Source organism: Empidonax traillii, unplaced genomic scaffold (assembly GCF_003031625.1).
Source record: "Empidonax traillii isolate 1590-97213 ecotype Southwest subspecies unplaced genomic scaffold, ASM303162v1 scaffold448:size1359114, whole genome shotgun sequence".
Classification (NCBI taxonomy): domain Eukaryota; kingdom Metazoa; phylum Chordata; class Aves; order Passeriformes; family Tyrannidae; genus Empidonax; species Empidonax traillii.
In genome coordinates this window covers 1035603-1104795 of record NW_020955641.1, presented here as the reverse complement: position 1 = coordinate 1104795, position 69193 = coordinate 1035603, and the positions used below count along the sequence as shown (strand labels likewise).

General features: G+C 54.2%; 1 protein-coding gene across 1 annotated transcript; it reads left to right on the top strand.

Moving 5' to 3' along the window:
* Nucleotides 1-16228: 16228 nt before the first annotated feature.
* On the top strand, nt 16229-64226 carry CDH22 (cadherin 22). The gene is made up of 11 exons (XM_027894988.1): nt 16229-16573; nt 20372-20666; nt 29112-29231; nt 38546-38713; nt 39672-39859; nt 40670-40923; nt 47775-47911; nt 54984-55105; nt 55362-55479; nt 62472-62723; nt 63574-64226. Exons 1-11 carry the CDS (start codon nt 16349-16351, stop codon nt 64110-64112), a joined length of 2418 nt encoding a protein of 805 aa, XP_027750789.1. The 5' UTR covers nt 16229-16348; the 3' UTR covers nt 64113-64226.
* Nucleotides 64227-69193: the final 4967 nt, after the last annotated feature.

Here is a 69193-nt window from a genome sequence, read left to right as displayed (position 1 = left end):
CCATCCTTCCTCCTTTCGTACGCGCAGCCCGGCGTGCCAATTAACCAATTAATTTGAAAGGTGCCGTGAGAGGTGAGATTTAGAACTAGGATCCTCCACTGGGCAATGGCTCTGATCGTCTCGCTGAGGCTCGGGAGTGAGCGTGCCTTTCCCAAATCCCTTCTCTCTGCTTTGCCACCCAGGTTCTCCTCTCAGGAGAACCCTTGGGTGGGTTTCATCTGGTCCAGCTTCTCGTGGGCATGCAAGACAGGAGCAGCCTCCATGGCAGGTATGGTGGAGGCTGATGACAGTGCCTTGGTCAGGTGGGGAGGTGGGCCAGGGACGAGCCCCAGGCATGCAGTGAACCAGGGCTGCAGCTGTGAGCCCCCATGGGCAATGGGATGAGGGACCAGGGACTGTGGCTGACCCCGCAGACGTAGAGGTGGCCTTGCTTTGCCTTGCCCAGGAGGTGGCCATGGATGAGCTAAGGCAGACAAGAGCTTGTGAGCTGGAGCTGTGAAGTCCTGCCTGGAGGACTGGCTGCTGTGCTGGCAGATGATGCTGCTCCCCCCCTTCCTTGGTAATCACTAAGTGATGGAGGCATGAAGTGAAGTGCAAGCACTGAACCTTCCCTGGCTGGAGCAGCCACCACAGGTGAGCATTTATGGATTTTGTCTGAAAAGCCTGTTTACATCTTTGTGCAATGGGAGACCCGGGTCTGGCTGGGAAGGATGTTGGAACCATCAGTTGAGGCTTTAATTGGTTTTGCACTTAGAGTGCTAAGGTGTCTTAGTGGATTAGGTGGGAGGTGGGTGGTGCTCCAGGACAGGAGATACGAGCTCTTGTCATGGGGACTGAGGGGCTCAAAGCTTTGTGCAAGGAGAGTGGCAGCTTCTCGCTGTGCCGTGGCTGCTGTTTTTCTGTTTAATGCATTCAGAAAGGGTCAGTCTGACTTCCTCTGCTCTGGCTGTGAACCTGGCCCGCCATGGGGCTGCCATGGGTTTTGGAACTGCTGTGGAATGACCTCGCTGAGCAGCTGAGCACCACACAGCCACTTGTTTACTCCCTCATTCCCAGGTGGGGGCATGGGAAGAGGAAAACTTGTGGCTTGAGATAAAAATGATTTGATAAGTGAGGGAAAAGTGAAAGAAGAGAAAAACTAAAACAAGGATTCAAAGGCAAACACTCACTGCGTTCTATAGGTGGACTGATGCCAAGCCAGTTCCTGAGTTAAAGGTGGCTCACTAAGCTCCTTGCTCTCCCTTTTTATTGCTGAGCACGGCATTAGATAGCTTTGTGGTTGGTCTGGGTCATCTGCCTGGTTGTGTTCACTCCCAAACTCTTGTGCATCCCCAGTCTGTTTACTGGGGGTCATGGTGAGAAGCAGAGGAGGCTTTGATACTGCATTTTGGCAGCAGCTAAAACATTGGTGTGTTATCGGCTTGGTTTTGGCCACAGATCTGAAACTCAGCACCATATGAGCTGCTGTGAAGCAAATTAACTCTTTCCCAGCCAGACCCAGTACAGGACAGTTAAACACCTTTTAGGGCCCTTGGCAAAGAGCCCTCATCAGACCTGGGCAATGGGAGATGGGGTTTCTGTCCTGTGGATGAGATGGCTGAGCCACACTCAGGCTGTCCAGGGCACAGGCACAGCACTGCCTGTGGTGCTGCCAGAACGTGGTGTTTGTTGGGAGAAGCTAGAGAGACACCAGAGTGCTGGAAAACAAGCCTTGGGAAGCAGGGCTGGATGAAGGCAGTGAACTGCTCACTCAGCTGCTGTGAATTAGCCTCAGTTCTTCAGGGTGCTGGAGCTGGCAGGTCAGAGTCTGACCTGTGACCGCTCCAGGGCTGCTGCTGAGTATCTCCCTTCAGTTCCTGGGCACAGACTCCGGTCAAGTTTGCTTCTAGGGAGGCATTTTCCAGACCTTGGGCTGTCCCAGAGGCAGAAAACCCTGCAGCTGAGCCCGTGTTGTTCATAGTAAGCACTGCCTCGGTTGTGAAAAGCTGCTGTGAAATAGAAATGAGAGGGAGGGGACACGAAGCCCCATGGTGGAAGGCCTTTTCTTTAAACTGCAGCTGAGCTGGGCTTAGGCAGAGGTGGGACACAATGTCTGGTCGTGGTTTCCACAAGGCAGCACGTGTGTTTCCCTTGTGAGCGATGAAAGGCTGGTACTGAGACTCGTCTCTTTTTTATCTCTAGTCCATCACTGTGCTATCTGGTGCTTCCCAAGTATGTATAGAAATAGCAACGACAGATTTTCTTTGTCCTCTTCTAGCCAATGGGGCCTGAAGTGATTGATAGGTTTACACGTTTTTGTGTGTGAGTTCTGTCTGTGCACCCAGACGGGGAAAGCTGTCTCGTGAACTGACGCTCTTGGTGCTCCCCACCCGGGGGCCCAAGAACCGTGCAGGTACCGTGATTGTGTCTGGCTTGGTCCTGAACCTCTCAGAAGTCTGGTGTTGGCCCTGCTCAGGGCAGCTGTGTCTTGTTACTCAGTTTTGGAATCACAGTGACTGCGTGTTCAGGTGTGAGGTTTGGTGTCAAGTCGCTGTGAGGTCTGATGGGAGAGGTGGGGGTAAGTACAGCTCTGAGGCCAGGGAGGAGGAGAATGGCTTCTTGGCTGGACACTGCTTGGCTTTGGATGCCCAAACTCTGCCTGAGCCTCAGCCCGAGAAGGGTGGTGGTTTGGAGGGTAGTACACAAAGGAACACGTTTTGTCTGCAATGCAGTCCTCCCTAGTTGGTTCCAGGCAGTCCAGTGTCTATCTGGAGCAGTGGGGGCCTGGAGAGTGGCGTGGCAGCACAGAGGGGATGTTTGTGCAGTTTGGGATTTCAGCACTTTTGCAGCTGACTGCATGGATTGGGCTCTAGACTGGGGACTTTGGGGCATGTGAATGGGTTCTAAAGTGACTGCCATCAAACAAGCTAAAAAAGAGTGGAGAAGGAAGTGAAGCAGCCCAGAGACAAGGGGAGAGTGAGCCCAGAGCGACAGGGAGTCTGCAGTGTGGTGACAGAGAGCAGGATGCAAACAGCTGAGGTGTGTGAGTGTGACAAAGGCAGAGAAAGCCACAAAGGAAAGTGGGAGTGTGTCTATACGTGTGTGCTACCAGTTCTGACCCTTTTTCAAGTGTGGAACTGCTTTGGGAAGCTGGGGTGGCCTTGATGAGTGTCTGTGCCTTTTTTTTGGGTTGTGAGGATCTTTCAGCAGCACTGAGTGGCTGCTGGACTGGATGGAGAAAGATGGGTCATGGGGGCCCTGCATGTGCCCAGGGGTGTTCCTGGGGAGGCCCCTCGCTGGGGCAGTGCCAGGCTGCAAACCTGCAGCAGGGCTGAAGGACTTGGAGCTGCAGGTGGCTGCACCTGCCTGGGTGAGTGTCTGCACCCTCTCTTGCATGCACGTGCTCACATGTTCCAGCACGATCCTGCCTGCTCACGTGGGTGTGCAGCTCCTTGGCTCTGTTCTTTTGCATGCACTTTGTCCACTTGCTTTTCTGTCCTCCCTGTTGCTGCTGTAATCTCTCTCTCTCTTTCTCCCTTTGTTCCCTGGGCTGCTTTGCAGCCTCCTACTTCACCATGTCCCTCTTTATTCCTTTTGATAATAATAACATTAGAACGTGCATACAAGGCCCCAAGGTCCCTGCTTTGTGCAGATACATGAGCAAAGACCCTTCAAAGCCTGTGTGCTGGGCTGGGAAGGTTCTCATAGTCTTACTGTTGCCAGGAGTGGCAGAGGCAAAGGACTCGATTGTGAAATAGGGCCTGTGCAAAACCCCACGCTGCGTCCTCTGTCCATCCTGGAGTGTCAGAAGTGAAGGCGCTGCTCTTGTTTGATGGAGTTTTCCACCAAAGCCCTGAACCCTTGTGCCTGATGGGAGGAACTGGACGATTAATCTCCCTTGATCGCTTGTGCTGAGCGGAGTGGTTGTTCCCCGAGCTCCCAGCGTGTCCCTTCCTCATTGTGCCACTGGTGTGGTAGTGACAACAAAGTGAAGCTGCTTGCGGATTCCACTCCAGCCTGCTGTGCTCACGTGCTTCGAGCTTTCAGAGATGTTCTCCTTTTCAACTGCAATTTGCACATTTGGCCTCTGCTGAGAGGTGGTGCTTCAATGGGATGCTGAAGTCTGGTGGCTGGAAAGCAGCACTGCTCGTTTTTCATGTGTGGTACCCACAGCATTTCCCTCGCTTGGTCCTGTGTGTGGCTGCTGGTGCCCATCTGCAAATACAGTGCTAGAGAGGGTAGAGGAGGAAGCCAATATTTTTTTTCTTCACCTGACAAAGTGGTCAGAGTTTCTTGCAGAGAGAAGATTAATGCTGTATCTGGCTTGCAGAATCATATCCAGAGACCTGTTGACTTGTCACAAGGATGTGGCTCTGGTGTGCTGGTCCACCATGATAGCAGTGATTCAGACCCTGTATAGGAAAGGGCTCTGAAATGCGGAGATACATTTAACACTTTGTTTTTTCCCCCCCTTGAAGTCCTCCAAGAAATGTGCATCCAATCTGGAGTGGTCTCTTTCAGCTTTTTTCAGCCACACTCCAGTTTTCTGATGCTTGCTTCCACTTTGGCTCTCTCATAGCCAAACCTGTGTCCTGAAACTCCTTGGTGAGAAGTGGATTTGGGAAAGAGCAGGCAGTAAAATCAAAAGCCTTCACCTGTTCCTGGAATTTGCTGCTGTCTGCAACCCTTTGGGTTTATACACAGCACAGGTCACAGAAGCAACAGGCTGTTCTGGCATATTTGCTTCCCCTGTGATTTCTCTTTGAGCAGCATGACCTGTGTGTGGGGTCGTGACTCAAGAACAGTAAAAGGAGACTGGGGGTGGACTGTAACAGCAGGACTGTTTTTACCTCTGTGCAGTAAAAAACAGAGGGGCTGTAATGCCCATGTCAGCCTCTTGCTGGGCACGTGGGCCACTGTGGAGCCTTTTTGCAGGCACTTGTGTTGGTCACTGTGCTGGAACTGGCTGTCAGCAAGATCAGCTTCTCCTTTCTTTGGGCAAAGTGCCTCAGAGCAGGGAAAGTTGTTGTCAGTCCAGTACAGGGCATGTCAGACAGGACAGAAATGGAGCAGGACCTCGTCACCTGTTGTAGCATTTACTGGTGTGTGTTGGAAGAACCAGGATCTGCCCTTGCTGAGGGACTGGTCCAGGGAAAGGCAGAGGGGCTGGTGTGCCTCTCTTTAAACTGTCCCATCGCTCCTGGTCTGCAAACTCTCCTCCTCCTGCTAGTTAATATTAGTATTCCGTTTGTGGAACGGGCGATGCAATTAACACAAAGGTACAGTCATTCATTCTGACTGGAGGACTCATGGGATCAGATGTACTGGGGATAGGAAGCGGAGGCTTTCTGCTGGGAAAGAATGTCACAGCACAGCGGACACAGAAATGAAAAGCTATTAATAATGATCCCGGAACTTCACTTCCATCAGCTGTTTATTTAAAGGTGCTCCGTATTCAAAGCCTCCTGATTTATGTGGGCAATAACACTCACAGTCCTGGGATCACTTTTTTAAGCAAGGCTAATGGGGTGAAACCATCACACTGCGACAGTGGAGATCAAGCTGGGAAAATGATACTGGAGAGAAAAATAAACTATTGCCTAGATAATCCCGGAGCTACGCCGGGCTGGGAGCTGGTGTGAGCTCCCTGCTCTTCCAGCATTTATTAAGGCTCTTACTTCCTTTCTTCTCCTTGGTCTTTGTGAACAGAATTTGCTGGGCATGGAAGGATATGAAAATTTGATTCTACCAGACAGGATGCTAAAATGCTGCTTCCCTTGCATGCAAGTGAAGCTTTGTCTGTAGTGCAGCTGTGTGTGGTTGTTTGGCCACGCAGCGCCCCTGGGCCAGGCAGCTTCTCCATCTCTGCCTCTGGGGATCCCATCCTGTCTTGGTCCCTCTTTGAGGGACTGGTTCCTCTTGAGAAAGGGGTCTCTGCTCTCTGCTGTGTGGATTTTGCCTGCACAGAAGTGGTACAGGAGTGCCTGTAGAGGCAGAGGTGGCATGTTCTGTGCTGTTGCACAGAGTACTTGTGAGTTTGACACAAACTTGTGGTGGTTAAACCAGTTAAACCACAACAGGAGATTGGGCTCCAAGTGCAAGAAGGGCTCAGGGTTAGGAGGAGGAGTGCGACAGCGGCGCTAGTTCCTTCTGAACCTGCAGCAGAGCCCTTGGGAGCAGGGGCTGGTTCCAGCAGCTCCCTCTGGACGTCGGGCAGTGTGCTGGAGTGCCAGATGTTGGCCAACAGGGGATACATGACTCGTGGTACTTGCAGGGCAGGGAGCAGCTTTTGGCAAGAGCTGTGTGTTCTTCCTGGGGAGGTGGAATAGCCCCGAGGCCGCCGTGTCTGTTGCCCTGGGCAGCGACCGACTCCTGGGACGTGACTGCGAGCGCTGCGAGCCGTCAGGAGCTGCTGCTGGTGGTGGTGGTGATGTGATTAGTAGGATGAAGCAAATGATTCCAAATAAATAATGCATCCATCATTAATGGCTGAATGCAGAATTCAGCCTGTTGCTGTTGTCTGCGAGTTGCTTACAAGGAGGTTGCAGTGTTTTAGTCTGCTGTAGGCTGGAGCAGACTGTTCCCCTCAGCTCACTGGAAATGCTTCACTTGGAGGAATCCTGGCTCCCTCTGCCCCAGCCTGTGGGTCCCTGGCCCAGCAGGAGGGTCCTGACTGTATTTTGTGAGGGGGAGGTGGGCTTTGCTTTGAAGGGATCTCTACCAGGGTGACCATCCAGAGGCTCCTGTGGGGCTGTTCTCAAGAACACCTTGTTGCTGGCCTGGCTCTGCTCAACACACAGGGAGAGTCACAGGGAGGGACCTGGCAGGGCCCTGATCGCCTGGACAGCCTCCAGGGGTGTGCAGGTGCCCACTCCTTGCTGTGCTCCTCTTGGAGGCGTTGACTTTCAGACAGACTTGGCCAAAATGTAGGAGACTCAGCTGACAGGGGTTTCTACCAGCTGTGGTGAACTGTTCTGTGCGATGCTGTGACTTAGCAATGCGTGTTTGCTTCCTGTTTGGGAGATGAGGATGTGCAGTGTTCCACCTCAGGTTCCTGAAATCCTGTGGTGCCCAGATTACCTCCTTTCTTCCCTGTGTGTTTGCTCAGGAATTCCTGGAGAGCGGGAAGGTTTGGGCTTGGAGCCTCTTCTTCCACACACCAGGAACGCCAGAGTGTAGACAGGGCAGTGTTGGATTTTAGCAGGATGCTGCAGCAATAATTTTCTTACCCATTATACCATCTTGTTTCTAATTTTTATTTAATGAGCTCATCTGAAAATAAGAAAATCATTGTAACAGTTTTCTTAAATGTGAAAGATCGGGCTGAAATTGGCATTAAAGAGACTAATTACGCTCATTCTTCCACCTTTCTGACAGCTGTTTATTGCTGCAGGCTCATCCTGAGGTGCTGAAGAAGCCACTTATCTCTTCAGGTGCCTTTGGCCCCAAGGTATCTGCAAGAGAAAGCTGGGTGCCTGCTTCTAATCTGGGCTGTGCACAACTGGATCATCCTGTTCCACAGGACAAAAGTACTGTGGAAGCTGTAGGTGGGACACCTGCGCTGCAGCCCCACAACTCTGGTCCTGCTTTATTGTCCTCCCTTGTGACTTCCCTGCCTTTTCAGGGAGGATCCCGTGGGGACCTGGTCTGAGTCTCAGAATGACAGTGTGATGGAAAGGGACTTCCTTGCTCTTGTACTTTCCAAAAAGGGGAGTTGCACGTCTCCTGTCAGGAAGACTGAGGGATTTCCAAGGACAAAATTGCTAAGAGGATTAAGATGTGTAGGGAAGAAGAGTGAGGAGCAGCAAGAGACCTACCTGAAAGTGGCATGTGCCTGCCATAGTATTTATTTCACCAGAGGACTGAGTCTGAACATGACCTTGAACCCTGAGAAGCAAATTGAAGGAGGTTTTCTTTGAACCTTTATGGCTCAGTATAATACCCACTTGAAATTCTCTGTAGGAATTTGGGGAGACTTTCACGAGGGGTGGAAAGTTGCAGACAAAGCTGTGAACATCTTCAATTTTCCATTTAATCACACAATATTGAATGATAAATAATTCATGCATCTGCCAAACATTGGCTTAAAAGAACCCAATTCCCTCCACATTTGTCAAAGTGGAAGAATTCCATTTTGCGCCTTTTTTTTTTTATTTTACTTCGTCCTTTAACTCCTATCCAAAAGCCCTGTTGTCTGGGCCATCAGCTTTGATTCCACTTGCCCTGATTTGCCTTTCTTGTCTCTTCTGCTGTTCAGGGGCCCAAAGAATTGGCAGCAGGGGTGGGGTGATGGTGGTCCCTGTGTGTCCTTGGGCTGTGCCAGGGGGGTGCAGCCCTGGCAGTGGAGGCTTGTGGGGAGTTCTCTGCCCTGCTCTGTTGGGAGCACTTCTGGCTCCTCAGGAGGTGCTTAGGCACAGAAGATGTGAATCTTTTGGGAGTGCAACTTCTGAACTCTCCACAGGGTGTTTGGAAGGTGACTTTCAGATGTGGCTATCTGTCCAGATGCTAAAATTAAAAGACTTGCTCTGAGCTCTGGAGCTTTCTGTCCACAGCAGGAGGAACTCTGTCCATCCCAGCAGTTGTGACAGAGAATGCTGTGATGGCTGCCTCCACCTCCTCTCAGGGATTGTTTTTAAAGACGAATTAAAAGTATTGTATTCACGTAGACAAGGCATGAAAATTCCATATTTGGAAAAGAATTGCTGCAGAGCGAGACGGTTATGGCTGTAAAACCCTCTTCCCTAGGGCAAGCATTGAGATTTTCTTTGCAATTAAAATTTCTTTGAAACTTGGACCAGAGAAGATTTGGAGGGGAAAAAAAAAAAAAATCTCCTGAACTTTGAAAATACTCCTTTCCAAACAATGCTTGGTGTGAGAGCTTTAACAAATACTGTTCCTCCCAGCATGTCTGATAGCAGAAAGTGACTGAACATGAGAAGTCAAAAGGTTGTGAATAGCTCCTGCTCTAGCACTTGCCTCACTCTTCTATTGGAACTTCTCAAAGCAGCATTAAAGGGGACAATAATTATACTTAAAGCAACTTAAAAAGAAGGGACAAGATGCATGTTTAGTCATACATTCCTGAGCATTGCAGAGATATATATTCCTCTGCAAGAACAACTTTTCTGGGCTGTGTGCAAGTTTTATCGGAGAAGAAAGGCAGATGAAAATGTTCCTTGCTGAGAAAATAATTCCAAGGAAGCAGAAAGAGGAAATCCAGAGATTTACTTCAAGAAAAAGCATGGCTAAACTTTTACTGTGGATAATGGGCTTTCTGCCCTGTTGTCAGAGCTGAGGCTAGGGTGACATCAGTGAGAGAACTTGATTTTATCATTGCCTGCTTGTCTTCTGTGCTCTTTATCAGGGCTGAAGACTTGCTGAAAGGCAGATTGCTACCAAACATTGCTTTGCACAGTCAGGGCCTGCACTTGGGATATGCTCATCCAGCAACTGGTTACACAGCCCTTTCACTGTGTAAGTAAAAATAAAAGTAATTTAAATGTCCTGTTTCAAAAGCCTCCACAGTTTTGAATCCCTTGGCCACTGATCTCCAGCATTTGTAACACTGTGATGCAATGTGCCATCCAGGTCACCTCCAGCCATCTCTCACCTGATTGTCAGAATGTATTGGGCTTCTGGAAATGGCACTGAATTAGGATGTGCCTTCTGCAGGATTCGTTTCAGTAAAGGGATGCAACAGGGGTTCCAGAGCTTGTAGTGGCAGAAGCCTGTCTAGCTTGCAGTTGCTCTCTGTGACACCAGTGCTCTGATATCTTGTCCAGCTTTATCTGAACGTTGTGTCTCAAATGCCACTGATGGGATCTGCTGTGGAATGGGACCTCGTTGGTGTGTGTGGGCATCCCACAGCTCTGCTTCCAGCAGTGCTGATGTCCCTTGCAGAATTATTAGCCGTGTGTGTTGGTGTATTCCAGCCGAAGACACTGGTTTGTGGGTGCTGGAGCAGGGCAGAGGAGGTTGGAGCAGCAGCCAGGTTGTGGTGTTGGTCCCTGGTGTTTTAAACCTGCAGAGCCCTCCCTGTAGGGCAGAGGGCTGGATGCCCTGGCCATTCCATTGTCCAGCCCAAAGGGGAAATCATGGGATGTCTCTTGGATGCTAAAAATAGCCGTGGGAAGCTGTGGGGATACGAGTGGGTGCTTGGCCATGGTGCTGTGGTCCAGGCTTGGTGTGGTACTGATGTGCACTGTCAGGGGGCAGCTTGTGGGGTGTTGGAAGCTTGCATGGGACACACTTGCCTGGTCTGGAGTTGACACAGTCTTATGTCTGGCAAGATTGCCTCATCCCTCGTCTCTAGATTTTGAGGAGAAGTTTATAAAAGGAAAGAAAAAAAATAAAAAAAATATCTGCCTCATCTTGTCTTACAATATCCATTAGAAAAAGTGAGCTCCAGAGAACTTGAGTTCATGTCTTAGCCCTAGGCCTGGAGATTATGAACCATCTTAAAGCTTTGCTGCTGCCTTGCCACGCTTGTATTACCTGCACACAACAGATACGGGGAGTCTGCTGTGTCCAACCTGCTCCTTTTCCCGGGAAGGGGAGCATTAAGCGGATTTGAATCCTGTTTAACAGGAGGAGACGTGGTCACAGACTGCGTGCTGCTGCACTGTAGGCAGTACTAGAGGAGAATTGCTGTTGAAGTAATTGCAGACTTTTTCCTGCCCTGACTCCCAGCAAGGTCTGCCTGAGGCTGCCCACGCTCTGGGACGTGAGGCAGGTGGGCTGCCCGTGGATGCAGACTGAGCTGGCACTGGTGTGGTCCCCAGAGCTGCCCCTGTGCTTGCAAGTGGCCTGTTCCCTTTGTGGTGGCACAGCTGGCGCGTGTGGATGGTGCTGGAGCCACTGCACACCCTCTGAGCTCTCAGAGAGCTGCTCTTCCCTTGGCTGTGCTGTGTGGCAGGTCTGGAACTGGGTCACGGATGCTCCCGGTTTGAACTCATTCAGAGCAGCGAGAGGACCTTGGGGATCAGGACTGAGCTATTGTTTCTGACCAGCCACCCTCCCACTGCAGCCTTGTGCCCTCTGGGCTGTGGGCATGCCATGGGAAAGCAGGAGAAAGCCCAAGCTTTGGCAGATCCTGTCTTGTGCTCGGTATTCGTTCTGTGGTTCTGCCTTCTCGCGGGTGGCACAAGTGGTGTCTTCCTCTTGCCTTGCTCCTCAGCAGCTTTTGTAGCATCCTTGTGGCTGTTCTGAAGAGCCAGAGCAGTCCTGATGCTCCTGACAGTAGCTGATGCTGTTCTGCTGGCAGGAGTGAGGAGCCAAGGCAGTGCATTCAAGCCCACATTGGCTTAGACAGCAGGCTGAGGTCGAGGAGGGGAGGGTTTTCCTTCCCCTCTGCTGCATCTTTTGGCTGGTGGGCAGCTCTGCATTTTTTGCCACTTATTAGGGCTTGTCTTGGAGGAACAGTGCTGGTGTGGCCAACGCTTCCAGTAGAGCTGTGGGCATGAGGAGCTCTGCACGAGCTCCCGGGTTGCTCCCAGGCCTCTGGGTGGGATTGTTCTCCCTGGGCTCCTGGGGCATCACTGGCCCTGGGACTCCAGCTGTGTTGGGCAGTAGTGCAGGACTGTGGTGGATTGGGCAGTGCTGGTTTTGTGTGCTGATGCCTGTGCATGTCTTCCCCCTCCCCCTGCCTGCTTTCTCCTGCATCAGCCTGCATTTGTAAAATGAAATAAATATTGACACGGGCGGGATGCTATTCAATTTGTCCTGATCACTGGGCTGCGGTGAGTTCTGACAGAGCACAGTGTAAAACATAAGCTCAGGATGTAATTTCTACTGTCAACATGATGTACAGTAGAGCTGTGCCAAATGCACACCAACAAACTGCACAAGCTCTTGTGGGAAGGGGAGGGGGCGAACCGTGCTGGTAATTGGGATGCAGGGGTGGCAGAGCAGCAGGAGAGGGGACATCACCCTGGGCTTGGGGCCGTGTGAGGGTCTGGTGCTTCGCTCTGTGCATGAAAACCTGCTTGGCTTGGCGAGTGCTGCCACGTGGGTGCATGTGTGCTGCTGCCTGCTGGGACCCTGCAGGCTGGGCTGGCTGCAGCAGCAGCTCCCTCCGGTTATTTATGGCCCCGCTGCTCACGTGTGGCAGAGAGAAGTGGCACTTCCAGCTGTTGGTGAGAGGTCTTCAGTAACACAGGGAAATAAATTTAGTGCTCGTCTTGGTTCCTATGCACAGGACTTTCTGTGGTGCCTTGATTCCTGCTGCTGCAAGGGCACGAGCAGGACTTGGGGGTCTTGGCTTCACGGCCTCTGAAAGGGGTCTGTGATGTGATAGCTGGAAAAAGGGTGTGCACACTGAGAAGAGACATGACCTTGCCCCCAGCTCTGGCCTGAACCTCTGACAGAAAAGACACAGGCTGAGAAGTTGTGGGTGGAGAAGGAGGATCTGGTTTGTGGCAATGAGCCTGGCTAACAGATGTGTTTCTGGGTCAGTGTTTTGAGGTGGCCCTGGTTCTGGGGGGCTGGAGGTCACCATAGGTTGTGTAGATGGGCTTTGCAGCCTGGTCCCTGGCTGGGGAAAATCAGGTTACACCACCTCCACCTATGCCCATGGGAAGATCACACAAACAGCTCAGCTGAGTGCAGCTGAACTTTGGACCCATGAGAGAGCCACCAGCAAACCACATTAGCAGTAAGACGAGAAATCTGTTAAATATAAAAAGCAGCATAATAGCTGAGACTCTAAACACAAGGTTGTGGTTCCCACAGCAACGCAGCCCAGCCCATGGGTGCTCAGCAGGACTCTCCTCTCTGTGGCAGGAGCTGCTCTGTGGAGTGCTCAGATGCAACAGGGCTGAACAAGTTGCCTTGGGAACTGTGGGCCAGCCTGTCCGCCAGCCAGGGAGCAACTCAGCTCCAGTGGAGCTCACCCACTGCAGCATCTTCTGCCCTCACTTCTTCTTTTCTGCCTTGCCTTAGTGAGTGCATTTCAGTCATTGGGTTTTTTAACTGTTTTACTGATACATTTTAGGATTGTGCTGCTTCCATTTGTGTGCTGCAGCTGTGGCCAGGCTGACCTGGCAGGCACAGTGCCCGTTTCTGAGCAAGGAGCAGGGCCAGCCCTGCGTGCTCAGGGCTGTCTGCAGTGCGTGCCTCAGGTAGTGGTGTGGTGGAGGAAATCAGCTGCCACTCAGGTGTGAAATGCTGTGATGAGGAGAATGAAGGTGGCTCCCACTGCGTCAGGGAGCCAGGGCTGGTGCTGTGTGCCAGCTGTGTGCCCTGAGCACCGTGTGCTGCAGGCAGTGGGGAATGTGCTGCCTTTGTGCCGGCTCGGTCAGGGACCCTGGATGCTGATGTTACTTGTGGTGCCAGGACTTGCACCATTGGACTGGCTTTCTTTCAGCCTCCCTACGTGTTCAGAAGGCCTTTTGGTGCTGCAGAACTTCTCCCTGGCAGCCTTGTCAGGCTTCTGGCAGGGCTTCATAAACCAGTGTGGATGGATCTGCTCCTGGATGGCAAGGAGAGGGTGCTGGGTGAGCAGAGTGGCTGGTGGCTGCCTCTCCCTAAGGCTCTGCGGATGTATTTGTCCTGAGAAATGGAATCTTTTTTAAGTTCTTTTTCTGGCAGTTGCATCTGCCAGGTACAATTCATTTGTGCTCAGCCTTTGGATGCATATGGAGGTGTTGCCTTCAAAAGTACTGCAGAGTGGCAGAGGGCAGAGATGCTGGATGTGTTCTTCCCACACTTACTGTTTGCCTTGGGTACTGACCTGAAACTCTTGCTCTGGCACAGCTTGTGCTGTTCAGTTTATTGACATCTCTTACTGTCTGTGGAGCTTACTCCAAAATAACCACAAATCTCCCCGATGTGAGAGTTCAGAGAGATGCTGTTTGTGACGGTGGTGCTGTATCTTGGTTTATGTATCTTGTGTAAATGTGAGAAAGCACATTTGCAAGTGTGCTGTTGTTGTGTCTTGTTCTGAAGCCTGTTGTGGGTCAGGCGTTGGCTCCGTTGCTCCAGAGCAGGCACCCTCATCTCTGTGAAGTTCCTTTACCCTGAGAGTCTTCAAACAGTGGGAAGAGATGACTCAGTCCATCACCAACCTTCAGGTCACCTCATTTCCCTGAGTCTCCAGTATTAAAAACTCTGGTGTTTGATAGGGCTCCTCACCAGATTGGCAAGTGTAGCTCATCCTTTGGGAGCAGGAGCAGGAAGAGCTTCTGCATGGGGAGGCCTGGCTGCAAGAGGCAGTCATGGCACTGCCAACAGCCTTACCTGGCTGCTGCAGAAATGTCTTAATAACAAATAGGCTGGCAGGGAGAAGGGGTGGGGAGGAATGTCAGTGCTTCTGTACCATGATTGCTAACATAAAAATACACTGGAGACCCTGTGTTCCTTCGAGCATGAAGCGCACAGGGCTGGCACATGTGACAGCTGAGGTGCATGTGTGAGTGGAATATAGCATGTGGACATGGAGAGGAAATGTGTGTGCACCCAGATGAGGCACAAATACAGGCAAAAGAGTGCCAGTGTGTGTGAGTGATCTTAGCTGTGCATGGGCTAGAATGTGTGTGAGAGCCCTTTTGGTGAACAGATCTGTGCTCGTTGTGTGACACACTACATGAACAGGCAGTGCAGAATAATACCTGGCACTGGTGCCTCGTGGTTCTCAGTGAAGTTAGTCCAGACAAGTGAATGCAGAAACGGCAAGGCAGCTCACTGGATGCTTTGGGAAATGGCCCTTTGGTGCAGTCACACAGGGGAATGGCGAGTGTGGGTAAGAGCTGGGGAAATACTTGGGAGCTGTCCCTGCTCTGCACTGCTGGGGCTGTTTAGATTCATGGGGGGGGGGGGGGGAAGAGCACAGTCCAATTCTCTTTCTATAGGGAATAGTCCAGGAACATCTCCCTCTCCGGTCCTCCTCTTTCCCCCTCCTATTTAGAGTAACAGCTGACAGGAGATTAATTCTGCAGACTGGTGCATGTTTCATGAGTAGCTCAGGCTGTGGCTGGTATCACAGAGCTCCGGTGGAAGCTCAGGATGTTGCAGGGAGAGATGGATGCTGCTTGCCCACCTCATGATCAGCCTCTGCTCCCCAGGTACTCATGGATGTACTGTACTCTTGGCCAAAGGCCTCACGTCTCAGTCCTTAATACCTTGCAGGTGGCTTGAAACTTACCCCAGAGACCTTTCTGAAACTGTTACCTTTAAAGTCAGCCAGGTGGGGAGATCTTGAGCAGATGCTTTTCTCCCGCCCATGCCTGCAGAAGTGAGAGGACAGCAAAGCTTCTGCAGGGAAGGGTCTCAGGAGCAGTAGGACAGCCTGCCCTTCCCATGGGCAGGCACTGGCATCCCCAGCATGAGCTTTGTGTGCTGTGGTCTGGTCCTGTGCTGGCAACGGGAACTGCAGTGCTGGGGGTGCTGCTGCACATCTCCTGACAGCGTGGGCAGCGATGACCCCCTCCAGGCACAGACCCTGCTCCCCTCAGCAGCCAGGGCAGTGTGGTGAGGAGGTGCCCTTGTCAGCGGGGTCCTTGGTGGAGCAGATATCCACAGTGCAGAGAGCTCTGCAGCCCTCCCTTCTGTGTTCCTGCTCTGACAGGACCTGTGGGACTGGGCTGTGCTGTGGGGCACCTGGGGCAGGGCAGGGTGGGGACACTGACCAAGGCTGCAGGAGCAGCACAGGAGGTGGGGGGACATACGACCCTGCTTTCACGCTGGCACTGACACCTTGGCCTTTTCCAGGCTCCTGGAGATGCTGTTGGCCACCCTGCACCTCCCCGCGTGAGCCAGCGGAGGATGGAAGTGACCGGGATCAGCTGGGCAAAGGACCCTTCCCCGGGCTCTGGGGTGTCGTGCCCCCGAAGGTGGGAGTTACAAATGTCCTCCTTGTGAGCTGCTCGTGTGGCACAGGCACCTGCACGGCCGGACCCCTCACACAGTAACCCACGGCTGCGTCGGCCACAGCAGCTCGTCCTGTTAAAACACCCGTGGAAGGAGCTTTCCCTCTCCTCCCGTGAATGACGGTTGCGGGTGCCCGTGCCCCGCACGCCCCTGCCCGCCGGTGGGGTGGGCAGCATCGCCCGCTCCCCAGCTGAGCCCGGAGCCGCGCAGCTCTGCCCCTGGGCACAAATGCCAGCTGCCAGACTCTTCTCAGGAGACCCAGGAGCGGCCTGTGAGGCACCAGCGCCGACTGCTCCCACGCTGGCAGTGGACCTCTCCTCACGGATGTGACTCGTGGCGGGACAGGAGCGCTCCGGCCGCGGGGAGCGGCATGCGGCAGGGACGGGGATGCTCTGCATCGACCGGCCAGCCTCGCACTGCTAGTGTGGACTTCCCTCCTGCTCTTCCCTAAAGGATGCCGGCCGCCCGTCCGAAAGCTCCTGCTCATGCATCCTCCTAGAGTGCCATGGCGAAGGGTCTGCAGGGCTTCCCGTGGACCGTGCTGCTGCTGTTCTGTGCCATCCAGGAGCTGGGGGCCTGGGCCAGGCACACGGCGGTGGAGGGCCCTGGCCTGGGGCAGCCAGGGGACCCTGCGCTGCTGGCCGGAGGGCGAGTGAAGCGTGGCTGGGTCTGGAATCAGTTCTTCGTGGTGGAGGAGTACACGGGCACGGAGCCGCTGTATGTGGGGAAGGTAAGCGAGCCCAGCGTCTCCAGGGACCTGAGAGAGACGTGGCAGGGGAGAGAGAGGACCCATGTCAAGGGTGCTCACAGGGGCTTGGTTAGAGAGGTACTCTGTGGACTGGGATGGTAGGAGCACTCCAGAATTCATGGCTGTGTTCTTCTAGTCATGTGCTGGGTTCCTGTGGTGTTGGGTGCAAGGAGCTCCATCTCTTTGGGAGCTGCTGGCAGGTGACAGTGCCTTGCTGGGCAGAACTGAGTCTGTTGGTGGGAGCTTGTCACTTCGCTGGTGTGTGACCTCCTGCGGAGGCTGAACATGAACCTTTGCTCCTTTCACTCCTCGTGTCCTGAGGCTAAAAGAGCACTTCAACCTGGAGTTGCTGGGCTTTGTCATTTTCTGGGAGCTGTGGAGAAGCTGCCCTTGTCTCCCAGGCACTGGGAGGAAGATGTGTTATTTGTATACTGGTGAAGGCAGTGCTGGCTGTTGGGACCAGTCGGAGGAGCACACTGCAGTCCAACTAGAGCTGGGGACATGGGCTCACCCCAAAGTTCTCATGAGCAGGGCTGTCTGATGGCCTCGGCCGTCTGGGCATGAGTCTGGAGGAGGCTTGAAAATGGGTTTGTTGGCCTGGGGCCAGCCGGGATTTCAGCGGTGATTTGTGCCCGTTTCAGCAGACGCTCCAAGCCGCGCTCCTCCGCTGCCCTCGGAGCAGGCACAGCTAATTCCTGGCTCCCCTGGGAGCAGCTGAGGCACTGGGTCCTGCCACAGGCCTGGCACCGCCTGAGCTCCGAATGAACCGAGAGCTGCAACTCACCCGTTTCGCAGCCTCTGCCCACATCGCCCACCACGTCACCTGCCCCGCTCAGAACAAGTCAGCTCTGAGATCACTCCCTGTGGATTCTGCTTCCCAGGGCTGAAAGCCACCAGGGCTTCTCCAGGGGCTGGGAAAGAAGATGTGGTGGCCGCCCCCGGCGCAGCCGGGGCTGGGGTGGTCCCTAGCAGTGTGACAGCCCTCCTGACACAGCCCGTGGATCTGGAACCTTCCTGCACAGGGGGGACCCTGCAGGGCAGCGGGGGCTTGCCCTCTGTGGATGCCTCTCACACACCTACGTGTGCTTTCCGAAGGACCGATACCATTTCCATAAAATCTGGGTTCTCTAGCTAATCCTTCTTCTGAACTGTAATTTCCCCTGAGGCTGCTGTCAGTTTGATGTGGATTTCTTTGGGTTTTTTAAATAGAATTATGGGGTCAGCACTAGTTACAAACTTCTGCATGTGGACAGATCTATTTTAGATAGAGGAGAGGATTAAAGGGAAAAAAGCAGATTTAATTAAGTTGCTAATATTTAAAGAAAATTGATGAACTCGGGCTTTATGAGTTGGAGCAAACAGAGTGCGCCTTTATTACAGGCTAGTTTTTATTTGATTTTCTTTCTTTTCTAGCCCAGGAGTCATTTTTTATTTGTGTATCTGTGCTTTCTGTTTAATTGCTTTTAATAAGGAATGTGCACCTCTGTTCACATTTAATTTTGATTTAATTATTAGCATGTAATTAATGGCTCCGTAAAAATCCCGGTTGCAGTCTTTTAGGACGAGGAAACTATTTTCCTGTTCAGCAAACAGGACAGAGCAGCCTTTTGTCTGCCCTCTGGACGCCCTGGTGCTGCGGGCACTGCTGTCCTTGGCTGGGCAAGGAGGGTCCCCCCTCCTCCCGGGGCACGGTGCTGTTGGCATCCCCAGCCAGCAGTCCAGTGCCAGGGCTGTGTGACTCTGCTCTCCTGCCATGCCCGGGGGGGTGATGGGATCCCTGGGGCTGCCTGGGAACATGGTGCTCCCCAAACCTGCCCGCTGTAGCAGCGAGACCAGGAGGGGAGAACAACCCCGAGATGTGGTCTCGGCCCGTGGCATCTCCCCTCGGGTGTCTGTAGTCTGCAATCTGGCCCTCCCCCATTAGTTGTTGTTTAGCCAAGCAGCACAGATTTAGCTCTTTTAATCTTCCCTTGTAAATCAATCTCTGTAGCCCCTTGAGCCCGGGCTCCATTTTTCTTCCTAGCATTCCTGTTTGCAGGGATGTGCTGGTGTCTGCTCCGAGCACTCAGCGATGAGCAAATATGTGAAGAGGATGTGCTGAGAACTCAGTGTGATGCTGGGAAGAGGTGCTGGGTGCTTTATCTCTGCCCTAATTATTAATCATGAGCCTGGTGTTCAGCAGGAAAATGCAGTTGCTTGCGCTCTACCGACCAGGTGCTCCTTCTTCCTTCTGAAAAGCTCGTGGAGTAGCAGTGGGAATAATGAAGTGAAGAGAGAGGGCAGCAAGCTCTCCAGCAGCCAGCAGGGAGGGCTGGGACTTGGTGGCCAGGGTGGGACGACCCTCCCCAGAGGCACATCCCCAGTGGCACTGAGCCACCACGATGTTCCCAGACACTGCTGGGCTCGCAGCCCTGTTTGTGAGCTGAGGGAAGGTCTCCTTCCAGGCAATCCTTGGGAGATGTGTCACCACGGGCAGTAATTTGTGAGTGTGCTGCAAAATACATTGAATTGTCTAACGTGTGGGCCCCTCACTCATGAAATAAATATATAAACTGTATCTAACAAGACAAATATAATGAAGGCATCGTAAAAGAAGAGGCAGCCCTGGTATAAATTCTTGCTGGTGGAGCTGTATGTCTGAAAGGTGGGTTATAGAGCTGCAGTTTGGAAGATTGAATGGCCCATAAACATTTTCATATTTCATTAGCCGATTAATGGACGGCTTTTTTCTTCTTTTGGAGGGGGCAACATGGCTTTGCTGATTCCAGGCAGAAATTGTAGGAAACAAATGAAAGCAGCTGATGAAACCTTTCCGGGGGCCTGTCCCGTTATGGATTGTCCCAATTAATGCCTGTGCTGCTCTCTGTCAAGATGCATTCTGCCTGTCCAGTTACTGTTAATAGATTTCTCATAAGTGGCTGGATTGTAAAAACCTCATAACTCAGTTTAATGCCATCAATAAAATTATCTCTGGACGTCTGGCCTGGATTCCAGTCAGCTCCTGGTCCGTGGGGATCTGCTGTTTACCCTTTCTGTTCCTAATTTCAAACAGTGTCTTAATTAGAAAATGAAGCAGAGATTGGCTGCAAAAGCATCTTTGGCAGGGTCTGAACATGAGCCTGATTTGTCACACCCTCTGCAGGCTTTGCCCGGGTGGGGCTCTGGGTGTGATGTTGGGATGTTGTGACCTCTTGTTACCTTGCCATGTAAAACCAGCACAGGCATCCAGCAAGTGTGGGAGCTCTCAGGCAGGGAGACTTGTCAGCACCAGCTGCCCAGATCATGGAGGGGGGCTGTGGCTGGGGCAGAGGGGGCAGATGAGGATGGGCTTTGGGCAGCTGGATGTGTAAGGGGGGATGGATGCTGATGATGAGGTACCTGTGCAGCCTGGGAGACGTGATCCCACACTGCCAGAGTCCTGGCTCCTTGGCCACAGGGAAATCTCTTTCTTTGGAGTGCAGCTGAGTTGTCCTTTCCTTTTCCATCATCTCCTAACCCCTTGTTGATGGGGCTCGTCCCTTGGGGTATGGTGTGGGTGGGCACTGGCAGGATTTCTGATCTGCAGAGCAGGGTAAAGTTCCAGTTTGTTGGGTCTTCCTTCATGCACAGGAGTTGTCTGGTGGTGCTCTCTGTCACCCTCCAGCCCAATGGGAGCAGAGGGGCATCACTCAGGCACCGTGGGTACCTCGTGCAGGGGCTCCAGAGCCCTGCAGTCTTGGCTGGAGTTGGGCACAAGCACAGCCCCAGCCTGCTCCCACCCTCTCCCTCTTCCCTTGGCAGATCCACTCGGACTCGGACGAGGGAGATGGCTCCATCAAGTACACCATCTCCGGGGAGGGCGCGGGGACCATCTTCCTCATCGACGAGATCACGGGTGACATCCACGCCACGGAGCGCCTGGACCGGGAGCAGAAAACCTTCTACACGCTGCGGGCACAGGCCCGCGACCGGCAGACGGACCAGCTGCTGGAACCCGAGTCAGAGTTCATCATCAAGGTGCAGGACATCAACGACAGCGAGCCACGCTTCCTGGAGGGGCCCTACATCGGCAGCGTGGCTGAGCTGTCCCCCATCGGTAGGTCTGCCGGAGGGGAGGGTGTGGGTCGGGAAACCTGCGCCTCTCTCCTGTCAAAAAACCTCCAACCCCGTGAAGCCACCGGCAAATCCTGGGGATTCCAGTGTGAGGGAGCCAAAAGGGAAAAAAAAAAAAATAAATAAGGTGGCTTAAGAAAAACAAGTGGATAAATCCTCTGAGCTGATTGCCGGCCTGTGTCTGAGCGCTCAGTCTCAGCCCTAAGCCGTGCTCCGGGGACGGGGTCGTGGTGGTGCCAGCTGCCCGCTGGGCATTGACTCTGGCTTTGCACAGCCCCCCTCCCTCCTAAATGCTGGGAGGTTGGACTAAGCCCTTGCATGCCAAGGGGCTCGTGCCTGCCTGTGGTTCAGATTAGCCTGTGTGGTGCTTTTCCCCCTCCTCAGGCCATCCTCTGTGTGCTGCTTTCCAGCTCTTCTGAGCCCTGCGGCTGCCCAGCCATCATCCCTTGTGTGTCCCCATGCAGCAGTGCCAGGCCCCTCTCAGCTGGATCCATCCCTCCTCTGAGGGGCCAGGATTTGTTGGCTGAGGTTGAGGAATTCACGTCCCTGTGACAGGAGTGTGGCTGCCCTGTGTTACCATTAGCTGCCCCTCCCCTTGGCACCAGGCCCCTTTGAAGTGTGTAGATGATCAGCCACACTGAAGCACTGAGGGCCAGGCTGGGATGTGTATCCTGAGGCTGCAGGAGTCCTTCCCCCCAGGATGGCTGAGCAGGACAGTCACCTTTGTGCTTGCCCAAGTGTCAGGAGGGGTGCAGGGAGGTGATGTGTGAGCTGCAGCACTGCTGCCCTTGATCCTGGTGCTGGATTCCCGTGCTGCTGAGCGCAGCTGGAGTCCAGGAGAGTGGCTGGTGCTGCACTGCCCATGCTGTTCCCAGTCCATGCCAGGCTCTCTGTTACCCCACTGACAAGCCCGAGCTCGTAGCAGGCTGCGTGTGTCGGTGTGCGCTGCAGGCAGGAGCTGTAAATCACCGTTCCCAGAGGCTGCATCCAGGTAGAAGACAGCCTGTGAAAGACTCACATCGAAGATAAGGCAGGTCCCCAACAGTGTCAGAAAGGAATGAGTTGGCACAGGGGACAGGATTGGTGCCAGGACTGCGGTGAGACCCCCCTGGGGCAGCTGAGCTGCACCAGGGCTTGACAGGTCAGGTCAGGTGAGCTGCCAGATCCTGTTGTGCTGCTGCAGGAAGGTCTGGCTGCAGAGGCATCCTGGAAGCAGAGCTCAGGGATGATGCTCAGGTCTGCACTGCCTCAGGACAGAGCTCTGTCTCTCCGTGGTTAATGTGCAGCATATTGCTAAGCTGGTGCGTGGCCTCCAGCAGGTACAGATGTACAGGAATTGCCCACACCAGAGGAGCTGCTGCTACCTGGATTCTGTTGCTGTATGGAGAACAAGCTCTCTTGAGGCATCCCAGGCTCTCCTTCCTCTTCCTGTTACCTGCACAGGGAATGACCCCTTGAACTGCAGCCATGTGCTCCAGGAGAAATGAAAGACAGCATGTGGGCACCAAAGCAGGAGGCATCCAGTTCCCAAAGGGAAGAAAGAAATTAAATTAATCTAATTTGCTTGAACAACATTTTAAAAAGCAAGGAATTCTCAACTCTGAGTATTAGACTAAGGATCCCAGTTCTTTGAAAATCACTAACAATTATGGAGCTGCCTGATCAGACCGATGTGAACAAGACATATCAAAGGAGACAGTTTCTATGCGAAATTGGAGATCAGAGGGAGAAAGAAACACGGTTTCACAACATGAAAGGAGGCGATTCCTGCAAATTAAAACACTCGGAAGTTAAAAGTGAAGAGAAGTGCTGTGAACGGCGTGGGCTGTGCTTCCAAGCTGCGTGCTTGGAGAGGGGAGCTGGAGCCAAGAGCCTCTTCTTGCTTTCCGGGCTGTCTGCCTGTGACAGCCTCAAAGCCCTCTGCAGCCTGGCCGTCCTGGGGAGCACACGGGCTCCTCCAGAGCTGCCTCCCCCTGGAGATGGCCCAGGGAGAGCCTCACACACCACCCTCACGCGGTGGGAGTGCAGAGCCGGGGGCTGGTCATGGACCTGGGGTGTGAAGTTCAGCTCCGGACGCTGTGGGAAGGGGCTGAGGATGCAGGACATGGGAAGCTGCCTGGGCCAGGGAGGTGAAGTTCAGGGTGTTCTTATGGGAAATGCCCTGCCAGGCCCTTTTTGTGTGGGAGTGCTCCTTTTGTGGCATCGAGTCTGGGTGCAGCTGTGATCCTGGCTTTGTTGTGGTTGGCATTGGTAGTGATGTCTCTAAGCTGGGGCAGATCAGACCTGTGGGGTATTTTCACAAGAGTGAATGGGGGGTGTGCCTTGCTGCCTTCCTGAGTGTGGATGGAGGTGATCCCAGCTTGGTGCTGGCCAAGCAGGGGCAGGAGGGCTGGAGAGCTTGGGTTGGCTATTAGTGTATCAACATCAAATCCTGGGAACCTGCAGGAAAGCGTGCCTGCTCTCAGCTCCATTTGGGTCCAGCTGTGCTCTGCTGGGGAAGGGGCTGCCCCAGGGGCAGGGCTGCTTGTTTTTAAAGAGTTGCTCATTCCCTGTCTTGCTGCTCTGACAGCCTTTGCTCTGCAGCCCAGCCTGAAAAGTGGAGGGTGACCCCTTCTTTCTCCTCTCATGCTCCTGCCTTCCCAGACCTCGCTGGGGTTTGTGCTTGGGTGGTTTTTGTTCTCACTCCAGGCAGCTCTCAGCTGCACTCTCCATCCCCTGCCAAAAGCAGAGTCCTGGCTCCCAGAGGTGGGTGCCTTCCTGGGGCGTGAAGAGGAATAAACCAAATACAGTCAGATCCGCTCTGTGACAGCAGGAGCAGATCAAAGGACATTATTTGCATAATGAAGGAGTACTAATTGGGAGGGAAAGTCATTTGATTTCCTAGTGTCTAAGAGGGAATAACAAATGAGACAACTGCACAAACTCTCAGAGTAACTGGGAGTGCTTTGCAGCACAGCTGCCCCTTGCTCTGCGCTGGGGCCAGGGCAGTGTGTTTTGATAGACAGCTTATTTGCTGCTTGAGATTAAGTCAGGGTGGACTAAAGGCCTCTTTGGTCCAGGATCTTACCTTGACAGTGGTCAGAGTGCACAGGGAGGAGTGACAGCATATATGATGCTCCTCTCAATACTCTCCCAGCCAGCATCTGGTTTCAGTTTGGGAACCTCTTCAGGTTGGTTTCTGTCCTGAACTTATCCAGACTCACTGTTAAGCTCTGCAAAGGGAAAAGGGATTGCTGTTACTGATGGATCAGAAGTGGCAGATGCAGGATGGTCAGGAAGGCCAGAGTCTGAGATTTGTAAAGGGCAGAGGTGGTGGCTGGAGACAACCCCAGCCCGTGAGCCAGGCTGGAGAAGTCAGTGTTTCCTACACACTGAGCTCCTGCACTTGGAAGAAGCACATCCGGAATGGAAGGTGACCCAACATCATTACCTGGGCTCCCTTGGCACGGCAGGAGCAGCTGCAAAACCAGGCTGCAATTGGCTTTTCTCTAGAAACCTTCTCTGGCCTGGGGCATCAGGAGGAGTGGCTGCAGCAGCAGGGCCCAGAGCCAGTGTGGGATGCTGTTGGGATGCAGAGGAGGCAGTTACACCTGGGGCTGGCAGGGAACACAGCCAGGGCTATGGGGGGTGGAGTTGTCCCTGCTCAGCCCCCTGAGGGAGCAGGGCTGGAGGGAATGCACTGGGGTCACCCAGGCTGAGGAAGGCAGGGGCTGCTGGTGCTGCCTGGGAGCATTTTTGGTGACTTCCCCCCATGCCTGCTGCTGGGGAGCTGCCAGTCTGCAGGAGGGAGCCGGAACTGCAAACCCTATTTACACCCCCACAGCTGCCCTGTCACCTCGGGTTTGCTGGCCAAGAGCTTCCAGACTGCTCTGTGCTGGCACCTGAGGCTCAGCCTCTGTGGGTTACCCCGGTGTGGATCAGTCCAAACCATCTGATTTGGGCAGAATCCAGACCTGCAGCTGCTGAAGGTAGGATGGGACCCGACCAACTGCCTTGGAACTGCAGGAGCTTCACCTTGTTACAGGAGATGCTAAAATTAGCTGTATTTTGGGCTCCTTTCCTGAGTTCCCTGGGGTCTGCTTAGCAGCTGTCTGCTGCACTCAGGCGTGATCCCAAATCCAGCACGCGTTGCCTCCTGCAAGACAGCTCTGTTGGTAGCACAGGGTGGGTGTTAAAGCCCAGACCTCACTTCTGGGCTGTTTGGGGAGCATGCAGAGCCTGCAGCAAGGGGCATGCCAGGAAACGCGTATCCTTTCATCAGAACATCACTCTTCCCTTGGTGTGTTTTGCTCTCATTTCTCTGTGTAGCACCATGTCCAGATTAGAGACGATTTGGCTGTACAGACAGAAACTTGGGGTCAAGCCCTGACTCTAGCACAAAGCTGGCTGAATGCAGAAGTGATTATTGTGAAGAGAAATTGTTTAATCTCCATGCTGGAAGCAGAGAAAAACACTTTGTTTACCATAGAGCCAGAATGCTTGCAGGCAGTCTGATTTTTTTTTTTTTTTCCTTGATAGAAAGTGCTTAAAACACTTGGGTGCATCTGGAATGTTTTGGTTTGCTCCCCAAGATGCCACATATACCTGCTTGGTACCAGGGCTGGGGTACCTTGTGCCGTGGGTTTCTCTGGCCAGACACCCCAAAAGATGTTTCCAAGCAGCACATTTGAGTGTTTGCACCCCTGCCAGGTTAGTGCCCTCGGGCTTGTCCTGCGGGGTGTGAAGGCTGTGCAGTGAATCTCCTCTGGGTCTGGCTTTCTACCAAGTCAGTGTGTTCACAAGATTGCAAGAAACTCACTTCTGCTCCAGTAATTTTTAAGCTTCTCTAGTTCATTTTCTTCCCTGATGTCCTGCCTGCTTGTTTCTGGGGGCGCATCAGCCACTGCAGGTTTTTGGGGCCACAGCAAAAGCTTTAAATTGCATTTTTTATAAAATAAAATCCCACCTGTCTCCTGCCCCATGGCACCCAGGCCCCTGGGATGGGAGTGCTGCACGCTGGCATCAGGCCAGGGCACGTGGGCTTGCATGACACAGCACTCCTTGCAGGGTTCCTGGTGCTCTGCAGAGCTGAAATGCCCAAGTGCTGTCCTGGAGCTGGTCAGATCCACACAGAAAGGGTTCTCAGCATGGCTGGAGAGTGTCCTTGGGCTCTGTCTGAGCTGGAGATGCTGGCTGGACCCCAGAGTTGGTCTGGAGAGCAACTCCACACCAGGCTCCTGGCTCCGCCACGGAAGGGTGACTGCTGCCGTGGGGAGGGATGGTCGATTTTAGCAAGTGTTGGCTTTTCCTGCTGCTCGTTTACCTCTTTGCTGGCCCAGAGCCCGGCTGTACTTCTGTCCCTGGGGAAGTGACAGGTCCCAGTGGCTTGCTTGTGGATTCAGTGCAGGGTCTCTCTGCTTGTGGACGCGTTTGGAGTTTGCCTGTCAACATTTCTTTTATCTAAACGTGTTTGGAGTGAGTGGCATAGCAAGTGGGCTGGAGCTAATAGCCTTCTGCATGCAGGGTCGCTGGAAACGGCCCCAGAGGCTCCAGGTCCTGTGGGAAGGCGGTGTTGGATGCTAGGAGAGGTGTGCATTGGTATTCCAGAGGTGTCCTGCTGAGCCCTGGACCTGTGGATTCCTGTGCATCCCAACCAGGGCACTGGGCATGGCAGGGTGGCTGCAGGGGCTGAGCTCTGCACTCACGGGGTGGGAGCCTGTGAAGACACAGCTCCTCCATCCCACCAGCCCCTGGGGGCACTGCAGGCAGCTCCTGGCGTGGGCAGCCCCTCCCTGCCCTGCTCATCCAGGCCCAGGGATGAACCTCCCGGGCTGGCTGCTGTCCCTGGCAGGTCTCCAGGATGGCACAGGGTGGGGATGGGAAAGGCCCAGGCAGGGCCCATGGGGCTGGAGGATGGCTGGCAGCCAGGAACTGTGTTCCCTTCTCTGCCTGCTCCTGTGGACACAGGGACAGCTGGGCTGGGGGAGAGGATTGCTCTGGAAGTGAGGGTCTTGCTCCCTCTTTCCTCCGAGGGGAAACAGTTGGTTTGACCCACTGTGCCAGATCACACCTCTGCAGAGGGAGAGCAAGAGATGAGTTCTGGCTCATTAATTTTTATGTAAAACTTGGTTTCCTCTGGATCTGTGGGGGTGAGCTGGCCAGGGGAGGAGCCAACATCTTATCTCATTTTACATGTCTAATTATTTCTCTGGATAGGAGCTCAGGCCTCTTGGTTATGGGAGGAGGGTGATACAGCACATGATGGATGTTTCCATTTTATTTAGGGTATCTTTTATGGCTGAGGCACGTGCCAGAAAACTAAATAAAAGCTGTACATGCTGTACTTGCTGTGGGCAGTGCTATGCTGGGAGAGCAGGGACTAATACTGAAGCATGGTGGGAGCCAGGGAAGGCTTGTCTCTGTGGGAAGGAGGGGACCAGGGTGAGCTGGAATTCAAGACCGTTGCTCTTCACGTTGAAAAGGGGTAAGTGAGGTTTAAGAGAGGAGGCTGGAAAGTTGAACTCACAGGTCCTGATACCCAGGAGGTGACCTTGAGCAGGATGCCATGCATCTTCACAGACTGCAAGTCAAGGCATAAAATGGGGTCAGTGTTCCCTACCTGCCTGTTGTTGCTCATTTGTTAATGAGATGCTGTGAAGGCAGGTGGGAAAGGGCAGAGCCTTCCTCACTCCAGGGTTGCTGGCTGCTCTCCGAGGGCATTGTGCCCCATCCATTGCTGCCAGGCTGAGCAGAGGGGGAGCCCTGTCTGTTGTCAGGGGGCAGACACTGCTTTTTGTGGTTCTCAGGCTTTGGCACCTCCAGCATCCCTAGGAGGCTTCTCTGCTGGAGCTGGGAGCGGGATGCTTGGAGAACCTCCTGCCATTTCCCTTCTCCGGTCCCTTTCTCTGCTTTCTGATCAGAAGCTTCCCAAGGGAACACGCCAGGGTGTTCTGCTGGCGTGGGGGTGATCTGCCTTGGCCCATACCCGCTGAAAGAGCTGTGTAATGGCAGGGAGAGGAGGAAGAAATGCAGCACTAGTGTTCCTTAAACAGTTGTCTGCAAGGCAGAGAGCCAGTGCTGCCGTGGTGTAATCTGGATGTGCCTGGCAGGGATGCACCATAACTTCACTGGAGACAGCAAAGCATAAATAAGTTGACTCGAACTAGCTTGTTGCTGAAGACCGATGAGGAGGATTCTCCTGTTATCAGCAGAGCTGCAGCTCTGAGAAGGCTGCCAGGGAGAATGAAAAGCAACCATGGTAACTGCTCGTTTTCTTCAGTGAGCACCCTTTCCAGGGGATGGGAGGGAACTGGGCTGGGGGGAGCATGTGCATCCCAGCTGCTCACAGCAGCACTGCTGCCTGCACTGTCTCACCTCCTGCCTGAGCCCAGCCAGGGCTGGTGCAGGAGCTCCCTGGCTTGCCTGCAGGCTCTGGGCTTGTGGTCTTCTGACAAGGGAAGAGGAAGGCATCAGGGATTGGAGCTCTCCATCTCCATCTGGACCACTTCAGCTCCTTTTCTGCCCGATGCAGATGTGGGAACAGAAAATGCTTCTGACTTTGACTGGTGCCAGTGCTTGACCTGTGGGGTAGGGATGCACTGAATCTGGTGCTAGAGGTGGAACTGGGTAGCCTGTTCTCACAGCACTTTGGTCACAACACCTCCTTTCTCAAGGTGTCTGTAGGCAGGATTAGGCTTGCCTTCCTTCCTCCCTTCTGTTGTCTCTGTTATCTCAGCCCCTTTGCTCCTGCCCCCATCCTCGTGTCCTGGGTCCTGCTTTTGTCAAATTGAACATGATGTCAAATTAAAGCCATCACAGGGGCAGTGGGAGTGAAGTACCCAGTTTAATGAGGCAGCCCTGAAAATCAATAACTTAATTGCAGACATTTGATGGACTTTTATCCAATTTATAGTCCTCCTGCCCTGCTACGTGTGGAGCATGAGGAGGTGGTGCTGTGTCTGGCTCTGGGCAAGCAAAAGCCTTTCCTCTCCTGTGGCTGTTGTCCCTGTGCAGGTCTGCCTGCTGCAGTGTGGGTCAGGCCTTAGCTGGGAGGATCCTCTGTGGGCTGGAGGTGACCATGTTGCTCTGTGTTGACAGGAAGGGCAAATGCAGATATAACATCTCATCCCCAGCTCCTTCCCAGATGGTCCAGTAGGAGTCTACTGGGAGAAAAACTCCCAGCTCTTCAGACCAGTGATCTCCTGGAGAGCAGGTCCTGCCCCAAGGTGCCCCAGGGTCCTGCCACCCTGTAGCATGAAAGGGGCGTTTGCAGCAGTGTCTGGAGTCCTGGATCTCGGGCTTTTGTGGGGAGGTGACGCTGCATTTGCACCCCAGCTGTTCTTGCTTCCCTCAGCATTTGCAAGCAATCAGTGTTGGCCCCTGCTCTGAGGTTAGTGCTGCTCTTCTCAACTCCCCCCTGACTTTGTTCTCCTCTCTGTCCCCGCCGCAGGCACTTCTGTGATGCAGGTGATGGCCTCTGACGCTGACGACCCCACCTACGGGAGCAGTGCCCGGGTGGTCTACAGCGTGCTGGAGGGCGAGCAGCACTTCACTGTGGACAGCAAAACAGGTGAGCAGCACCCAGCTGGGCTGGGGCAGGACATCCCACCCTGGCCACACATCCTGAGCGTGGCTGTGAGCCAGCAGGTCTGTGCTCCCTTGCTGGTGGCTGATGCTGGGTGCCCATGGCAGGGGTGTTGGAGAGGAAGCTCAGCACCCCTGCAAAGTCCTGCCCAGCTCCACGCCCTGCCTGCAGCAGGCAGGACCCAAAGCTGCCAGCCCAGAGTGCCTGATCTGCACCTGCACTGGCAGAGCTCCTCTGAGCTCTGTGCCTGGAGCAGGAGTGCACCCACAGGCACATAAAAATCTCACCGTAGAAGGTTTAAATACTACCAAAGGGGCCTTACCAAAGGCTGCCTCGTTATCACCAGGGCTTTGATTAAAGGTAACACTTTAAATTAAGGATTGGTTTATAAATGTTCCATTAATATTTAATGAAAGAACAGTAGAAGCTGCTCCATTCCTTAATAACTTATAATAGGGGCTGTTGTAAAATGCCTCTGTAATAAATCCCTGGCAGATGATGCTCTGACATACTGGTTAGAGTAGACCATAACCAGGAGATGTTGGGGTATATATTCTCCTTGCCTCCCAGGAGTGTGACTCTCATTACCCTTAATGGGAGCCTCACAAGCTTGCTAAGGGGTAAGACACTCAAATGCTAATAAGAGATATTTAAGGCACAAAGCATGCAGTAAAGTGCCCACAGTTTAATGAAAAATTGTCAAAGGAAGAGCAGGCTTGTGTTGGAAAACTGGACAGCAAAGCCCCTTCCACCCTATTGCTGAACCATAATGAGAGGCTGAGATCAACCCCTGGGCTGAAGTGCCAAGGCTCTGTCAGGCTGATCTGTGTCTGCCCTGATAGATATTTTCTAAGGCTATTTTTATGTAAGGCAGAGTGAAATTTATTTGGAGACTCTGCTGTAGAGAGAGTGTAAGGAAGGTCTGTGGGCCTGAGCCTCTGCATCTTCATCAAATTGTGCACCTCCTGACAATGGTTTGGTGACTGTGGGGAAGCTGGACAGTACCCTGGGTGTGCCACCAGCCTGGCTGCCACTGGAGGAGGGCTCAGGTTTGGGAGTTTAGGAGCTCCTCCAGCAGCACTAGGGTACGTGGGGGGATATGCCTTTGCCTGGCCAGAGGCTGGTGCAGTGCAGAGAGGGCACAAGCAGCAGGTTGGGGCTGTACCTGCTCCTGGTTCAGGAACTGCTGCAGCTGGGCTCTCTTCTCTCCCAAATTTGCTTTGTTTTATATTGTGTGTTTATGAACAATAGGCTAAACTCTGGAAATTCAGGTGCACATGAGATCCTGTTAATCTGACAGAGCTTTGTGTGAGTGAAAGTCTGGCTGCCAGAATGGAGAGGGACCACTGGGAGCAAGCTGCACAAGCCAGAACGTGCAGGGGCTCAGCTTCCTGCCACATTAATGCTCTGTATTAAGGCATAAACTAAAATGTGCCCTGTGGGACTGTGGTGAGAATTAATGTCACTCTGGGAATCCAAGCTTCTTGATTCCTTGACTTTTTGTGTCTTAATTCTCGAGCTGGCTGTTTTGTACACTGGGGGGTTGATTTACTGTTCTATTTGCTTGTAATTCATATCAGTGAAACTGCTGACAGTCTGCAGAAGAGTCCTCAGCCCCTCTTGAGCGTGTCTGTTCCCAGAATGTCTGGCCGCTGGCGCAGGTGTTTGGGGCTGACTCTGGCGGTGTCTGAGCTGCAAATGGCCTGTGGCAGCTGCCTCTCCAGGGCTGCAGGAACACGAGGTTCAGCTCTGCCTCTTGGCCTCTCAGGGTGTGGCTGCAGCCCTGTCCTGTGACCCTCGTGCCCCTCTGTCACTGCCGGCCCACGTGGACGTTTCTCCGTGTCCACCCGAGCACATCCTGTCCTGCTCCCACTCTGTGTTGGAACAGGTTTTTATGCTGCACGTGGGAACCCAGCTCTGATTGCCCGGGGTGGCCCAGCTTCTGCCCTGAGCATAAGATTTAATTAACCATAGCAGCAGCATAACTCTCAGAGCCACCATTGTTATTAATGGCCATAAAAAGAACCATAAAACCCTGGCATGTTACATTTCTTATAATATATGGTAATGAAGAACAATTTGTTTTCCCTATTTGGTTTTGACCTCCTTCTCTGCCTTTCCTTGCACGTGCTCCCTTGCACACCACCTCAGCCCCTGACTCCTTCCAGCCTAGCTTGTTTCTTCCCTCCTTGTCTTTGCAAGCAGCTCTTTTCACACTCTCCTTCATAGCCCAGGTGTGGCATGAACAGGAGTGGTTTGCACACTTGAGGACAGGATATGGACCACGTGTAGCTTAGTTTGTCTCCTGTTTGTGGATGTCACCAGCTGTAGTGTTCAGCTGGGATTTCATATTCAATGGACCTTTCACAGGCAGACCCAAACCGTCTGGATGCCTTGCTGTGCCAAGTCCTGCCATTCAGTACGCCCTGAATGCCCACAGTGCCTCAGGTGTCTTTTTGGAGGGAGATGAGTGACTAAATGGCTCCCCTGGAATAGTGGGTGTGCAGCACCATGGCATTTGTGCTGTAGGAAGATTCCAGTGTTCAGTGATGGTGAAGAGAAAGCAGAGTTGATGCACATGAGCTTTTCTTCCTTTCATATATACCAGCCTGTCTCATGCCTTGAGAATTAAGTTTCAGAGACTGAAACTTGTGCTGTGTACCCCAAATCAGGTTCAAGAACTTCCCCCGTGCGTGTTGAAGGTCTGGGCTGGCTTTTTCGGTAAGTTAGTGAAGAGCTTTGTATGCACAAGCTGTGAAGGCAAGACTTCCTGTGTCAGCTGTAAGAATATTCCAGTGGCTTCTTGCAAGAGCCTGCGGGCATCAGTCCTGTGAAAGCTTTGTGCTGCCTTCCTCATTCATTCTCAGTCTGCAGATGGGGTGCAGCTGATCTTTAGTCCTTGCAGCAGGTGAGCTGCAGTGCCCAGGCCGTGGCTGCCCTACTCTGCTGGAGGAATCTGTGCCCTCACAGAATGAACACACACCTCTACCCCACTGCTTCCACTGGGAAACAGCCACTTCTGCCACTCTGGTGGGTGTTGGCTCTCTGATCTAATCTGATGACAAGCCCAGCTCTGCCCAGAGGGACACAGGGCAGGAGGTTTTAGTGCCAGCTCCTGTGGCAGCTCCAGGAATCTCATCCTCACCAGGATTTTTCAAGCTGACATCTTTCAGATGACGCAGAGATGGGCATGTGAGCGTGTGGCTCCCAGTGCGTTTCCGTGAGAGGAGAAATCTGTGCGCTTAAATCTGCAGGCCGTGTTTTCGTGTTGCTTTATATCACCCTGCACTCTCTGTACCTCTGGAGATTATTCACCTTTATAGGGGCAAATCTCTCCCTTGGCAGGCAGCTGTGCCTGCCTGCTGGTGTCTGTTCCCACGTCCTTTGCAGTGCCCTTTCCCATCCCTGGGCAGTGTGGCTGGAGACTCAGTGCTGCCTGCGATCCCTGCCCACGGCCTTTGGGAGGGAACCTCAAAATGCTCGACACTCAGGGAGGGACACAATCTGGTGTCCCTGTTTCCAGCAGTCTTGTTCATCCCTTTGCAGGGATATTTACTGCCACAGAACAGCCACAGCACATAATACCACAGGCCTCATGATACCCGGTGCCTTCCTCAGAATCAAGGGATTGTTAGTTCGGGAGAGCACAGGGGAACAGGGTTTTTACTGGAAGGGAGAGGTTATTCTTAAAACTTGTCATTCTGCTGGATGCAGGGAAAAAGCAGAAGGACTCAGAGGGTAGCTAAAATGCAGTCTGGCATTTCTGATGGCTTAAAACAGCTCCTAAGTTCTAGAGCCCGTGTCCTGATTGAAAACTGAGCCGGTAAGGGCTTAGAGGTTCTTATGCCGGGGAGCGCAAACTGGAGATCCCGACCTGCTGGGATGAAGCTGATGGTTATTTGTGTGCAGTCAATAGTTGTTTCGTCCCTATCAGCCTTGCCCTTTGGAGGCTGACCACAGCCCTGCCCTGGGGCAGTGGGGCTGGGCTAGGAGAGGCTCTGTCTGGGAGAATGCAGCACGCTGAGCTGGGCTGATGAGCTGTTGGGTCTGTGTGATGTGGTGGTGGGAGGCAGAACGTGTTTCTCTGCTGTCGTTGCCAATTTGTTAAAAATGGTCCCCGCTGCCTGAAAACACAGGTATATCAGCGTGTGAGTGTTTTCCTGGGAGCCCAGGGGGTTGTGCAGGTCTGTGCCCCATCCCCATCCTTTATCCACCAGAGCTGTGCACAGGCATGAGGGACTCTGAGTGTGGGGCATGAGAGTCTGCAGAGAAATCACATTTATTTAAGGGGATTGCTCTTCACAGCAAGACTGAACGTTAACAGTCCTTTTCAGAGACTGGTGCAGGCACTTCAGGTGTTTTGGGACCAAATTGTATGTTTGAGTGTATCTACTAATGTGCCAAGGGAATTAATGTTAATTGATGAGGGATTTAGCTGCTAAAAGAGGAAACAAAGGAAGGGTGAGTGTGCTGGCCTGTCTGTTGGAGCTCACTGTGGGTGCCTCCCTGTGTGCTGGCACAGGCAAGGCTGATTCCAGCCTGGAACAAGCCCTTGTTGGGTGTTCCTCTCTGAGAAGTGGCAGTAGCTCTGTCTCTGTAGGTTCTGCCCTAGAAGCTACAGGGCACACTGGTTTGAAAACGACTTGGCTACCTGCTGTGAAGGGTACGGTGCTAGAGATCCCCATCTGCAGCATCCCTCAGCCCCAGCGATTCTGCACCCTTCCAGGTAACTGTGGTTAGCTTGGCTCAGCCATAATGTTTCCATTTCTGGATCTCAGCCCTGTACCTAATTTGCTGAAGAGCCATGAAGCTGCTGAGCCCTTGTGCCCAGTACCTCGCTCAGACCGCCTGCAGTTTCTGCCTCCCAAATTGTGCTGAGCTGAAGGACAGGAGTGGGGGCCGTGCATGGAGGGCAGATGAAGTGCTGGTTCTTGGGGCTAAGACCCCTTCTGCTTGAGCTGACCTCCTCCAGGATGTGTGCTTTCAGCAGCACTCGTGTCTTGGTAGGTATATTGATATTTCTGCGTCCCTGCAGGCAAGTGAGGGCGCAGGTGAGGAATCTGCAGTCTGTTGGCAGGTGCCTTGCCACTCCTGGCCTGAGGCAGAGATGGGTTTGCTCTAACTGACCAAGCTGCTGGGAGGAATGAGCCTGTTTTATCCAGCTAAGTAGGAGGGGGTAGAGAAGGCAGACCCAGATTCTTCTCAGTCACGCACAGTAAAAAGACACAAATGGCAGGACGACAAGGCTTGTCACCATGAAGGTGGCATTTCCATCCCTGGAGATACTAAAAACCTGACTGTTCGTGGCCCTGGGTAATCTCATCTGCCTGTTTTGAGCTGTACTTGGACCAGGAACCTCCCGAGGATAGATCCATGTTTGTTACTCCATGACTTTCTGGCTCGTTGCTTCTCCTGCCCTCAGCTGGAAGGTCCCTTGTCCAGATGCTCTCTAAGGATGTGGACATCTGACCTAGAAGTACCTGAGAGCAGAGCAAAGCCCACAGTGAGGGGATTCCTGGAAGGCAGTTACCTGCTGAGTGCTTTGTCCTGCTTTGTTTTTATTACTCAAAGAGTGTCTGCTGTTGGAGCAGATTCGGTGGTATTTATGTGATTCTGTAAGTGTCCCCTTGCCTGGTAATTATACTGATTAATCTGGATCATGCTGGAATGCCACAATGTGCCTTGTACCAGAGGGTATGCCACCACACATCTTCACTAGTCAGCTCTAACAGATGCTGACAAGAACTGGGGAGAAGAGTCTGAGCTGGAGGTTGTTCTTGCTCTCTTAGCAGAGCCTGGGAAGGACAAAGTTTGTCGGCGTTTCTGGCTGGAAAGAAGGTGAATCTTGAATAGCAGTGACTTTTCCATGCTCTGAGTGCAGAGGTTCCTGCCCCTGCCCTCTGTGCCCTGAGGACAGGTCTGTCAGCATCCCTGGCAGCTGCTTTGCAGAGTCCCTGGGGGTCAGGTTTTGGGAGCAGAGGCTGTCCTGGCTCTGGAAGGTAGGACCATGCAGGTTTGCTGCTGGTGGGTGTTTAAGGCAGTACCCACAGTGCCACATTCAAGGAACTGATGTGAAGCACGCGTGGAGACCCTGATTTGTCACAGCCACCAGCAGATAGTGAGTGGTTCCTTGGCCTAGAAGGCAGAACCAGCCTGACTCTTGGGGTGGTGGCCTGATGTGGCCCATGGAATTTAGGGACAGCTTCCCAGTGACAATCCTGCTGGGGCACAGGGCAGTTCATCTGCAGCAGACCCCTGCTTTTCCAGGATGGATGGACACATGGCACCCCTGAGAGAGGGAGTCTCTGATCAGTCTGCACCACTACCAAAGGCAGGGGTTTTGTCTGCCTTGTGCTGCTGGAAGAACCAGAGCTGGCTGGGGCCATTTGCCCTGCTCTGCACGTGCCAAACAGCCTGGACTTGCTCCCCACTGGGATGAGTGACCTTGGAGGTGTTCTGGGAAGTGCTTGAGCACTTTCCTCCCATCTTGCATGGCGTATTATGAGCTATATCGTTACGAGCAGCTCAGTTAAGTCATTACAGCCTTGGTGAATGCATGAGCTTTTTTCCCTCTCATCCCAATTCATCACTATTGTGCTGACATGAATCATTTTCATTATAAAATGCTTCAGACCCCGTTAATTAACAGAATTGCTTAAATTTCAATGAGATAGTGCTTGCCCAGAAATAAGGGTTTGTATTCACAGTGGAGTGGCAGGAGAGGCCTGTCAGCAGAAGCAGCTGGGGCTGATCCCTGAGCCCCCAGTGCTTGTGCAGGGCTGATCCTGCTGCCCAGACTGGGGAGAGTTCCATCCTTACCGGGACAAGTGCCTGGAGACATGTTCTTCCCAGCCTTTCCTGTGTCCCCTTGGCCTCTCTCTGTGAGGTGGGATGGGACTCCTTGTCAAATGGCTTCCTCTGAGCAGAGCCAGGAGGAACGAGGGGGTCAGAGCAGACCCCGGGCCCCATCACAGGGTAAACACCCACTCCCTGATCCGTGGGGCTGAAGGCAGAGGAGTTCAGGTAATTACAGAACTCAAAGTGACAGAGGGACAAAGGAAGCTGAGTGAAATTGTGCCTATCCATGAGCGCTGAGGAACGGCAAGGATCTTAACTGGTGGTTATGTCTTTATAATAAATCCTAACAATGGTAATCATTGGAATAATTGCTAGTTTCAGAAAGGAAGGAGTGATAAATGTCTCCTGAACCGTGTTGCCCGCTCCTGCTGCACCTGTAATGTCATGTAAAGAGCAAGGGGGGGAGGAATTTCATCCTGCCAGCTCGGTGGCATTTCAGACTGCCTGTGGGCCACTGCAGCGGTGACTCTGTGATGTGAGCCCTCGTCGGGAGGTGCACAAGGTCACGCTGTGCACCCGAACAGGGAGACTGGCACCCTGCTGGCTGGGGAGAGCTGATACCTGGAAGCCTCAGGGTCCATCCCTGGAGCCACATTTTGGTTCCTTGCAGCCCACCTTCACCCAGTTCTCCCCTCTGCTGCGCTCAGGTTGTGTTGAGGGCTTCCCAGGAGCCAGAGGGCTTGGGGCTGCCGTGCGCTGCCACTGCTTGCTTTGCTGCACGTCAGCAAATGGCTTGGAAGGTGCTCAGAGCAATGGATGGTTCTCTGCTGTTCCCTGCACAAGGGAGGAGCTCCTTGTTCCCTTTGGATCAGACCCGTTCCAGAAGCCCCCTCCACCATCGCCCCGGGCACCGGCCAGCATTCCTGGTGGAACAAAGCAGGGATGGATTTTGTAGTTTACAGCAGGAGGAGATAAAGCTGGTAGTTAAACAGAAAAGGCTGGAAGAGAGAGGAATCACAAAAACATAAACCAATATCTAAATCCGCGGGAACACTAAAAAACTGAGCTGGAGGGGATTTAAAGCTGATTCCTAGCTGTTCTGGGATGCTGCTGGTACGCTGGGACTGGAATGTGGTGCTAATGACCTTGTATCGGTGCAGGCGCTCCTGTGTGCCCCTGGTGCCACCTCAGGGCAGAGTCGTTGCTTTCTTTCATTCTCAAAATGTTTCTTTTCTACTTTGTTTCCATGTAAATGAAACCCTCCTGGGTGACATAGGAGGTGCTAACTTTTGCCATTCACATGGTTTTCGGGGGTTGATTGCTTTTTGTTTCTTGTTTTATGTCCCTTTATGTTTCAGCCCTGGTCAGTTCCCCCAAGTCCAGATGAATACCGGGGACCTATAAACACTATTTTTAAAGAGACTTTCGTAAGAAGTACTGCCACACCATACATTTTTTTTTAAGCTCCAGTGCGTTCTCTGACACAGAGCCATGTGTATTGTTGCCTCTGGTCTCCTTAGAGGGACGCTTGAAAGTGAGGAGTTTCTGCAGACAGACTTTTGGAAGGGCACTGTCCCCATCCTTCTCCTGAGGCGTGTTCGGGCCATGGTCCCTGTGAGAGAGAGGACACTCATCATCTGTTAGGGGTGCTGCAGCAAGCCTGGCTCCTGCTCAGCAGATCAGGATACGTGGGCTGCTGCAGAGCTGTGCCAGGGGGGTTTGGTGACTCAGCCTGCAGACCTTGAGGCTGGCCCCAGCACAGCCCCCGCATCTGAGTCCTCTTGTTCCTCCTGTGACTCCAGCTCCCACCAATCCTCTGGCCCCCACAGATCTTCCATCCAGCTCCCAGCCTCCCCGGAGAGAAGCACAAGCCTCCTCTGTGCCAGGGTTTAACGCTGTGGGAGCTGCCAGCAGCCCACGGGAGAAGCAGCATGCTTCATGCGGAGACTTGCTGGGAGCAGGTCGGGCCTGTGGCTATTCCAGGGCTTGGAGGGGATTTGGGGGATGTTTCTGCCTGGCTGACAATCCCCTGGGCTTGTTCTACTCTCCAAAGTCCTTGTTTTCCCTTAGTTGGCTTCTGCTTGTGTGACCTCTGTGAAGGGGCCCAGCAGACACTGTGACCAGCAGCACCAGGGCTGTGTTGGGGAGAGTGTCCCCAGCAGTCAGGGAAGGTGACAGTCCCCTCTACTTGACGCTGGTGAGACACAGGTGCTGTGTCTGGCTCTGGACGGCCAAATATGATTCTAATGGGCTCACCAGAGCGAGTCCAGGGAAGGGCCACGAAGGCTGGTGAAATACTGGAGCATCTGCCCCGTGGGAAGGGGTTGGGAGATCCAGCTGATCCTGTTCGGAGCTGGAGCTTGACCAAAGTAGTCTCAAGCAGCCCCTTCCAGCCTCGCCCCGTGTGTGACTCCTCAGAGCTGTGTGACTCCTCAGAGCTGTGTGACTCCTCAGAGCTGTGTGACCTGGCCGTGCTCAGGCTGTGTCCTGCTGGTTCCCAGGTGTGATCCGCACAGCCGTGGCCGACCTGGACCGCGAGACGCAGGACCGCTACGAGGTGGTGATCCGTGCCACGGACATGGCGGGGCAGCTGGGCGGCCTGTCGGGATCCACCACGGTCACCATCGTGGTCACCGACGTCAACGACAACCCCCCGCGCTTCCCTCAGAGTGAGTCCCCGGTGGCAGCGGGTCCAGGAGCCGGGTCCTGGTTCCCTGCGGGTGGTGGGATGGAAGCTGCAGGCTGAGCCAAGCACAGCTCCTGGTGATGGAGGGGTGGCTGCCTTGACTGAGCTCGTCCAGGGTCCCTGGCAGGACTCCTGCTCTGGTGGTGGCTGTGGGAGCAAGCAGGGCCGTGTGGTGGGAGAGCACCAGCAGAGCTGGCCCTTTTCCTGAGGCCTCTCCGAGCAACAGGGAGAAGGCAGCCGGGTCTGCTGTGCTGCTGTCCCCTGGGAGATGGAGCAGGGGCTCTCTGTTGGCTGCTGGCCTGGCCCCCTCCTGGCTGCTGCGTCAGAGCTTGGCACGCTCTGGCCCAGTGCAAGGCACGGTGACGCTGCTCATGGACTGCAGCCTGGTGACACACGGCTCTGTCTGATGAGTTGCTGCTGGTGGCCCGTGGCTCGTGCTTGTGTGTGGGATCTGGGACCCTCCTGAAGCAAGGCAGGGGGTGGTCCTGCTGTGAGGAGTGGGCTGTGCAGTGCACACCAACCGTGGAGCTGCCTGGCAGCTCCTACCTGGCGGGCCAGGGAAGGGGCTGCAGCTGGAGGAGGCTCAGCAATTTGGCTGTGTCTCCTAGAAATCAGAAATGGTAAAGGAATCCTCACAAGGCATCAGAGAGCACTGATTGCAGGGCAGTCTCTGTGTGAAGAAATCAGCCCTTATTTCACCCAGCACCCAGCACATCAGTGCTCGCCAGTTATCTTCCCTCAGCCCTTGTTTTTGGCTGGATATGGGGATATTGGGATATGTGTTTTTTCTCCTGGTGGGGCATTGAGGGACTGTAGACACGGTGGAGTTTGGGCAGCCCTGAGAGCCCCAGGGTGCCCCAGGGAGGTTTGCAAAGGACCATATCAGCCTGAGGGGCGTTCACAGGTGGAAGCAGTGACCATGGTACCTTTTTCTCCTCCAGAGATGTATCAGTTCAGCATCGTGGAAACGGCCCCCGTGGGCACTGCCATCGGGAGGGTGAAGGCTGAGGACTCCGATGTCGGGGAGAACACGGACATGACATATCAAGTGAAGGATGAGGAAGGGGTGGAGATGTTCAAAGTCACCACGGACAGCAATACCCAAGAGGCTGTCATCACGGTACAGAAGGTGAGAGACGAGGAGGGCCGTTTGGGTAGGGATGGCGCAGGTCCTTGGGAGAGCCCATTCCTTTGGGGGCTGCTGCAGTTGCATTTGAGCTGAAACAAATGCTCCTCTGAGTGCTGCTCCTGCAGTAGCAGTTGCATTTTTGTGCCTGCTGATGCAGGGAGGGACCTGGCAAAATACAGGGTGGCGTCTGGCAGGAGAGACTGAAAAGGAGCAGCACCCAGTGCCTGCTGAAGTGCCCCAGGGGTGGCTCGAGGGTGGCAGTGAAGCAGAGAGCTGTATGGAGGGGACACCGTGGGTAGAGCTACAGAGACAAGTGCTTACAGCTGTTATTGATAGCACCTGTTAGGGGAGAAAAATGCCCACCTAATTGCTATACCTGACCAACAGCACTTTGACTGTATCTGCTTTTGGTGGCAAAAACAATCAAGCAAATACTTGGTGCAGGCAGAAAAGAATGATTGTTCTCCAAGGCCACAGTATGCAGCTCTCCTCCCCTGTAGAAATAAGAGCGGAGTGATTAATGATCAGAACTCGCTCATGTGCAGTGCACGCTGTGCTGTCTTCCAGTGAATCCCGGCTACCCACACTCTGTTGGGGGTCCGGGGGGAGTGGGCTGAGGGCTTCCCCTTCCTCCTGCCCCCTCAGTGTGGGTGCTGCTGGCAGGAGGGCAGAGCAGAAGCCCTGCAGAGGCACTGCCTGGGAGCGGGTGGCTTTAGGGGCTCTAGTGCTGCCCTGATGTCTCTGGTGAAGGAAGGGGCAGTAGAAGGGCTCCTTGGGCTGGCTGTGGCTTACCCTCTTCCCCTGTGCCAGCCTCTCGACTACGAGTCAAAAAAAGTGCACACTGTTGTGGTGGAGGCCCTCAACAAGTTCGTGGACCCGCGGTTCGTGGACCTGGGCACCTTTCGGGACCAGACCATCGTGAGGGTCTCGGTGCTGGACGTCGACGAGCCCCCCGAGTTCCGGCCCCCCTCCAACCTGATGGAGGTGCAGGAGGACGCACACGTTGGCTCTGTGGTGGGGGTGGTCACTGCCCTCGACCCGGACACAGCGAACCACCCTGTCCGGTAACGCATCTGCCCCAACCTGGCATCGTCCCCCTCCCCGCGGCGCGCGCAGGGTCACTGCGAGGGACACGCATGGCCTGGGGGGAGGGAATCGTGGCCGTGGCTGGGGTGGAGGAGGCAGGACAGTGCAGGTAAAGGTGGCAGGTACTGCACATGTGGCCAGGTGTGTGAGAGTGTCTCGTGGGACGGGCAGGTGGCAGGTGAGTGGCAGCCCGTGCACAGGCAAGCGCAGCCGCCTCGCGGGTGACAGAGACATCGCTGACAGGTGATGGGTTTGTGAGTGCAAGGGAGCGTCAGGGAAGGTGGCTTGGGGGATGCTTGTGTGTCCTTGCTGCTGACAGCAGGGTGTCTGCAGTGGTGCCTGACACAGGCCAGGCTGTAGGAGTGGCAGGAGGACAGTGGTGAAGGATGATAAATGAGGTGAGGCTTGGGAGGTGCAGAGCCACAGCCTGGCTGTGTGTGCGTGCATGTGTGCACAGGATCAAAGATCAGAGGAGTTTATATTTGGGCAGGGGACATAATCCAGGCAGCAGCTTATCTGCACAGGACATTTCCCATTTCCATTTAATTTGTGGCTAAAGAGATTGTTACCTTGTTAAATTGTTATTACCTAAGGCACAAAGCAGCCTTCTGGCTCTGCCAACTGGCCTGAGTCACGAGCAGTTGGGTTGGAAATCTGGTGTTCAGAAAACATCCTCAACGTGTGGAAAATTTCCTTGAAATGTGTGTTCTGGTGCCAGGTGCCAGTGGGGCTGCAGGCACCCGTGGAGCCTCTCCCTTCCAGGGAGCAGCAGTGGCTTTGCACTGAGAGCTCTGCAGAGAGGGACAGGGATGTGAGGTGGAAGGGGCCAGGCTGGGGAGGGCTCAGTTACAGCACTGGTTGCTGGGTGCCTGCTGGGTAATGCACCGCTTCACAGTGGGGTGAGGGAGGATCTCCTGATCTTCATGAAAACGAAGACTGAGATGGTTAGAAAGCTCAGAAAAGGATTTGCACGTGGAAAGCTGCCATCCACAGATGCCTGGCAGCTAGCAAGAGAGTACTGTGTCACAAAGCTGGATGCTGAAAGTTGACTTTGGGGTGATCGAGGATGAAATCAGCCATGGCGTGCCAGGAACTGTGTGTGTGAGTGCTGCACCACTTGCACTACTGGGTGCTGACTGTTGGATGTGTTCTCGACACACCTCTGCTCACCTCGTGTGACTCTCCAGTCAGGCCATGTGTCTGACTTCTTTCTGGCCTCTGAGCATGTGGCTGTCAGCTCACACCCTTCAGGAGCGTGGTCTCTCCCCATGTCTGTGTGTGTGCACGTGTGTGCATGTGCTTTTTCACTTGACTGTTTCTGTCAGTGCTACAGAACATAGATTTTATTTTCTGACCTGTAATTGTAGGAAAGGGGCTTTGGAGACAGAACTCTTCTCATTCTTGTTTTTTCTTGTTCTTCCTGCCGCTTCCCTGTGGAGCTTGCTGCATTGTTTGCAGACAGACCAAAAGAAAGCAGAGGAGGGAGGCTTTCTACTGCTGTGCAGATGGCTGTGGGGACTTTAACCAGAGAGAAGCAGATTCAAGTACTGCACAGGAGCAAGATGCTTAGAGCCCAAACTTTGCTATGGGAGTCTCTCCTATGATGAGCTCAGTGCCAGACTAGGCAATGCCTCGTGCTCAGGCACAAAAACCCAGCCAACAGGACTCCCAGGCATCTGCTGCAGCTTGGGAATTGCCATGTGTTCTCCCTTGTCAGGCTTGATGCATTCAAATACTTGTCCTCCCTGCAGCTATCCCCAGGCAGGTAGCTCATCCTGTGTCCCCCCATGTTCCCCTGGGACACTTTGTCTCTCTCTGTCCATCCCTTCACTCCCTCTCCTCTGGCAGTCCCTGCTGTCAGGAGCCGTGGCAGTGCAGCTAGGTGAGCCTTCCCAGCCATTTTAACGCAGGCCAAGTGCAGAAGCAGGTTGGTGTTGGTCGTGCTGATGCAGCACCAATGCAGGAGGAAGGTGCAGTTGAATCTCTCCTGCTTTCCTGTCCTCCGGCTACCCAGGCAATTTAATAAAATACTTTGCTGCGTAGGCAGCTGTTCAAAGCTTCAAAGTGGTGCACACACATTAATGCCAGCACCCTGCAGCACCAGGATGTGACAATAACCCGTCAGCAGGAGACGGCAGGAAGTCACCTCGCGTTTCAAGTGCTCTGCTCCGGAGTACAGTCACAAAAAGCCAGCACTTGTACTTCACCTCTGATACGTTAGAGAGCAACTGGTCCTGACAGCATGACCAGCATTTGATCCTCGACTCCTTGAAGTTGGAATGAACCCTTTGAAGTTGCTGCAGTTCGGTGGATCCCTTTAACTTCCTGCTCCTCGTCTGCCAGAGGTGGGAGCAGAGGCACGACTGTGCTTCTGCAGTGGCTGCTCTCCTGGACTCTGCTCTCTGCGTTGGCTCTGCCTGTAAATAGCAGAGAGCCACAGCCTCCTGTCATTTCGAGATGCACTCTCCCCTTGAGGAGGGAAAGAACAAGGATTGCCAGAGACAGCAGAGCAGAAATCAGCTCTGTCAGGGTTTCCAGGTCCTGCTGACACCAGGCTGCCAGTAACGAGGTTTGGAGGGTATTTTTAGCCAAATGGGAAGGGAGGTGCCCTTGTCTCTTTGTTTCCAGCCTCAGGCCTGCACGAACAGGGCTGTGTGATGCCTACTGTGCTGCCCAAAGCTGCTGCCCAGAGGCACATTCCAGCCTGGTGGCTCCCCTGCCCTCCTGGTGATCCCACAGAATGTGGTCACTTGGTTTGAGAACAAATCCCACCCCACAAGCCAGGCTGGGTGGCAGTGACCTGTTACAAAGATGTGAAGGCTGAAGAGGTGTCCAGCTCCCCTGTTCTTTGAGGGGCATCCCTGAGGCACTGCCTGCTGCCCCCCTCCAGCTGCACGTGGCTGCAGAGCCCCTGGCACCTCCTTGCCTTGGGCAGGAGGGAAGCTGGGGCACCCAGAGAGCACCCCGTATCTCAGAGCAGGCCACCCTCCCAGTGACATCAAAGGGAGCCACGCTGAGCTCAGCATGAGGAGCTGCGTGAACCTTTGCGGGGCACAAACCCCGCTGTGGGTATCGGTGTGGGAAATGCCCTTCTGAAGGTCCGCTTCCTTTTATTTTGTTCCATCCTTGTATTTTTTTGCCTATCAAAAGCTGCAACTGTTCCTTTTCAGAACAAATTTAGTTTCCAGTTGGCTTTTTGGCTTTAGCTGTGTATTTTCCGGGCGTAGTGCAGTCTTTCTCAGCTGAGCCATTGTATGAAGTAATACAGTGATAGACTGTCTGTGTATGTGAGGCTGTTTGTATGGGAGCCTTTTGTTTCTCTCTCTGCAGCGGGAGCCTGTGCTCTGATTGTGTATGTTCCAGGCTTTATCAGCACTGGGAAGATGCTGCTTGGGATTTAAGGTTCTCCGAGATATTCTTGTTTGGCGTTCGCCAAATCCGGAGACACGTGTTGGACATGGGCATTTTATAGACTCCAAGAGCACAGCAAGAACTACAACCTGCTTCAACACAAAAGGGAGAGGAGGAAAAACCAAACACAACAAAAAGCTTTTCACACAGTGTTTGAAAAGCTCCCTGTTAACAAAACACATGGCTTAAAATGTGCTCCTCGGTGCGTTCGGGGGAGAAGTGAAACAAACTGCTTGAGAAATGCATTCACGAGGAAGATGAGCACCAAGAAAGCTGTCGAAATTAAACAGTCACTTGTAACATCCAAAACCAACAGGCAGTGCCAGCAGGAAGAGAGGGAAATGGAGTACAAGGTCCGCATCCCAATCAGAGCTGGGGACTGCGGTTCCAGATATGGAGCACCAGCTGCAGGAAGGATGAGCACAGGTCCTGTCTCTGAGTGTCTGGAGGATAAGGGATTAAGTGATGCCTCTTCCCAGGTGGAAAACACCGTTTAACTTCAGTGGGACTGGTGATTACATGAAGCTGGAGGAGCAGAGGTGGAGAGGCTGGTTGGTGGAGGTCATATTGCACAAAACGATGGGAATGAGTGCAGCGGGATGAGCCTCCGTGGCATTTGGACCCGCAGGGAGCTGCAGACCCACCTCCACAGGCACAGTGCGTGGCAGCAGGCTCAGCCCTTCTCCTCATCTCCTTCCCCAGTTCATGCTAAGGAGGTGGCCATTCTTTGAGGCAGTGGTGATCAGATTTCTGGTTTGGTTTGTGCCTGCCCAAGGGGTACAGGCAGTCTGCCCTCAACAGACAATTCAGAAGCGACAGAAGACAATCTCAACAGCAAAGCAATGAGAAGCGTAAGGACAGGTTCTTGGTGGCATGACATGGAGCGCTCCCTGCCATCCTCCTGCCCTCCAGCCAGGCGGGCAGACCTGTCAGATGTGTCTGGGCTTGGGGTTTTTCCCATCACTAACTGGGTTTTAGTGTGTCTCCCGTCGCTACCTGGGTTCTTCTGTGTAGATATTTTTCACAGACATCTCTATGCAGCAATGACACAAGAGTGATCAAAACAGGCATGTGCTTACTCAAGAAACTGGGAAGTCATGGAGAGGAGGGTGAAGTACCATCTTGAACTTAACAGTATGAAAAAGCAGAATGGAAGGCAGGACATGTTCGAGGTCGGGTGATGTGGGAGAACAATGAAAGCGGTTATGTAAATACATCAGTTATGCTGTTGGGAAGGTATTGGGTATTGTGATCCCAATTTCTGTTCCTCTTCCCAGCAGAACATCGAACTGATGTACAATTCAGAGTAGCTAGACCTCTTCTTTCCCTTTGCAGAGAGCAAGCTCAGAGTGGATGAGAGGCTGTGGTACGTGCCAAGAGTGTCACTGTCCCTTCTGGAACTGGCTGTGTGCCTGTAGAGGCTCTACTTCCAGCTGGGAGTTGGGGCAGAAAACACAGGCAGTCCCTGGCAGTTAGCTTGGAGATGCCTGAGCATGTACCTGGCTTTGTGTGACAGATGTCCATCTCCTCGAAATGCCAGGGGGGAGGAGGCCACATGGGTGCAGAATGTGCTAGAATGTGGCTGTGTGCAAATACATCTTAGACAGTGCCTTCTGAATGTCTTTCTTTAGATACAAGCTGTTGTATTTTTTCTCTCGTTCCCCCATCTGTCTGAAAGAGAGAGGGCTAGAGAATGTAACATGGAACTGAATAGCACATTAAACAGCACAGGAACGCCTTTGTGTGTGCCTCCATCAGAGACAGAGCTGTGGGGATGGACAGGGGCTTTGCAGGAAGCAGTCCCACCTGCAGAACAGCACAGGGCCATCAGTGGTCATCCTTGCATGCAGAAGGTGAGCTGGTGTTCCTCAGCTGGCAGCCACGTGGATGATGGACCCACAGACCACAGCTGGCCTCTGGTTGCCACACACAAGCCCTTGGGAAAGCTGCCCTGCAGCATGCAGAGCACTTCCCCCATCCTGAACCTGCTGCTGGCCTGGATGGAGCCTGTCCTGCTCTGCTCCTGTCCAGTGGGGCTTCTCAGAACTGTCCTACCTCATCAGCTTTCCAGTTTGTTTTGTCCCTACATTTATCTTCCTTCTGTGGTTGAACATGTGACTGAAGGCTTTAATTTATTCACAGCCCTCCTTTTGGTAATTTATCCTTTGTACTCTTTGCTGTCTTGTATTATTTAATTCTGTGAAGCACTCTGGGATTCAGTGTGTGTGAAAGATGCTGTACACAATAACATTATGCTGTATTGTTTGTGATTTGCAGGCCTTCTGGATTTCTAATTCTGATTGCAGCGGTGGTGTGTGTTATTTGTGCTATGGCTGTGCTCAGGGGCCTCAGCTGGACTGGACTTCCCTTCCAGCCCCTTCCCCCAGGAACTCACATCTCATTGTGCCCTGATTTAATGTTGGTTTGCTTAATTCTGTGTGTAATGGCTGCAAGTGCAGGGCATGCCACTGGGACAGGTGTGGGCTTGTGGTGTCGTGGTGAGGGCGTGGGATTGAAGCTGGTGTGTGACTCCTTGTGAGCTGTGGGGTTGCCCTCGGGGAGAGGTGGGAATCAGGTTCTCCAGAGGTGGCACAGGGAGCATCTGAGCTCCAGCCCTCGGGGAGGGGGTTGTTTGAGGCAGCACTGGAGCAGCTGAAGGAGAAGAGTCGGAGCTGCCTGTGAGAAGTCTCTGCTGAGCAGTTGGGGTGGAGCTCTTCAACCTGTTCCTTGTGGGAGTGGGAAGCTCAAAATAGGGCAAATCTCGGGGCTGCTGGCATGATGTGCTGTGTTGATGGGGGGATGCTGGCTGCTGCCCACCTCTCTGCTGCCAGGATTGCTGCACCAGTTGCACAGGTTCGGTGTGGGTGCAGAGGAGATCTCATCCCTTGTGCCTGCTGTTGCTGCAGTTCAGGGTGTCCACAGGCCTGGCTCACACGTGCTGCTGTGCTGCACTCCAGGTCTCTTGCTGGGGTGGATGTGGTGGCAGGATCAGCGGAGAGGGCAGTAGGTGAGGTGCACTCCTCGAGCAGGGGCGCTTGGCTTCAGTTTGGGTTTGTGCTTCTCCTGAACCTGCAGCTCTGAAGCTTCCCAGAGTCATGAGTGAAGTTACAGCCCACGATTTCTGTATCGCTCTGCCTATCCAGAGCATAAGGTTCCCATCAGAGCAGGTTTTTCCCCTTGTCCACAGTCTGTGCATAGTTCCACTTCATGCACCGAAAGCCACATTTTCATTCGACTTGAGAGCTCTGGGCTTCCAGCCTGGTAGAAACATGCCCTTCATGTGCCATCCTGCATCACAGGACGGTGGGAGAGGTGAAGGAGGGCCTGCTGTGTTGTATTCCAGTATTTCTGGGGCTGATGGACAGGGTGGGCTTGGCACACCCAGCTGCTCACGGTCTCCCCTTTTGCCTGGTCACAGGTACGCCATCGACCGCAGCACGGACACCGAGAGGATCTTTGACATCGATGCCAAAACAGGTGCTATTGTGACAGGAAAGGTCCTGGACCGGGAGACGGCAGGGTGGCACAACATCACTGTCCTGGCGATGGAAGCAGGTGAGGTGGAGGAGTGCTGTGTGGAGAGGCAGAAGTACGGGTGCTGTCACTGCAGGGGTGGCCAAGGCGCCAGCGTTAATCAACACTGAAGTAAAAAACATGAATGCAGCAGCACTGAGCCTGACATCTCCCTAGACAACCTAAAAATACTCTCCCAGACTCGAGCATTAATAAGGGAGCATGGTCGAATAGTATATTTGATGAACACTAATCAAATTTGTGATATCTGTGCGCCGTCTCTGCCAGTCATCCCTGTGCAGCTCGTTCCCTGCAGTCACACCTGCTGAGTGGCACTGGGGGCTCCCCAGGGGGTGCTGTTCACCTCACCTGCAACCCCCAAAACCAGTCATGTGCTGCCTGTGGATGTCCCATCAGCTGGAGCCCTGTGGCACTGAGTGGTGTCAGCACTCACTCTACTGGGGCTCACAGTGCCTGGGATCCACGGTCTGTACCTGCCCCTGGGGTTGTAGCTCTGGATGCCTCCTGTGCCCTTGGGGTGGTGCAGCCTTGGCACAGAAGGAGTGGATGGGAGGTCCCAGCACTGCAGCAGTGGGAGGGGACTGTGGGGGCAGAGTATCCCAGGCATCATGCTGGGAAACACAAAGGCGTTGCCATATTCTTCCAAGTTTTACATATTTTGGACATGGAAGTCACCAGGGCAGGCTGGGCTCTGCCTCCCACCCCACAGTGGGTACCAGGGAGCCTCTGTGGCTGCAGAGCACGTCCTGATGCCTGCTGGTGTGCGCCAAGACCTGCCTGTCTGTGGGTAGCAACCTTGCCCAGGCTTCAGTCCAGGAGATTCTCAGAAGTTCTGGTTCTTGGTTCTTTGCTTGTTCTTGAGCACTGAAGGTGCTGTTCACGTTCAAGGAGCTGAGTCAGGGCCTGACTTGGGTCCCAGAGGTCAGATCTTGCCACCCACTCCTGCAGGCAACAGCAGAGGCCCCGTGGCCCGGGGAGAGGACAGTCAGTGGCCCTGGACAGACCCCATTCCCAGGGGGATGTCTCTGGCTCTGCCGTGTGTCACAGCCCCTCTGTGCTGACACTGTGCTGGCTGACCGGGGTCACCCTGCGCTCTCTGGCTGTGGTGCTGTCGTGGCCTGGGGATGAGCGGGTGTGCTGACACTGCCTGGCCATGTCAGAGGGAGGGCAGCCCACTGCTGATCCATGGCTTGTCCTGGGGGGCTCCACAGGGAGGCTCTGCTGGGAAAGGGGGGATGGCGGCATTGCAGCACAACTCAGCATCCAGAGGAAACGTGAGGTGACAAGAATCAGAAGGACAATATTTACACGCAGTGGCTAGGATTTCAGAACAAGTCAGTAAATGCTGTGGCTCCCCTCCGGCAGGGAAGCCTGTCAGGCTGGATCGCTTCAAAAACCAGGGAGACTCTTCAGTGCTCTGACTTCTCCCATGGTGAGCTCTGACTCATCCGTTTTAACTGCCCAGACATCCCTCCCAGTGACATTATCCTTAACGTTTTGTAATCATGAAATATTAATGACTGATATTGAATTTAAAGTACGATTTATGTCTGAATCCTCTGGCGGAAAGGGCAGTTGTAAAGGTACAGCCTTCTGAGTGATGGAGGGGTTTCGGAGCGGGGCTGTGCAGCAGTTGTCAGGCTGTGCCTGGTGAAGTGGGGTCAGCCACAGCAGTGGGAACGTGGGATGCAGGGGGGCTGGGAGTCTCCACGCTGGCATCAGCACAGCCAGCAGTGCAGTTCCCAGCACACAGGTGTTGGAGTTCTCACCGTGGGCATGCAGGGTCTGCTGCACCAGGCTGGACCTTACCAGCCACAGCAGAGGCAAGTGGTGAAATATTCCCTTCCCTTAGTGAGATGTAAACTTGGCAGGAGGAATGGAACAAGCCAACTGGGCGTCCTGCTGCCCAGACTCGTGCCTGGTGCCCCGGCTCGTTGGGGATGGTGGGAATCCATGACCGCCCGATTCCCACAGTGCCAGGCTCGCTTGATTCCCGCAGTGCCAGGCACAAGATGTTGCGTCCCTGTGGCCGCCTCGAGCTGCCCTCCCAGTCTGCTGGCAGGGCTGTCCTGAGCAGGGTTTGACCGCTGGTGGCTGAAGGACAGACAGCCCTCTGGCAGCACCTCCTCCGTGCAGGAGCTGTGCCCTGACCCTGGAGAGCCCTGTCCTGGAGCAGACACCGTATCCAGGGGCACATGTCCCACCTGCAGACATCACAGAGTGCATTTGCCTCTGAGAGCAGTAAGAAAAGCTGCAGAAGGTGCCTGGCTGTGCCCATGAGCCGGCTGGGCTGCTGCTGCTGTGGGAGGAGGGGGGGCAGCTCTGCCCTCCCCACAACCAGGCACCCCCAGCATGAGCTGCCTCAGCCAGCCCGGGACCACTGGAGCGTTTGGCCTCGCAGCGTGGCAGCTGGCAGGAAACATGGGGGCTGTTCAGCTAATCTGGCCTGGGACCAGGCCAAGCATTTCCACAGATAAATCTTCATCTTGCTCGCAAGCTGTTTACCTTCCTTGGGCTAATATTAGTGATTCTCTTCCTGTTTTCCTCTTTGCTCATGTAAAATGATGAGGCCTTGACTGCTGTGTCCACTGTTGGTAATTGAGATGATAAATCTTCCTGCTGGAGACTGGCTTTAATCAGAGCATTGTGTTTGGATGCGATTTAATGACTCTCATGCTGCTGAGTTTGGGCAGGACTCAGGAGAGGTGAGAGCCATTTATGTGTTACTTGGCTTAACTGCTGCTTCCACTTTGTATCCCCTCAGCTGGGAGCCACGTTCTCAGCTCCAGCCTCTGATGCAGCCACCTGTCAGATGAGCCGTACCCCTGGCATGCCCCTGCTCCGTCCTTGCCATCAGAGCTCTGCTTTGCAGGCAGGACCTGCACCAACAGCTCCAAACCCACCCTGTGCTCCACAGCCGTGGCATCGGGGCTGGAGAGCAGAGCGGCCCACCCCAGCTTTCTGCTCTGCATTTTGTTTTCCCAATTTGCGGAGGTAGCGAGGAATAAATTCCGCTCCTGCCTCTTCTGGCTTTCCTTACTAATGTAAAAAATTTGAATTCAGGGTATTGCAGCAATTTGGTGTTGGCACAGGAGAGCAGGTCGTCCACTGTGCCCAGCAGCTGGGCTGCCCCAGAGAAGCTGCTGATGCCCTTTGGGGTGTGATGCCCTGCCCGGCTCTGTGCAGGCAGGAGGGCAAATGGCACGTGTGCCTCGGCAGTGGCTGGATTTGGAGCTCCACGGGAAAGGTTTGGGGGTAAAAATGCAAAGTGCTTTACTGTGAGTTTGTGTGTGGGTTTGGAGGGGTAATAACTGGATCCCAGCACAGTAACCACTGGGCCTCTCCTTTCCTGCCATGGCAGGGGTTGCTGAGCATCCCTGGTCCCCTCCCATCCCTGTGAGCAGCTCCTGCAGAGCTCTGGTGTTGGTGAGCAGTTGCCCAGGACTGCCCAGTGTTGATCCTGTTGGCACTCAATCGCCCACAGCTCAGGGAGAGGGCAAGTTGGCATTTTGTGTCTGAACGTTCAAGATGAGAATGTCGTCCTGTTTGGATTACTGCCATGATTAATTAAATTGAGAAAAATACTTTGGGATATGGCTGAAGCATTTGAGTGTTGAGCCCGAGTGTTGCTGCGCAGCAGGACTGTGACCATCTCCTGCTCCAGAGTCCCAGCACTGCCTGTCCTGTCCCAGCACTGCCTGTCCTGTCCGAGTTCTGCCTGTTTTGCCATGTGGCACCTGGGCATGGGGGGTCTAGCTGGCACTCAGTTCGTGCCCTGAACCGTGCTGGTAGTTGAGTTGCAGCAAGTGCAGATGCAGCAGCGTGGAAGCGCTGGGCAGGATTCCGTCCCCCACCCACGGCAGCTCCAGTGGCTCTGAAATAATTCTTCCCATGTTGGCAGAGGCAGCTGCCAGTCACCAGCCTGGATCTCCCGTACTGCACGGCTGTGCTTCCAGCATCTCCCTCTTGCTCTGTGTGTTTTCCATGTCTCTTTCCCCAGTCTTTTCAGATTAATAGCATACCAACTCCTGAAGGAAATGCAGAAAAACGGCATGTTTAATTTTAATTTAGGAAAGCGTTTAGGTAGCAGCCTAGTTTCCTCGCTGCTGTCAATCAGGTTTTCTCAAGGCTGACATCAATTAGTTTAAAAATATTGAATGTAATTTTGCCTGACACAACATATTGCAGCCACTGCAAAATATAATTTATTTTAGAAGAAGAAATAATTAAACTAATTTGCATGTCAGTCAGCTGAGCTGGAATACCGAGGAGAGACGCTGCAATGGAAGATGGCTTTTTAAATTTCCAGTTTGCCCTCAGCCTGCACGTGCCACCCTCGCCCCGGCCGTGGGGCAGGTGCTGCTTGGCAGAGCCCTGCGAGGGCAGGTTGCTGTGTGCCACCCGTGCAAAAAGCTTCACCCGCCCCCTGTGCTGCCCCTCCTGGCACTGGGACCTGCTTGCTGAGCCTTTGCTGGTGTTCTGGAGCACGTGCTGGGTGCCAGCACACAGGCACAGAAAGCGCGGGTCAGAGTTTCTGGCCTCGCAGACTCGAAGCCTGCATTAGCCAAGTGCTTTGTTGCCTTTCATCACAGATGTACTCCCGACAATCTCGATCGCGCTTCTTGCTGTCGCAAATTCGGTTTGTGCCGCGCAGTTACAGAAAACATATTTCAGATGTTTCGAAGATAAACTTTTATCGAATACATCCAACCATTTTTCATATCTCCCACCCGTGAATCCGGGTAGTGGCTCAGAGGAAGAGGGAGATTGATAAAGCATTTGGGGAACCTTTAAATATATGCTGTACAGCCAAAATAAAAAGCAGTGGATGTGGGCCTCGCTGGAAAGGTAGACAAGAGTGCAGTAGTTGCATTTTTCACCTTGACATGTCAAATTTTAACCCCGTCACTGACCCAGGAGTGAGCGTGAGCCTCAGGCTTCAGCAGTTTTGGAAGGACCGAAAGGAGAGCTTTTGTACGACAGGGTGCATTAGGAAAGGTCACTGTGCTGTGCCCAGGGGAGGTAAGGCTGTGCCCAGGCAGGGTGGGTGCAGGTGCCCAGCTCTGTGCTGAGGCTGTGGGTGACTCTGCCTGTGTGTGTGGCACAAAGCGCTCCTGGGAGCTGGAGCTGTGGAAGATCACAGACCTGTGGTTCTGCTTGGCTCTAAACATGCTGATCACATCCCTTCTGAGGGACATGGGGAGGTGGTCTCGAAGAGAAGCTGCCGCGCTCAGGCTTACCTGGGTGCCCAGAACTGGCCCTGCGGAGCCTCCGTGGCACCCAACAGGTCCTGAGGAGTGTTTGGCAGCACTGGGATTGGCTCCTGCTCCCAGCTGGCTCAGATGCTGTGGGGCACTGAGGGAGGAACCCCACTCCTTTGGGTTACAATTAGAAAGGTGAAGAGGTGGAGTCTTGGTCTCTTCCTCCCTTCAGGCTCTTCTTCCTCCCTTCTCTTTCTGCCTTTCCTCATGTTTTGGCAGTGCCAGCTTGCTCCAGAGCTGAGCAGCAAGGGTGGTTATCCACCTTCCTGTGGGCTGAGGAGGGGGTGATGAGATGCTGTTGTCCTCCTTCTTGCAGGAATTGGACCCTTTTTCCTCCTGCTCATTTGTGGGCACCAGCCGTGCACCCCTCCACCTCCCCAGGCTCCCTTCTCGCCCTGCTGCCTCCCCCTTTCTCTCCCCCTGAAAGCAACTGCAGTTTATTTCACTGCACCAACATGCCTTTTAAAATAACACATAGTTCCAGGCTTTTAGTCACGACTTCTGCCTCCCTCCCCCAAAAACAACCATCTAATCACCAGAGCAGCTGGTCTGGGTGAGAGGGAGTGATAACATGAGAACGGGGTGAAGGCAGCTCTGGGAAGGGGGCTTAGATTCCCAGCTAATTATGGAGCAGAGCTAAATCTCCTCTCCCCTGGGTCCTCCCCCACCTGATCTGCAGGGGACAGTATTAATGTTATAGACAAACAGGCAGCAGAATTCCTGCCTGAGCGTGGAGAGAGACATTAGCTCTGTCACAGGTGCAACTTCTGGGTAGAACAAAGGAGTTGGAGTAAGAGGGAGTTCTCATTTCTGGACATGTATGAGATGCTTCAGCAAGCATCAGTCCCTCCAGAGTGATTTATAATCCTGTGGCACAGTCTCAGCGTCCCTTGGAAGTTGTGCACATGGCAGTGACGCTGCAGTGAGTGGAGGTGTAAATGCTGTCCCTGTCCCACCTGTGGACTGAACCTGTCCCAGCCAGCAGCTCTGTCCACCCCAAGAGAGGAGGGGAGTGGGCTGTGAGCCCCTGGGACCACTGCCTGGGGCTTATTTCCTGAGTGACTCCCCTCGTGCCAGCTGGCTGATGGTGCTGGGTTCAAGTTGAAGCTGCTGATGACAGTACAAAAAGCAGTGTCAGCATGAGAGGCCTGTATCCCTGGGCAGGAGCCCTGTCCTCAACAGGACACAGTCACCACCAGGTCACCTGGGTGTAGAGGAGGTGGAGGGACAGATCTATCTCACCACCACCCCGTGCCCTCAGGTGATCTCAGCTGTTTCACACGCCAACTCTGTTCACTCAGCTCTCGGATGTTGCTGCCAGCCCCCAGGGCCTGTGGGTTAGGATCCAGGTCAGGGGGTGATGTTCTCCCATCCAAACCTTCTTGTCCCCTCTCTCTGCTGTTTGGCTGCAGCACAGATCCTCACCAGTGGTGACTGACCCTTATGGCCAGGACTTGCTCCAGGCTGTTCAGCACTTCCATGGGTAGATCAGGCTGACGGTGATGTCTCTTGAGTCCTTGGCACACAGCCCAGCAGTTTTGATTCTTTGCAGGGAGCGGTGAGGCTGAGTGATGCTCTACAGGTGCTGCTGTCCTGGAGATGGTCCGTGCCACAGGCAGAGATGTGGTGCTCTGTGACCCTCAGTGCTCTGTGACCCTCAGTGCTCTGTGACCCTCAGTGCTGTGTGACCCTCGGTGCTGTGTGACCCTCGGTGCTCCATGACCCTTGGTGTTGGCTGCAGCCACACAGCTGCCAGACAGGGGTCGGGGGGTGTTGCTCACTGACAGCAGTCAGCAGTTTGTGCTGAAGCTCTGCTTCTCTTCCTGTTTCAGATAATCACTCACAGGTGTCCAGGGCCTCTCTCCGTATCCGTATCCTGGATGTCAATGACAATCCACCTGAACTCGCCACCCCGTATGAAGCCGCTGTGTGTGAGGATGCCAAGCCAGGCCAGGTAGTGGGTGTCCCCCAACCCCAGTCTTGTGCTGCAGGCAGTGCTCTGGACCAGTGCCAGCCTGCCAGTCCATCCCCTTCTGCCTGAGACTCTTCCCATGCAGCCCCTGCCACGCTGGGGATCACTCTGCCGGTGTCCCACAGCCGAGCCCATCCGCAGGGGCAGAGGCTCATCCCACTGGCTGGACCCTGCATGCAGGACCCTGGGAGAGGCTGCAGAGGCAACCCTGGTGCTCACCTCTGCCTTCTCCCCACAGTTGATCCAGACAATAAGTGTTGTGGACCGGGATGAGCCTCAGAGTGGCCATCATTTCTACTTCACGCTGGCGCCTGAAGCCACCAACAACCACCACTTTTCTTTGCTGGATATCCAGGGTAAGTCCTGCTGCGCCCCTGGCCCATCAGCCCTTGGGCTGAGCGGCACATCTGGCTGTGGGGAGGGAGATGGGCCGTGGGTTTAGGGTCTGTCTGTGCCTGGTGGAACTCCAGGTGCTTTGGGCATGCCACAGGGCTTCTTGCCAATTTGAAAGGATGGGACCGGTCAGCTAGCAGCTTGGATTTCCTCAAGGAGGCTCTGCCAGCTTTATTACCTGCTGCAAGCAGCTCCAAAGCTCCTCTCGTGCTGTCTGGTTAAGCCTTTGGTGTTTTCAGGGCTCTCAATCCCTTTCTTCACGTGGAACCCCCAACCCGCCTGCAGGCGAGGAGATGATGTGGATTTATAGATGAACACACGTTTTGAGCACTATGATTTATTCCTCTACAAGGTAAATCCTGGAGTGTGGGTCATCCTGGGGCTGCCTGACAAACAGGCAGTGGGGTCACAGCACAGCCAGCCCGTGGCCATGGTGGGTTCTCTGGGATGCATCTTCACAGCCTGATTCCCTGTGAGATGACAGCTCCAGGATGCAGTTCCTCTGCATTTCCTGGGTCTCATCCTGTCCTTTGGGACATGCAGCCAGGCATGTCTGTTCCTCTGGGTTTCTCTGTGTCCCTGGGCTCAGTGGCATTTGTGCAGACAATAACAACCCAGAAGAGTAGTTATCAGGCTATTTTTGACTGGTGTTTAGGGTGAATTTAGGTGCTGATTGCAGCAGTAGGTAGAGCAGGGAGCCCTGCAGATACTGGGACCTTCTCCAGCCAGATGTGCATGCACTTGTCACGGAGGCCAGCCCTGATGGAAGCTAGCAGATCACATTGAAATTCCTCTTTGGTTTTGGTTGGGTTTTCTTTTAAAACCATTTTCTGTCTCTGCTTTTGCAGCTTCATCTGTCAAAAGTCTGGTTTAGTTTGTTCCAGGCTTATCAGGGGAGCCTTCTGCTGACGTAAGATCCTGCTTGCTCAGTTCGGTTCCGCATTATTAGGGATAGTCAAAATGGAAAAGCTTCAGATGTGATGGTAGAAGGGCTGGGTATTGTTTTGTGTCCTGAGAAGCTCGACTGTCCCTGACCTTAGCCCCTCCCCCTGTGCTCGGGGGGCAGATGTTTACAAGACCTTTGCTTCTTATCATGTAAGGCTTTAATCCCCAGCAAGATTTTGCCCCACACCCAGCGATTAACTTCCCTCACTTTCTCTGAAGGACCTTTTGAAAATGTGCTTGAGTGCACTGAGCTACACCCGGGTGTCCATCCCTGCCCAGACCCTCACGGGGCTCCAAGGAGCCCAGGGCTGTGCTCTGCTATGGCCAGTTTGCCATCCCAGAGCCACCACTGCTGCGCTGCTGATCTGGCAGGACACGTGGCCAGGGGTGGCTGGGGTTTAGCAGTGGCTGCTTGGTTTCCCAGCCCTGTTTGGGCCTCTGGGGTCCCCCAGCAGAGCTGGAATTGTAGTAGATGCAGGACAGGGGCTCGTGTGTCACCATCTCCCCTGGAGCTGCTGCTCTCTTGAGTGGGACGAGGCTCTCGTGGCACGGGGTAATCCTTTGTGCTAAACGATCCCTCGCGCTCTGCGTGTGGTGTAACACTGCATAAAATGAGTAAAAGCTGGCATCACCTCCGCCTCCTGCTCTGGGGAAAACAAATGTTGTTGCTGCAGGGTTGTTCCCAGAGTGTTTGCAGACCCTCCTGATTGCTGAGCAGTGCTGTCTTCCACGGCAAGGCGGAGGTGGCTGCCTGTGCAGATGGAGCCACCCCTCATTTCTAGCAGCCGTGGGTCTTGGTGCCATCTCCCTCCCTTTGATTTCTGCCCCCTCCTTCAATTCATCAAGTGCCCTTGAGTACGCTCGCCTTTGCCCCTGCTCTCACAGGTCCCCCTGCTGCATCCTCCCTTGTGTTCCTCTGCTGCTTCCCCTCTCGTGCATTCACCCCTCTTGCACTTGTCTCTACTCCCCCACATAAATATCAGTGGTGACAAACTGCTACCACCAGCCCATCTGTTTCTTTGTACAAATTTGTAGCCAGTTTTGAAACGTGATTTATAAATATTGCTTTTGCAGCCAAGGAGTGACACTGATGGATGTCAGCACAGATGGATTTGCTAAGCTCCTGCTTAAATCCTCTCTTTTCTATTGCACCTACTCCCCTCGGCAGCAGAAAGCCACCTCCAGAGGTGACTTGTCCTCAGCACCCCCTTGGGAGTGCTGCTGTAGCAGTTGGTTGGGCAGGGCAGGAGAGGCCGTGGTGGGGCTGCTCAGGGCGAGTGTGGGGGGCTGTGAGCTGCCAGAACAGTGTTGGGGCTCCCTCTGGGCGTCCCCCTCTGCTGTGGGGTCTGCTCGGGCAGGCACCTTGCTGGGCAGAACTGACCCCGTGCACGGCTGGGGAAGCAGAGCAAGCAAGGCAGGCAGGTAAAGGTTCTAATCCAGAGCCCTGTCGTGCATGTGGGACAGGCCAGATAGGGCTGGAGGGTACACTGAGCACTGCCAGGTCTCTTTTGAGGCTCCTTGGAAGCAGTGCCAGTGCCCTGCTGGTATCTCTCTACTGGTATCTTTCTTTCCATGCTTTTGCTCTGCCCGAGGGGACTGCTCACACACTTCCCAATTCATCAGAACAAAGAACAAATGTCACCTGCGGTAACAGCAGTCACGATCCAGAAGGAAGATGCCCAACAAATGGAATGTCTAAAGGAAGAGATGGAATTAGAGAAGCTGACCACGCTCAGGTCCAACTGGTGCCATTCCAAAGACATTTGCCATCCTCTGTCTCCTAACTCGCCTTTTGCTGGGCCTTTCTGGTCCGAGAAAATTGATTACAGAAGGATCAGAGGCAATTAAAGCCTGAAATCATGTTCTCCAAGAAATGCTAATTGTGTTGGAAGGAATGGTAGAAAGCATCCAAGCCCAGCAACCTGGAAGGAGTGCTAGGTAATGTGGAGTGACACATGGAGCTACTGACTCCAGGGCTCAAGGGCTCGGCAAGCAGATGTCTGAACTCTCTGCAGGTCTCATTAAGAGCATGTAATGGGTGATAGAAGATCTGAAAATTGTAACAATCAAAAGCGAAATGTTAGGATTTGAGGACTGCCTGAGGACAGAGGAAGCCTCTTCCAGCCCCGCAGGGATGCCGCTCTCAGCACAAGCAGCGCAGATGCAGATTTGACCAGGGGGTGGGGTCTGTGTGTAAAAGAGCATCGAACCTCCACGGGGCTGAGCAAACAGCGAAGGAGCAGCAGTGTTGCTGTGGGCTGGCACCCTGAGAACTCGGGAGGAGGAAGAGGCAAAAGGGAAAAACAGGATGTTCCTTCCACCAGCTGCACCACCTGGGGCTGGAGGGGGTCTGTTCCCTTTGGGCAGCCCTGGCAGCAGCGTGCCCATGGGCCTGGCCGGGTGCCATGGGCTGCTCCCTGGAGCTGGTGTGCCTGGGCACTGCTGCAGCAGGGCAGCTGCTGGAGAAGGGGAAGGCAGATGCTCACAGGGCCCTGTGAGTGTGGGAAAGGGCAGGGACATCAAAATCCCTCCTGCTCTCCTAGCACTGTTTGAGATTGAGTTATGAGAAGGATTTATTAGTTCTGTCTTTGAGGCTGCCAAGAGCCTATTTGGAGAGGGAGTCTGAGAGACTTAATTGTTTTATTATTCCTAGTGATGTTAAGCTCCCACCAGAGTATATTGTGTTTCTAAACTTTCCTTTAGGGCAGCCTTGATGGGTCCCTGCTCACTCAGCTCATGTTGTTTCCTGCCTTGTCCAGTGACTTGTTCCTCAGGAGGACAGAGGGGCTGTCTCCTGCCTGTCACACACGGTGATGTGATGTGACATGGGATAATGTCACTGTGTGAGCAGGGAGAGGGTGGCAGAGGAAACCTGCAGAGAAAATGTCAGTTTGTGCAACAAGATGGCAGTGATAGCAAATGGTTTGGCTGGGGCATCGCAGGACACTCGGCACAGCCTTTGGAGCGGTGTGACCGCGGCAGAAGGCGCAGCTTTGCGGGGACTGGGCAGGAAACCAAGTGTGGAGACCCACTGTCTGCGCAGGAAAGCTGTGGATTAACGTCTGCTCCCATTCCAGTGTGGGCAGCACTGCTCCCCAGGCTTGTCACCCCAGAAATGGACTTGGCAAGAAGCTGCTGTGGAGGAAGAGACGCGAGGGCTGCGGGGCCAGGCCTGCCCGGGCTGTGCTGATGCAAACCAATCTGCACCAAGGCACATCCTGAAGCAGCTGCTGTGGGCCAGCTGACAGTAAAGAAACAACCAAGAGAAATGACACTGTTTTGTAGGAGGTTGCTTCGGTTATGTCTTCCAGGATACGTTTTCCCAGATCCGGGCAAAATTTTCTTCGCTTCTGTGGTCAAAGGGACTGCAGTTGCATGGCAGCAGCCCCGCTCTTTTTGGAGTATCTCAGAGGGGAACACAGAATTTTGCAAGTAACAGGAGTGCAAACACTCAGCAGACAGTTTTCCATGGTTCTGGAGAGCCTGGGCACAGCTGGAGGGCAGTGGGGAGGGCGGCAGAGCCATTTTGGGTGCCCAAGGCAGCTGGTCCGTGCCAGGCTGGGCTCTGGCTCTCCAGCCTCGGTGAGCAGTGTCACAGGTGCAGATGCGAAATGTCTGCAGATCTCCCTCCTGCAGGAAGGGCTCATGTCACCCTGTTCAGAAGAGAAAATGGAGTTTCATGATGTTTAAAATAGTGTTTGTAGTTGGGATTTTTGTTGCTCCCTTGCATCAAGTTTTGGATCACAGAGCAAACCCTCAGCCCCTTCCTGAGCTGAGGTTTCTCAGAGCAGAGCTGTCTGTCATGCTGCTCATAGATTTAAGTACTGGCTGCTTTATTGTGACTCGGTGGGTTTGGCAGTGGCAATATTTCTCCTTCCCGTCCCTGGAGGTGGGGGCTCAGTGGTGCCACGCTGCCCGAGCCGTCTCAGCTGAGCTGAGGTTGGTGCTTGCCTCTCTGCCACTTGCACGTGTGTTTTCCCTTGGTTTCTAGAGACTGTTTCTAAAAATACAGCGTGGCAGGTCCCTAACAGGAGCTGGAGCTGGCTGTAAACAGCCTCCTGCTGCATTTCTAGAGAGGTTTGGAGCTGGTGCTACCCCTGCATTTACACAGTGTTTAAGGGCAGCTGAGAGAACTCCCAAGCACTGTGTTCCATCAGTCCTGGGTCAGAGATGGGCTGAGGTGCAGGGCTGTGTGCTCGGGGATCCTCCGAGCCAGAATCTGACCCCAACCTCAGGCTGGTGACCTGACTAATGTGCCAGTGCCAGCAAAGGTGACCTTCCTGGGCTGTGGCCAGAGCCTTGCTCTCTCACAGCACTTTGGTCTGTCCTATTGGTCCTGTGACTTTATCACCACTGAATCCAGGTGTCCGAGGCTTACCCTTAGCTAGGATAGCTAGGAGTTAGTCCTGGTCTCTTGCTGAGATGGTGCCATTAACATTATTTATATCTCCCTGCTATGCTGCAGCAAGGCGGGGGGAGCAGCACCAAATGAGATCTCGTTACCTTTGTGCAAACGATTAGCATAACAATAATTTTTTTTTTTTTTTTCCCCTAGCTCATCCTTGGTAGTCCATAGGCAGCCCTCAGCAGCCTCCCTGCACCCAGGGGCTGATGCTCCCCAGGCACCTCTGCCCAGGCTGATGCTCCCCTGCTCATCCTGCCAGCTCTGCCCGGTTCCACAGTGCTGGCACCACGTCCTGCTCCAGGAGTCTCAGCCACGGTGCTGGGCATCCTGCAGGGCAGGAGATGGGCTCTGTGCTCTGCTGTGCCCCGACTGCCCTGCAGTGCCTCCAGGACCTGCTTCCCAGCCGTCCAGTGGGTCCTCCCCGCCCTGCACTCAGTGCCTGCCCCTCTCCTGGCTGGCCTCCTGTCCCTGCCGTGCCCCGTGTGCTCTCATGCAGCACCCAATCCAGACGGCAATTTCCGCGGTGGCAGCAGCCCAAGGGCTGGAATTATAGCAGGTGTCTTTTCCAATCGAAGAGCTGATTCATAGGGAAAGGGGCTGCTCCGGCACAAATCACGCCCGATGAGGAGAGCCCGCAGACAGCAGCACCTTGCTGTGAGTGGGCCGGTGTGTGTTTTGTCAGATAAAGACTGCAGACAGTCGGCAGCGGCTTCTGATGCCTGACTGCAATTGTCACCTGCTGCTCAGCCCCCTCCTGCCTGTGCTGCTGGCAGCACCCCTGAGCAAGGAGTCGATCCGAGTGTCAGTCGCTGTCCCTGCCCTCCCTCTCTGCTCCCAGTCAGCAGCAGCTGCTTCCTGGGTTCATTGCTGGCACCGGGGCCCTGGAGGGTCCCGAGAAGTGGCCGTGTTAATGGGATCGTAATGGGCTGTGCAGGGCCAGCTGAGCCCCTGAAGCAGCAGGATGTGAGCAGATGGGGAGGAGGATGGCTGGCTTGGCTGGGAGGATTGGAAGGAGCTCTGCCTGCTTCTTCAGGAGTTACAGAGGATCATAGAGGTGTCTGGCCCTCTGGCTAAGGCAGGGCCCTTCACATACAGCTCTTGGGTTTGGAAGCTGTGTCTGCTCCTTCAGGCCAAGTGCCACCTGCAGACCCTGTCTGCTCTGGTATCCATGTCAGCAACTGATTTTTATCCTGATTCTGACTCTGTGCCCCTCTCAGAGGGTCTTTTGGAAGGTTTTTCCCCCCTCTCTGCTCTGCCTGCATTGTTTGTCAGCTCAGCTCAGACACTCACCTGCTGCTGCTCCTGTGTGAGGTTCAGTCCGGGGTGTGCTGATGGGGAGACACCAGGCTGGCTCTGGGGCGCCAGCAAAGGCACATGTGCTGGAGCAGAGCTGGGCACCTTCAGTCACTCAGGCTGCAGTGCTGGGGAGCCACGAGCTGGGTCCCTGCAATGGAGCAGAGAGAGGCCCCAGGCTCCCTCAGGGCAGCTGCTGGAGATGATGCCCGAAGAGCTGCTGTTCATCCAGAGCATGGAGGAGCTCGTGGCGGGTCCTGCAGGCTGTGACTTGGAGGGTGACCTCACTGTGGGTTTGCTTGTTCCCTGCAGACAACACGGCGGCGGTGCACACCCAGAGAGTGGGCTTCAACCGCCAGGAGCAGGACGTGTACCTGCTCCCCATCCTGGTGGTGGACAGCGGCCCCCCGGCCCTGAGCAGCACGGGGACTCTGACCATCCGTGTCTGCGGCTGCGACAGCAGCGGGGCCATCCAGTCCTGCAACAGCACAGCCTACGTCGTGTCGGCCACACTGAGCCCCGGCGCCCTCATCGCGCTGCTGGTCTGTGTCCTCATTCTGGTTGGTGAGTTCCTGCCTGGCCACCCCCACCTGCCTCCTCCTCTTGTCCTGTCCCAGCTCCCCTCCATCAGCATCACATGAACATGTGCAGGCTGGTGCTGTGGGCACGGAGCAGGCTGCATCTGTCTGCTCCCTGGTAGCTGCAGCGTGGGAGGGCAGGAATTGCAGCCCTCTGGCCCTGGGACTGGCTCCTGGCTGGCTCCAAGGGCTGTCCAGACACCTGTAGGAGCCAGCGTGTTGTTTGGTGAGGTCTCCTCTGCTTGGCATGGCTCCACTCCCCGTCTCCTGCTGCATCTCCATTCAGAAAACCCTTTCCCACAGGGTGCACTTTACACTGGTTTCATTTTCCAACGCAGCGCAAACAAATTTCTGCCTAATTGCCCAAATGAATAAAGTGCACATTGGTGCTTTAAAGGTGATGGGCTGAATGGATGATGATCCAGGACACAGCTGCGGCTCGCTGCTCAGGCTCTCTGCCATCTGCTCCACGCTCACCCACCCAACATTCGGCTGCTGCTGTGATTCATGCACCCCCTTTTCCTACTCATCTTCCGCAGGACCCATCCGTTTGTCTGTCCTGCCGTGTGTTTGTCCATCTGTCCCTCCTGTCTCGGTGGTCGCGCTGCATGGGAAAGGAAGCTCCTGGTCTGCACTGGAGCCCTCTCTCCAAGCCAGTTCACAGCCCGACTGCTGCTCCATGAGCCTGGCTGATGGGAACCGTCTGGCATTCCGGCAGGGCTCCCTGTGCCAGGGGGTGCTCTGCGTCTGCTACCGAGCAGGAGATGTCCTCACCCCGCAGGAGCACAACTTCCACGAGACCCTGCACCCGTCTGACCGTCTCTTTCCTTTCCCAGTGCTGGTCCTTCTGATCCTCACGCTGAAGCGACACCACAAAAGCCACCTGAGTTCTGAGGACGACGAGGACATGAGGGACAATGTCATCAAATACAACGACGAAGGGGGTGGCGAGCAGGACACGGAGGCCTACGACATGTCGGCCCTGCGCAGCCTCTACGACTTCAGTGAGATCAAAGGTGGTGATGGAGGTGGGGGGCCAGGAGAGGGGGGCCCTGGCAGAAACCCCGCCTCTGAGCTCCACGCCCTCCCACAGTGGGTGCAGAGCCCGGACCTGGACTTCTCTGTGTTCAGAGACTACATCTGCAGGAAGGTGGAGCAGGCGGACGAGGACCTCTCTGTGCCGCCCTACGACTCATTCCAGACCTATGCCTTCGAGGGCTCGGACTCGCCGGTGCCCTCCCTGAGCTCCATCAACACCTGGTCCAGCAGCTCAGAGCAGGACTTCTCGTACCTGGGGGGCTGGGGGCCGCGCTTCCGGCAGCTGGCAGCGCTGTACGCTGGGCGCAGGGGCGAGGAGGACGGCGAGGACTCGTAGCTGCCTCACCGACCCCTGCGAGGCTCCTGGTGCCTCCTGGACTGCGGCTCCCGCGCCTCCAGGTGCCACGTGGGGGACCGTGTGCTCCTGTGGCCCGACTCCACAGCTGCCACAGAGTGGGCTGGGGGCACGGGGGCAACTGCTCCTCTGCTGCTGCCTCCTCCCCCTCGGGTGGGCTCTGCACCCGCGAGGAGGGGCTGGGGAGCCCAGAGGAGCCCGGCTGTGGTGTCCTCATCTCCTCAATGCCAATCTTCATTAAAGCACTACGCATTAACTTAAGAAAGAGAAAATCTAATTCAAGAGAGTTTGGAGATGATTTCTCCCCCCGCAAATTATCATTTAAATAGATCTGTTTGGTGAGCCCCATCCAGGAGAGGAAGAGCAAACCGGGAGCCTTTTGTTGTCTAAATTGTTTTTGTCACTTGAGTCAGAGTATTTGAAGAGCTTTGATTTCTTTAAGAGCTTTCCTTGCAGAAAGAAACAAGCTTTTAACTTCTGTTCAGATTTTTCCCCCTTACGTTCGCTCGCTTTTTTGGAGTCTTCCTTCTCTCTGTTCCCTGTGGGCCTCACAGCAGCCCCCAGCTGCCAGCATGGCATTGGAGGGAGTGTGCCATGCTGGGATCACATCCTGCACAGAGTGGCCACTCACCTCAAACCACACTTCACCCCTGCATTGCACTTGCTTCGTCCCCGTCTTGTGGTTCACAGAGGTGCTGGTGATGTGAAGGGGCTGTCCAACACTCCCTGCACAGCAGACATTACCTGCAAGGTCCTGGTGTGCCTCACAAGCCCCGGTGACAAGATGGGGACATCCCACCCATCAGCAAGGCACGGTGCTGTGGCCTGAGCCGCAGAGCAGTCAGAGAGTGCTGGGGAGCACTGTTGGAGGGGCCCAGAGAAACACCCCCAGTGGGCTCTGCCAACCCCTCACGTGGGACCCGGGGTTTGTGGGACTCTCAATCAGGCTCTGGCTGTCAGCAAACAGTGTGAGCTGCACAGGGCAGCAGGCAGGATGTCAGTGCTCCCTGGCCCACAGCGGCTGGGGAGAACTGCATCCCATGGAGGACCGTGCAGGGTACGAGATAACCCCAGCCCCTGCTTGGGAGGAGTAATTCCTGCTTACACCCAGCTGACAGCAAAGCATCATCACTGATGACAGAAAAGCCATCCCCAGGAGACATGCACGAGGCCAGATCCTGCTCGTGCTGCTCTGCCTGCTGGCTGCAGGCTGGGCAGCAAGTCTGTGGCACCTTGTGGTCCCTGGGGTGTCACCACCCCGGCACAGTGCCCGGCAAGAAACCAGCACGAGCTCCCACGGTGGGGCTGCCTCTGCATGAAATTCTGGGGTTTGGGAGGCAAATCAGGAGGATGCCAGTGGGATGTGCCATTGCTCCTTGGGCGGCAGATGATGCTGGAGGAAAGCACGGAGTGCCCTGCACCTTCCCAGCCTGCTGACTGCCCCGGGGGGAACTGAACAGCGTGCGGAGTGATGCCCTCACACAGCATCTCAGGCAGTGCTGGCTAGTGCAGCTCCTTATCTGTTCGTGTTGGGAAAAAAAAAAATCAATTATATCATTGATAGGCAACTGATAAGGTCTCCCAAGACCTGACACATCCTGGGCTTATCATTGAGTTTGTCCTTTTAGTTTAACCGCAGTGTTTTCTCTCCTTGGAGAAGGTTTAACTGTAAATGTACATGCGTGTTCATTTTTTTACTGTGTGTTGCTTCCCGGCTGCTGGCGTTGGTCCTTTGGCTGCGGCGTGAGACCCGACAGGGACAGGACCTGTCTTTGTCACAGTGCCTGCCCTCGGCTGCTCCTGCCCGCTGCTGCCACGGCCCCAGCTTGGCTCATACTGGGACCAGGAGCTCCTTTCTCCTTAGGGCCTCTCTGGTTCCCCCCAGGGAGGCGGTGGATGCCGTGGCTGGCACCCAGCCTGGCGTGCTGCTGGTTCACTGTGATGATGCTGGGGAGGCAGCAAGGCCCTGGAGTGCCAGCTCTGGGCGCGCTGCCTCAGGCAAGTCATGCCCTGCACCACCCCCTGCCCCCCCCTCTCCCCGTGCAGGAGAATGGAGAAAGCCCTCTCTTTCCTCAGGAATGTGTTCGTGTTTTCCCTCCGTGCTGCAGATCCGTGCCCGAGCTCCCCCCCAAACACTGGCCCTCCCTCTAGCCGAGTGTTGTGCAATAGCAGGGCTCTGTCCTAGGAGATGGGGTCTGACAGGGTCCGTGTTTAGCAACCCTCCCACCGGGTTCCCCCCATCCCTGCCCGGCGCATGCACGCACCGCTTGCGTTTTAGTTTCTACCCCACGTGTAAATACGGGAGGAGCGCGGGGGGAGCCGGCAGCTGCCACCGCGTCTGATGGAGTCACACTTCGGTTTTTGTTTCTCTACCCAGATGAAATTAGAAGGTTGATTTCCTCACCCTTGTTATTTTTTTTTTTTTTCAAGGTCTTTCTGGGACCTGGAAATAAATTATTTCCTTGTCGTCCAGCCTGGAGTCTTATGTGCTTATTTTGTCTGGTTTCCTCTTTCCTCACGTTGCGCTGTCAGTGTGGTCCCATCAGCACTTTTCCAGAGGGGCCAGGTGCTGCCTGTGGCAGGACAGGCTGTGGCAAAGCCCAGCACAGCCCATCCACCTGCTGCCCGCAGCGCATCCCCACTGGCAGGATGCAGCATCTCTGGCTTCTTCCCATTTTTCTTCGAAATGCTCATCAGAAAAAGCTTCTTCAAGAGCAGGGTAATTTTTTTCTGTCTGAATTTGAAGGAAACGATGAAAAAATGTGCCGTTGGCTTTCTCTGTCCCTGAGCCCCAAGGCACATGGCTGCAAATGCTTCTGCACCCCTCAGAGTGATGATGGCCACGGAGGGATGGAGCAGACACGGAGAGAGGAAACGTGGCTGAGCTCAGTGGTGGCCTCAGTGTGGGTCAGCAGGTAGAGCAGGCAGACTTTAAACTGCTCTGTAAAGTGACAGTCACTTAAACAGCAACTTGCAGTCCTGGCTCCAAACCGGGACTATTGATCCCTCAGGTCTCTGAGTGTTTCCATATCCTTCACCATCCCCGTGCCTCCACTCCATCCTGCTCCCTTGATTATTCACTAAATGTTATGGAAGAAGCATCTGGTGACCTTTGGTGACAGCAGTTAGTGGGATGCTGTGACAGAAGGGGGGAGTCTTGAGGCCGGAGGGTTTTCCAGAGGCACAAGGTGTGCTGCCAGACCTCAACATGCGCACGGTTTTCCTTTTCACAGTTTCAGTGAGTGTCTCTACAGCTGCCAGCCCTGTGGAGGCCTTTCTGCCAGCGTCACCATTAATTACCCCCTCACAGTGGGTCCGTCAGCACTCTGCTTGCAGCCACATGCTCCAGCAGGTCTGGGCACCTGGCCGGTTCCTGTTTGCAGAGAGCTGATGGTTGCTGTGTGTTTCCACTCAGGTTTCCAGCCCAGGCCCTTGACCACAAGAACTCTCATCCAGCTGCAGCCCACACAAACATGTTTTCCAAGTCCTGCTGTCCCACTTCAGGCACCCAAACGCCTTGGGACTCTGGAGGTCAATGCCTGGAGTGTTCTGGGAGCTCCATGCTGAGGAGGAGGCGTCTGCAGTCATTGTACTCCTTGCAGTGACAAGGTGACAAGTGCCTGGAGTTGAGTAGTGAGCCTGGGCTATGCAGAAGGATTTGCTTCTTGATATTGTGGAGGAATTGAGTGAGCTCAAAGCAACAAATTGCCAGCCAGAACCAGGCCCTTCACTACAAAAGAGGAGGATTATTGAGAGCTCTGATTGCAGAAGCATCTTTGAAGATGCTTGAAGAGCTCCATGCCTCCTCAATGGGGTCCCTTCTCTGGAAATTTTCCTATAGGAGCTCTGCCTCTCCAGCAGTTGCACAGCAGCCTCCTTGCAGAGCAGGGCAAGGGCAGGTCCCTCTCCTTACCCTTCCACAGGAGAGGAAACCAGTCCTGCTCTGCAGATGATGGCCCTTGCCATGTGGGACACAGCCTGTGGCTGTCTGCTGGGGGTGGTGGAGGGTGATGGCACTTGCTGCTGCCACATTCTGAACGGGTCCTGCAGGGCTGGTGCTGCTCTCCCCCGTTGACCACTGGCTGTTGCAGCCCCAGCACGGGGAGGCTGCATCAGTCACCTCCAACGCCTGCGCTGAGCCACGGCGAGCTCCAGAAGGCAAGGTGTCCAGGCCTCCTCCAGAGAGGTATTTGCAAAAGATGGATGTGATCTGCTGGGATCATTAAGGGGAAGTGAAAAAAGGGCAGTGATACCTGCACCCTCAGGAGGGAAATCCATCTCCGGTAACTGAGTGCAACAAGGCTGTGTCAACCTCCGCCTCCCCCTCCCAACTGGCAATATGCTGCTCGGGAAGGTGATCCCTTCTCCCCCATATCCTCTGAGGAAGCTGCTTTATCACCAGAAAGCTGACTCCTTTAACCACCTCCACTACAGCTAATATCCCAGCTCTCTACGTCCTTTCATTTACCAAGCCCTTGAGCTTCCTTCAGGGTTGGTGTCAGACTGTCCCTGCTCAGCAAAATCTCACTTTTACATCTGTGCCCTGTGCTCGGTGCAGGCAGCAGCTCTATCTTGTCAGGGCTCTCTTGCTGTGCCACAGTGCTCCAGGTTGTGCTCTCTACTTGCTGTGGCTCAGCTGCCTCCCAGCCCATCCCAGGAGTGTTCCCAGCATCTGGAGATGACCTGGCCTTGTGCCTGTGCCTGGCAGCAGGTCTTGCTTCTGGATCACCGGCAGAAACGGAGCAGTGTTTCCAGGCAGCTGTCATGGCTCTGTCACCGCAGCCAAAGAAGTTGGAGAGAAACAAAATCATTTTATTTCATGTGGCCCTGGAATCCTCCTTCTGGGCAGTCTGTGGGGCTGAAACCACCCCTTGCCCTGCTAAGCAGCCAGGCCAGTGTGGTGGAGATCTGTTCCTGCTGCCACCAGAACTACATCCATTTGGGATGCTGGTGCCGTGCCGAGCGGCCATCGTCTGTCACTCACACATCCCAGCCTGGGCTTTCTCCAGCCTAAAGATCCCTTTTCAGATGAGTGTGGATTTAATGACTGTTCTTCAAATTCC

What these genes read in the sequence shown, in the direction of transcription:
- CDH22 (XM_027894988.1), top strand. Translation starts at nt 16,349, where the DNA reads ATGGCGAAGGGTCTGCAGGGCTTCCCGTGGACCGTGCTGCTGCTGTTC. An exon ending in CTGTCATCACGGTACAGAAG is followed by an intron (nt 39,860 to 40,669) that starts GTGAGAGACGAG and finishes CCCCTGTGCCAG; the next exon opens with CCTCTCGACTACGAGTCAAA. An exon ending in TTCTTTGCTGGATATCCAGG is followed by an intron (nt 55,480 to 62,471) that starts GTAAGTCCTGCT and finishes TGTTCCCTGCAG; the next exon opens with ACAACACGGCGGCGGTGCAC.